At 45.9% G+C, this 68,974-nt stretch overlaps 4 protein-coding genes across 16 annotated transcripts; 2 read left to right on the top strand and 2 right to left on the bottom strand.

Annotated features, from left to right (window-relative positions):
* Nucleotides 1-19,134: 19,134 nt before the first annotated feature.
* LOC120299362 (PH and SEC7 domain-containing protein 4-like) lies at nt 19,135-42,337 on the bottom strand. 12 transcript variants are annotated; one of them, XM_039324125.1, is made up of 17 exons: nt 41,556-42,337; nt 39,099-39,206; nt 35,782-36,881; nt 33,951-34,008; nt 33,369-33,804; nt 32,889-33,086; nt 32,207-32,287; nt 31,481-31,593; nt 28,770-28,828; nt 28,466-28,555; nt 25,728-25,771; nt 24,597-24,757; nt 24,377-24,447; nt 22,200-22,345; nt 20,627-20,771; nt 20,247-20,390; nt 19,458-19,706 (listed from the first exon to the last, which is right to left on the bottom strand). In XM_039324125.1, the coding sequence occupies exons 3-17, from the start codon at nt 36,781-36,783 to the stop codon at nt 19,458-19,460; spliced, it is 2,997 nt and encodes a 998-aa protein (XP_039180059.1). In that variant the 5' UTR covers nt 36,784-36,881; nt 39,099-39,206; nt 41,556-42,337. The 12 variants fall into 12 exon arrangements, with proteins under 12 accessions (XP_039180067.1, XP_039180068.1, XP_039180059.1 ...); XM_039324126.1 differs by lacking the exon at nt 41,556-42,337 and adding an exon at nt 40,688-40,975; XM_039324128.1 differs by lacking the exon at nt 41,556-42,337 and adding an exon at nt 39,333-39,349.
* Nucleotides 42,338-42,535: 198 nt separating this feature from the next.
* On the bottom strand, nt 42,536-52,100 carry LOC120299430 (interleukin-1 receptor antagonist protein-like). Of its 2 annotated transcripts, XM_039324270.1 has the most exons (5): nt 52,036-52,100; nt 51,383-51,425; nt 50,301-50,389; nt 48,509-48,633; nt 42,536-46,880 (listed from the first exon to the last, which is right to left on the bottom strand). In XM_039324270.1, the coding sequence occupies exons 1-5, from the start codon at nt 52,073-52,075 to the stop codon at nt 46,668-46,670; spliced, it is 510 nt and encodes a 169-aa protein (XP_039180204.1). In that variant the 5' UTR covers nt 52,076-52,100; the 3' UTR covers nt 42,536-46,667. The 2 variants fall into 2 exon arrangements, with proteins under 2 accessions (XP_039180204.1, XP_039180203.1); XM_039324269.1 differs by lacking the exon at nt 52,036-52,100 and having other exon boundaries at nt 51,383-51,667.
* Nucleotides 52,101-54,284: 2,184 nt separating this feature from the next.
* On the top strand, nt 54,285-56,729 carry TMED4 (transmembrane p24 trafficking protein 4). Its single transcript, XM_039324224.1, has 5 exons — nt 54,285-54,453; nt 54,540-54,640; nt 54,720-54,845; nt 54,949-55,095; nt 55,674-56,729. The coding sequence occupies exons 1-5, from the start codon at nt 54,297-54,299 to the stop codon at nt 55,821-55,823; spliced, it is 681 nt and encodes a 226-aa protein (XP_039180158.1). The 5' UTR covers nt 54,285-54,296; the 3' UTR covers nt 55,824-56,729.
* Nucleotides 56,730-58,123: 1,394 nt separating this feature from the next.
* Nucleotides 58,124-67,232, top strand: DDX56 (DEAD-box helicase 56). The gene is made up of 14 exons (XM_039324141.1): nt 58,124-58,283; nt 58,379-58,540; nt 58,631-58,791; nt 60,864-61,034; nt 63,089-63,179; nt 63,354-63,598; nt 64,089-64,211; nt 64,361-64,474; nt 65,318-65,412; nt 65,599-65,675; nt 66,141-66,230; nt 66,357-66,462; nt 66,728-66,807; nt 66,956-67,232. Exons 1-14 carry the CDS (start codon nt 58,224-58,226, stop codon nt 67,025-67,027), a joined length of 1,647 nt encoding a protein of 548 aa, XP_039180075.1. The 5' UTR covers nt 58,124-58,223; the 3' UTR covers nt 67,028-67,232.
* Nucleotides 67,233-68,974: the final 1,742 nt, after the last annotated feature.

Here is a 68,974-nt window from a genome sequence, read left to right as displayed (position 1 = left end):
ATAGGAGAGGACTTGACAAAGACGTGAGCAGGATTCGAACTCAGAGCCACGTAAAGCAGGAGGCCCTTTGGGGGACGATATAATAACATGTCTATTAACAAAAGAATAATAAGTTTCCTTTGCTGGACCGTAGCCTTCCGCATGGGTTAGTAGCCAGTTCAATGCAGCGTACAAACCCCGAAACACGTGTGAATCAGTCAACGAGGAAGGGAGGCTCGTGTGAATCCAACCTCTGGCCTTTCGGGTTCATGAAAAAGCTAAGAAAAAGGAAACGAAAAAGAAGTGCCTGCACCACTTTTGTTTGGCCACGAGATGGCAGCATTGCTCCATGGTTGGGAAAGGAAGGCGTAAAACGCGCGTTCCCCTTTCAAAAGAGAATAAAATAAAAGTTTTAACTGATTAAAAGAATATGACACACTTGTGCAAAATGACCTCTCTGTTGCAACACACAAACGCCCTGACGTGATTGCATTGAATTCAGCTGGAGTTAGATTCCATTGAGAATCAAAACAGATATGCGCAGATAGGAGAGGACAAAGGGGAGGGGCCAGACCCCGAAATGGGCGGGTGTAACAGAGAGACCCAAAAAAAGATTTTTTAAAAAAGTCGAGGAGCTCCGCCCACTCGCTGGGACCCGCCCCTTCAGCTTGCATCCAACGGAATTCCTTCACTAGTTAAATGTCTGCCTGCGAGTTCTCTAGCCTGCTCCTGGGTCGAGGTTTTGGGGGAGTTACAGGGGGTACATTAAAAAATCATTTTATTATTCATAACGGTAACATATCCAACGTTCATTTTAGGAGCTGATCCTGCCAAAGACATGAGCAGAATTCGAACTCAGAGCCACGTAAAGCAGGAGCCCGCTTGGGAGACGATATAATCAAATGTCGATTAATAAAAGAATAAAATTCCTTTGCTGGAGCCTAGCCTTCCACACAGGATAGTAGCCAGTTCAGTGCACCGTGCAAGCCCCCCCCCCAAACACGTGTGAATTAGTCCCTAGGCAGGGAGGCTTGTGTGAATCGACCTCCGGACTTTCGGGTTCATGAAAAAGCTAAGAAAAAGAAACGAAAAATAAAGGCAGTGCACCACTTTCCTTTGGCCACGAGATGGCAGCATAGCTCCATGGTTGGGAAAGGAAGGCCGAAAACACGCGTTCCCCTTTAAAAGCGGAATAAAATAAATAAAAGTTTTAACTCATTAGGCCCAAGCTAGGCATTTGAAAGAATATCACACACGTGTGCAAAATGATCTATTTGCTGTAACCCACAAATGCCTTGTTGCTATTACATTGAATTCAGCGGGAGATTCCTTTGCGAATCAAAACAGGCATGCGCAGATAGGAGAGGATAAAGGGGGCGAGCCAGACCACGAAATGGGCGGGTGTAACACACATAAAAATAATGATTTTTTTAAAAAAGTCGAGGAGCTGCATCCGCGGTCGTTGTGGCTCCGCCCACTCGATTAGACCCTCCCCTTTGGCTTGCATTCAACAGGGAATTCCTTCCCTAGTTGAATTTCTGCCTGTACGTTCACTAGCCCACTCCATAGGCACGGTTTTGAGGGGGTGGGTGCTGTCCCAGGGCATACTTGAAAAAGTCGTTTTATTATTGATAAGGTTCACACATAAAACATTCATTAATGAGCTGTTCTTGCCAAGGACATGAGCGGGATTCGAACTCAGAGCCACATAAAACAGGAGGCCCTTTGGGGAACAATATAATAACATGTCTATTAATAAAAGAATAATAAAATTCCTTTGCTGGAGCCTAGACTTCCACACGGGACAGTAGCTAGTTCGGTGCACCGTGCAAGGCCCCCAAAACACGTGTGAATCCGTCATTAGGCAGGGAGGCTCGTGTGAATCCGACCTCTGGCCTTTCGGGTTCATGAAAAAGCTAATAAAAAGGGACGAAAAAGAAGTGCCCTGCACCACTTTTCTTTGGCCACGAGATGGCAGCATTGCTCCATGGTTGGGAAAGGAAGGCCGAAAAGACCCGCTCCCCTTTCTTTAAAAGGAGAATAAAATAAATAATGAGTATTAACTCATTAGGCTCAACTTAGGCATTTAAAAAAATATCACACAGTTGTGCAAAATGATCTATTGGTTGCAACCCACAAATGTCTTGATACGATTGCATTGAATTCAGCGGGAGATTCTATTGAGAATCACAAGCATGCGCAGATAGGAGAGGACAAAGAGGAGCCAGACTCCGAAATGGGCGGGTATAACATAACAAACTCCAGAAGATGGTAGAGGACAGGAAGATCTGGAGGAACGCTGTTCATGGGGTCGCCATGGGTCGGACACGACTTCGCAATTAACAACAACAACATAACAAAAAATGATTTTTCAAAAAACTCGAGGAGCTTCATCCGCGGTCGTTCTGGCTCCGCCCACTCTCTTAGACCCTCCCCTTCGGCTTGCATTCAACCGGGGATTCCTTCCCTAATTGAATTTCTGCCTGCAAGTTCATAAGCTCAACACATAAAGTGGTTATTTTATCAGCTGAACTTGCCACGGACGTGAACAGGATTCGAACTCAGAGCCACGTAAAACAGACGCCCTGGTGAGAAGAAATAACAAAATATCTATTAATAAAAGAATAATAAAATTCATTTGCAGGAGTCTAGCCTTCCACACGGGATAGTAGCCAGTTCAGTGAGCCGTGTAAACTCCCAAACACGTGTGAATCAGTCACAAAGCGAGGAGGCTCGTGTGAATCCGACCTCGCCGTTCGGGTTTATGAAAATGCTAAAAAAAAAGGACGAAAAAGAAGTTCCGTGCACCACTTTTCGTTGGCCACGAGATGGCAGCATTGCTCCATGGTTGGGAAAAGAAGGCGGAAAACACGCGTTCCCCTTTCAAAAGAGAATAAAATAAAAGTTTTAACTGATTAAAAGAATATGACACACTTGTGCAAAATGATCTTTTATTGGTTGCAACCCAGGGAGGTAAACGGCATTAGAATCAAAACAAGCATGCGCAGATAGGAGAGGACCAAGGGGAGGAGCTAGACGCCCGAAATGGGCGGGTGTAATACAGAGATAAAAATGATTTTTAAAAAAAGTCGAGGAGCTGCATCGGCTGTCTTTCTGGCTCCGCCCACTCGCTTAGGCCCTCCCCTTCGGCTTGCATTCAACAGAGAATTCCTTCACTATTTGAATTTCTGCCTGCAAGTTTACTAGCCCACTCCTTACTCATTTTATTATTCATAAGGTCAATACATAAAGCGTTTATTTAAGACGGGCTGAGGAATTCTGGGGCTTGAAGTCCACAAGTCATAGAAGGGCGAAGTTTGAAGACCTCTCATTTAAGAGCTGATCTTACCAAGGACGTGAGTAGGATTCGAACTCAGAGCCACATAAAGCCGGAGTCCTCTTGGGGGACGATATAATAAAATGTAGATTAATAAAAGAATAATAAAACTCCTTTGCTGGAACCTAGCCTTCTGCATGGTTTAGTAGCCAGTTCAATGCACCGGGCAAACCCGCCAAACACGTGTGAATCAGTCACAAAGCGAGGAGGCTCGTGTGAATCCGACGCAGGTTTTAAGTTCATGAAAAAGCAAAGAAACGAAAAATAAAGGCAAGTGCACCACTTTGCTTTGGCCACGAGATGGCGGCATTGCTCCATGGTTGGGAAAGGAAGGCCGAAAAGACCCGCTCCCCTTTAAAGGGAGAATAAAATAAACGATTTAACCGATTAAAAGAATATTACGCACTTGTGCAAAGTGGCCTTCTATTGCAGATCTGGGGTAGGCAACCTTGGCTCTTTTATGACTCGTGGACTTCAACTCCCAGAATTCCTGAGCATAGCTGACTCAGGAATTCTGGGAGTTGAAGTCCACGAGTCATAAAAGAGCCAAGGTTGCTTATCGCTGGTCTTGACAATCATTGGCAGAGATAGTCCTTGATTTTTTTTTGACCTTGTTTAAAATAAAACGTTTCGCTGCCAAGAAAAGAGGCATGATTAAGCCCGCTATCTGAATAAGGCCTGTCTCTTTTTAAGCGAACGCTTCCCCATATGGGGCGAAGCCTCGAGGGCCCGGATTGCGAGGTTGGGGGGGGGGAAACAGACGCGCGCGCCCACTGTGTGCGCGTGCGCACGAGCGCGAGCACGCTCCCTTCCCCCGCCCAGTGCCACCCAAGGACCTCCTGGCGAGTTTCTTCTCGCGCGGCCACTTCGGCCGCGATTGGCTGCTCCGAAAACCCGTCGCTCGGATTGGCTGAGAGGCCTCTCTCCTCTCCGAGAGGCGGGGGCATTTAAAATGACGGCGGGCTCCCTCAGGCTGAGTGCAAAAAAGAAAAGCGAGCGCGCTGCAGAGGCTGCAGACGCCGCTACCGCGTCTCTTTTTCCTCAAAAGAGACGATGCTGCGGGGCGCCGGGGGCAAAAATGTCTCTCTCTCCGGCGCTCCCGCGGCCCAAGTCCTCGAGCTCGAGGCCGGGCAGGGCCTTTTGAGCTTTTGAGGTAATTCTGAGACTTTTCTACGTTGTAAGATACGGGGGGAGCGGGAGTTCTTTAGCTAATGAATAGCCTGTTCTCGCGGAGTTAAGGGGAGCACCTGTGGTAATTTTAACCGCGGCGTGTATTCTTCGGAGTAAAACGGCCAGCGGTGGCTGAGGTAATATCAACGGTGTGTTATTTAAAAGGACGCCGATACCACAGGTCACTAAAGATAGTCTTTCCTTTAGGGAATAACGTAATTCTAGTCCAGGTGAATAAGAATTAAAATTAGTTTTAAAGGTAAAATTGCCTCGAGAGCTGACCTGGCTCTCGGGAATAAAGCAAATTCTTGGCGTCCGGGGTAAGTTTAGCCAAGACTCGAGTTCTTATAGTAAAGTTTTGGTGGAACCAGAGGTAATTTCAACAATGTCTCTTTAAAAAAGAGCAAGCCACCACAGCCGAATAAGAGTTAAAATTAGCTTCAAACTACCAACAGGTGGATAAATAAATTTCGTTTTAAAGGTAAAATTGACTCCGGGGCTGACCTTGCTCTCGGGAATACAGCAAATTCTTGGCACCTGAGGTAATTTTAGCCATGTCCCTTGAAAAAGGAGCAAGCCAGCGCAGCTGAATAAGAGTTAAAATTAGCTTCAAACTACCATAGGTGGATAAGAATTAAAATTCGTTCTAAAGGTAAATTCTTGGCGTCTTTTAGCCAAGACTCGGGTTCTCAGAGTAAAATTTTGGCGCGCCTGAGGTAATTTCAGCCATGTCCCATTAAAAAGGAGCAAACTATCACAGCTGAATAAGAGTTAAAATTAGCTTCAAACCATAGGTGGATAAGAATTAAAATTAGTTTTAAAGGTAAAATGGACTCAGGAGCTGACCTTGCTCTCGGGAATAAAGCGCCTGAGGTTATTTTAGCCAAGACTCGGGTTCGCAGAGTAAAACTTTGGCGGAGCCTGAGGTTGGATTAGATGACCTCCAAGGTCCCTTCCAACTTTAATAATAATAATAATAATAATAATAATAATAATAATAATAATAATAATAATAATAATAATAATTTCAGCCATGCCCCTTTAAAAAGGAGCAAACCAGCAAAGGCGAATAAGTTAAAATTAGCTTCAGAATAAAGTCAGAGGTAATCTCAGCCACGTCTTTGCAGGCTAAAAGCACTTCAAGGAAGAAAAGGTGAAAGTTAATTAAAATTACTTCGGGGCCAGGAGCTGATCTGACTCTCGGGAATAAAGACGAGGCAACTTTAGCCAGGTGCCGTGAAAAGGGCTAAAGGCAAAATTTAGCTTAAAGGCAAAATTGCTCCAGTTATCTGGAGTTGCCCTTTCTTTCTTGAATACACGCAACTCTTGGGACCTGAGGAAATGGTAGTCGAGGCTCAAATCCTTAAAACGGGAGCCGCGACTTTTTTTTTTTTTTTTTTGCATTGCCGGAGCTGGGTGGGCGTGGCCTCCGTATGACGCCACCGGCTTGTGGGCCGGCAGTGTGACACCCGCTTTAAGGATTTGAGCCTTGACTTTCTTGAATACACGCAACTCTCGGGACCTGAGGAAACGGCGGTCGAGGCTCAAATCCTTAAAACGGGGGTGTCAAACTGCCGGCCCACAAGACGGTTGCGTCATACGGAGGCCACGCCCACCCAGCTCCGGCAATGCAAAAAAACCACGTTGCGACGTCACGGGACGTGGCAAGTTTGACACCTCTGCTCTAAAAGAAGCAAAACATGTAGAAGACCACTAATTGCTCGAGAGAACAATGTTACAATTCGTTGTATCTTGCCTTCTTTCACAGTAGGATAAAACACATAAAAGCCCCTTTGACTACTGATAGCTTTTCTAGCCTCTGAACATCCATCCACTGGTCATTTGGTGATGTTGATTTTTTTTTTTATTATTTCAAAGGCATGAATCCATGTAGACGAAGAAGAAGACATCAACAGTAAGACAGATGGTTTAATTCACTCCCCAGTATATCATGAAAGTGTGGAAGCCTGGCAAGTACTGTTTGCAACATGTTAACTACTGCAAAAATCTTTGGGCCTTGCTAAAGTTTACCTTAAGGCTTGCTTTAGCAGTTTAAAAAAAAACATTACAAAGTATCAAGGCTAAAAGGAACAGTCACAAGTTTGACAAACATGCCTAAAAAGTAGCAAAAAAATTGACTCAAGAAAATTTTAGCTATTGGCTGTGGATCTTAGAACCAGACAGCTAACCAGCCTCCTCCAGTGCCTGAGTTGGCTCAGCCAATTTCACTGTATACATGTTATACTTTGATAATAAAGGGTTTCTTATTATTATTTACTGTTAGTACCAGCCAGACTTCTTAGAACCAAAAGTAAACTTGATGATGCAATTTAATATGAGGAATACCAATAAAGGAGAATATTTGTGGCTCAAGATTGAAATGAGGCATCCTTGCTGCTCTCTGAGCTTGGCGGTTTTCTTGTAGACCAGGCATGTCCAAACTCGCGACGTCACATGACGTCATTTGTGCAACGTATCGGGCTGGTTTTGCCCTTGCCGGCAATGGGGTGGGCGTGGCTTCCACATGACACGTCTGGCCCGTGGGCCAGCAGTTTGACACCCCTGTTGTAGACATTTCTTTACCAAACTAGGGAACATCATCAGTGCTTGAAGGGAATGCAGTTTACTCTCAGTTTAGGTTCTAGTGGCTCAGTGTTGGTGAAAATGGTCTTGGAGGTTCTTTGTTGTGCTATGTGTTGTTAGCTTCTTTGGCAGCTCCTTGATTAGGGTATTGTTTACTTCTTGATTGTTGGTCTGGAAATTTAGCCCTGGCAATGGTTCATAGAACCAAAAGGAAAACTTCAATGGCCCTTTTTAATGTTAGGTGCGGCCATTGAGCTGTAAAAGATGTTATAGTTTTCTAGCTTTGCAGACTGAGCAGACAAAGTGCACTCTTCTGCGAATATTCTTCGAAAGAGACAACGTTGCTGGGCACAACTGAGGAAGAAACAAAGAAGAAAAAAGAAGAAAAAGAGAGCAAGAAAATGTCTCCAGCTCAAGCCCTCTTAGTCTTCGGCTGTGATGGCACCCTCGACGCTGAAAGGTACGTTGAGTCTTGTATTCTTTAAAGCTTTAGGACAGGGGTTTTCAAACGTGGCCCTTTTATGATTTGTGGACTTCAACTCCCAGAATTCCTCAGCCAGCGTGCTGGGAGGTGAAGTCCACAAGTCATAAAAGGGTCAGGTTTGGAGACCCCTGCTTTAGGATATGGAGGGAGGTGAATGGTCTTCCACTAATTATGCCTAGGTAAGCAAGGGTAACACCTGTGTCTGGGGTAATAGTAAGCACTGTGTACTGTGCATTCTTAGGAGTAAAACCCCAATTCCAACTGAAGTAATGTTGACTTTTTTTATTTCAAAGGCACGAATCCAAAATGACCTGTAGACGAAGAAGAAGACATCAACAGTAAGACAGATGGTTTAATTCACTCTTCGGTGTATCATGAAAGTGAGGAAGCCTGGCCAGTACTGTTTGGGCCTTGCTGAAATTTACCCTAAGGCAGTGGTGACGAACCTATGGCACGTGAGACAGAGGTGGCACTCTGAGCCCTCTCTATGGGCACGCGCGCCATTGCCCCAGCCCCACCTCCCCCCGCAGCCCCCTCTTCACCAGCAGACCCCCGGAGGAGAATCACCCCTGGGCATGGCCCGTGCGCAGCAGCCCAGACAAGGACATAGCAGCCGGGCAGTGGGGACAAGACTCCGCCCCTTGCACCCTGTCGCGTGCAGATGATGCTGTGGGGCGCAGGCGGAAGGTGTGGCTGCCATGGCACTGCAGGGCCGCCTGGGAGATCTGCGACGGGCCATGGAGGCGGTAGGTGGCCCTGCGGGATGGCAGAGCGGGATGGGGAAGCGGGCGGGCGGGAGCAGGGGCAGGGCGCTTTTTGGACACTCTAAAAGATATAAAAAGTTTGCCATCACTGCCCTAAGGCTTGCTTTAGCAGTTTAAAAAAGTGGTCTTTGTTGTTAGCTTCTTTGGCAGTTCCTTGATTAGGACATTGTTTACTTCTTGACTGTTGGTCTGATGTTAATCATAGTGTTAATCTATGCATATCTCAGTGTGGATTGCTGGTGAAGAGGTGTTTTTTTTGCAAAGTGGGTACATATTGTTTCTGTCTGTCTATTGATGGCTAATTTGTCAGAATGACAGGCTCCTAGAAATTTATTACTGTTTTTGGACATTGCTTGGTCTAGGACGGGTAGGCAACAGTGGCTCTTTTATGACTTGTGGACTTTAACTCCCAGAATTCTGGGAATTGAAGTCCACGAGTCATAAAAGAGACAAGGTTGCCTACCCCTGGTCTAGGATAGTCAGTTTTCCAACTGGAACTATGGTTAGGTCTTTGAATTTGTTGTGAAATTAAAAAGTTTTCATTATATATTCTGGCTGCTCCCTGGTATTATGATTGATGTTTGATTTCATACCTTTCTTCCCTAGCATACTTTTAGCCATGGTGATGGTTCTTAGAACCAGAAAGGAAACCTCAGCGGCCCATTTAAATGATCAGTGTGGCCGGTGATTAATAATAGATTTTATAGATTTATTCCTGGCATAATTCTAGCCATGGTGATGGTTCTTAGAACCAAAAAGAAAACATCAATGGCCCTTCTTAATGCTAGGTGTGGCTGTTGATCTATAATAGATTTTATAGTTTTCTGCCTGGCATTATTTTAGCCATGGCAATGGTTCTTAGTACCAGGAAGGAAACCTCAACGGCCCATTTAAATGACCAGGTGGCCGGTGATTAATTATAGATTTCATACCTTTCTTCCCTAGCATAATTTTAGCCATTGCAATGGTTTTTAGAACCAGAAAGGAAACCTCAATGGCCCATTTAAATGATCAATGTGGCCAGTAATTAATTATAGATTTTATAGTTTCCTCCTGGCATTATTTTAGCCATGGCAATGGTTCTTAGAACCAGAAAGGAAACCTCAACGGCCCATTTAAATGACCAGCATAGCCAGTGATTAATTATAGATTTTATAGTTTTCTGCCTGGCATTATTTTAGCCATGGCAATGGTTCTTAGAACCAGAAAGTAAACCTCAACGGCCCATTTAAATGACCAGCGTGGCCGGTAATTAATTATAGATTTTATAGTTTTCTGCCTGGCATTATTTTAGCCATGGCAATGGTTCTTAGAACCAGAAAGGAAACCTCAACGGCCCATTTAAATGACCAACGTGGCCAGTAATTAATTATAGATTTTATAGCTTTCTGCCTGGCATTATTTTAGCCATGGCAATGGTTCTTAGAACCAGAAAGGAAACCTCAGTGGCCCATTTAAATGACCAACGTGGCCGGTAATTAATTATATATTTTATAGTTTTCTGCCTGGCATTATTTTAGCCATGGCAATGGTTCTTAGAACCAGAAAGGAAACCTCAGTGGCCCATTTAAATGACCAACGTGGCCGGTAATTAATTATAGATTTTATAGTTTTCTGCCTGGCATTATTTTAGCCATGGCAATGGTTCTTAGAACCAGAAAGGAAACTTCAACGGCCCCTTTCTAATGCTAGGTGTGGCCGTTGATCTATAAAAGATTTTATAGTTTCCTAGCTTTGCAGATTGAGCGGAGGAACAAGTGCCAAATGTTCCTCGAAAGAGACGATGCATGCTGGGCACGGCAGAGGAAGAAACCAAAGAGAAAGAAGAAGAAAGAAAGAAGAAAGAAACAAGACAGCAAGAAAATGTCTCCAGCTCAAGCCCTATTAGCCTTTGGCTATGATGGCGCCTCCTACCCTGTGAGGTAAATTTAGTTGAGTGTTGTATTCTTCAAAGTGTTAGGGTATGGAGGGAGGCAGATGATCCGTTATGCCAGGGGTCCCCAACCCCCGGTCGGTGGACCAGCACGGGTTCGCTGCATGCCAGCAAGTGGGCCATACAAAAAAGCAAGATTATGTCCTTAGGATGCAGGCAGTATTCAAAACCACACTCCCTCTGGTCCACGGAAAACCTTTTTCCACGGCACTGGTCCTTGGTGCCCAAAAGGTTGGGAACCTCTGCATTATGCCTAGATAAGGAATGGTAGCACCTGCATCTGAGCTAATAGTAACCATTGTGTATTGTGCATTCTTACGAGTAAAACTCCAGTGGCAGCTGATGTAACATTGGTATTTTTTTTTAATCTCAAAGGCGTCTACTACACCATCTTAGAAGACAGAAGACTCAGTGTTGATGGTAAAAGAACAAGAAGAAGGAATGGAAAGCAAGAATGAATATGGTTCTCCATTAAGAATACTACTTCACCAAGTCAATCACAACTGAGCTGTAGATAATAGATTTAATACCATTTTTGCCTGCTTGTAAATTTAGCCATGGCGATGGTTCTTAGAACCAGAAAAGAACCTTCAAACAGCCCTTTTTAATGCTCGGCATGGCTGTTGATCTATCATAGATTTCTGCCTGGCATAATTTTAGCTATGGCGATGGTTCTTAGAACCAGAAAGGAAATCTCAACAGCCTTTTTTAATACTAGGCATGGCTGTTGATCAATAATAGATTTTATAGTTTTCTGCCTGGCGTAGTTTTAGCCATGGCGATGGTTTTTAGAACCAGAAAGGAAACCTCTCAATGGACCTTTTTAATTCTAAGTGTAGCCATTGATGGATAATAGATATTATACCTTTCTTGCCTGGCGTAATTCTAGCCATGGGGACGGTTCTTAGAACCAGAAAGAAAACCTCAATGGCCCTTTTTAATGCTAGGTGTGGCCGTTGATCTAGAAAAGAATTTATAGCTTTAGAGACCCTGAGGTTGAGGGGAGGAACATTTGCGCACCTGTTGCCAAATGTTCCCCAGAAGAGACACGGCGGAGGAAGAAACAAAGGGGAAGAAAGAAAAAAGAAGAACCAAGACAGCAAGAAAATGTCTGCAAGTCAAGCCCTATTAGCCTTTGGCTGTGATGGCGCCTCCTACGCTGTGAGGTAAGTTTAGTTGAGTCTTGTTTCCTTCAAAGCTTTAGGATATGGTGGCGGGGGGGTTGGTTTTCCACTATTTGATGGTCCATTCTTCCTAGGTAAGTAGGGGTAACACCTGCATCTGAGGTAATAGTAACCACAGTGTATTGTGCATTCATAGGAGTAAAACTCCAGTGGCAGCTGAAGTAATGTTGATTTTTTTTTTTTATCTCAAAGGCGTGTACTACAGCATCTTAGAAGACAGAAGACTCAGTGTTAATGGTAAAAGTACAAGAAGAAGGAATGGAAATCAAGAATGAATATCATCTTGTAGATAATAGATTTTATATCTTTCTTGCCTGGCATAAATTAAGCCCTGGCAACGGTTCTTAGAACCAAAAAGGAAATCTCAACAGCCTTTTTTAATGCTAGGCATGGCTGTTGATCTCTCATAGATTTTATAGTTTTCTGCCTGGCATAATTTTAGCCATGGCGATGGTTCTTAGAACCAGAAAGAAAGTTTCAATGGACCTTTTTAATTCTAAGTGTGGCCATTGATAGATAATAGATTTTATAGTTTTCTGCCTGGCATAATTCTAGCCATGGTGATGGTTCTTAGAACCAGAAAGAAAACCTCTCAGTGGCCCATTTAAATGACCAACGTGGCCAGTGAGTAATCATAGATTTTATAGTTTTCTGCCTGGCATTATTTTAGCCATGGCAATGGTTCTTAGAACCATAATAAAACCTGTCAGTGGACCTTTTTAATTCTAAGTGTGGCCATTGATGGATAATAGATATTATACCTTTCTTTCCTGGCATAATTCTAGCCATGGCGATGGTTCTTAGAACCAGAAAGAAAACCTCAATGGCCCTTTTTAATGCTAGGTGTGGCCGTTGATCTAGAAAAGAATTTATAGCTTTAGAGTCCCTGAGATTGAGGGGAGGAACATTTGCACGCCTATTGCCAAATGTTCCTCAGAAGAGACACAGCGGAGGAAGAAACAAAAGCGAAGAAAGAAAAAAGAAGGAACAAGATAGCAAGAAAATGTCTCCAGCTCAAGCCTTTGGCTGTGATGGCGCCTACTACACTGTGAGGTAAGTTTAGTTGAGTCTGGTTTCCTTCAAAGCTTTAGGATATGGGGGGGGGGGGTTGGTTTTCCACTATTTGATGCTCCATTCTTCCTAGGTAAGTAGGGGTAACACCTGCATCCATGGTAATAGTAACCATTGTGTATTTTGCACTCTTAGGTTGCAGTTGCAGCTGAAGTAATGTTTATTTGTTTTTAAATTTCAAAGGCATGTACTCTACACCATCTTAGAAGACAGAAGACACCGTTGTCAGCCTGCAGTGTTGATGGTGAAAATGGAGGAAGAAGGAATGGAATGCAAGAATGTACATGATCTCCATGAAGAATGCTACTTCACCAAGTATGTCAAAACTGACCTTTAGAACAATCGCTGAAAATGTAAGTCACTTTCATGAACACACCACACTACACATTTTAATCCTATCTGTGGCCGTTGATACATAATAGAGATTCTAGTTTTCTTGCCTGTTGTATTTTTAGCCCATTCTAGGTGTGTTCCATGATGTACATAAGATGCCATACTTTTCTTGCCTCCTTGCTATTAGACCTGGCAATGGTTTTTAAAACCCAAAAGAAAATGTCTGCGGCCCTTTCTATTGCTAGGCTTGGTCACTGATTATTAAAACAGTAATTAGTATTCTGGCCTGGTGTAATGTTAGCCATAGCTGTACTTCTTAGAACTTGAGAAGGGCCACACAAGCATTCCACATGTCAACCCATCCTGTAAATAATGGTGATGACTCATTTTTAGGGGTCGTTCAGTCCCTGAGCTTCTCCTGTGTGACACGCACACTGAATAGATGTGGATAATTATCGGCTCCCAGACTCACTCAGTCCATGAGCAGATACTCTGTGAGATTCACACTAGGTCCCTGAGTGAGCAGCGAGGGCGAATCACACTGGAGGCGTCATCAGCCCTCGGCTGGAAGCCTGTCCCGGTCTCTGAGGCTCCCCAACTGAGTCTCAAACTGGAAGGGAATCCTTTTGGATCGCTTCCCTCACTGGCCAATGATGATCATGATCAGTGCAGTCGGTGAAACCAGAGAGACAAAAGAGATGCACTATTCCTGATTCCATCTGTGCCGATCCGCATCTTTAGGCATGGACCCTTGGTCACGCCTCCTTCGCCCCCTGCCACTCGGCTCAGCCCACGTACAGCCCGCTTTCCTCCTCCGCTGCCCTCCCCCAGCCATTCTCCACGGCCAGTGTGAGGGGCAATCCCAGAGGCTGGGGGGCAGCTGTGAGGCAAGATTTTTTTACAGTGCTGTGCCTGCTCTGCAGGTTTTGGGGCCTTGCAGCTCTGTCACCAGAATCGGAAGGAGGAGGAATGGGAGCAGGAGTAGCAGCCCCGGTGCCACTGGGGGGGGGGGGCAGTCAGGCAAGAGTATGTTGGGGGGACGAGGGAGGGAGTGGCGCCACAAGGGGGCTTCACAAAGACAGCTTGACTTGCAACTCAAACGAAAGAGAAGGAGCAAGGCCGGAACAGCTTCTGCCATTGCCAGGGGTGGGCTGGGGGGGGACGCACAGGCAAACAGCAAGGGAAGCGCTGGGAAATGGCAAGGGCTGGGGATGATGGGACTGCGTGCGCCGTGGTGGGAGGGAAGGGAGGGCAAATGGCAAGGACTGATGGGACTGATGGGACTGCATGCGCCGTCGTGGGAGGGAAGGGAGGGCCAAATGGCAAGGGCTGGGGATGATGGGACTGCGTGCGCCGTGGTGGGAGGGAAGGGAGGGCAAATGGCAAGGGCTGCATGCGCCATCGTGGAAGGGAAGGGAGGGCAAATGGCAAGGGCTGGGGCTGATGGACTGCGTGCGCGTCGTGGAGGGAAGGGAGGGCAAATGGCAAGGGCTGGGGGGGACTGCATGCGCTCAAATGGGCTGGGGCTGATGGGACTGCGTGCGCCGTGGGGAAGGGAGGGCAAATGGCAAGGGCTGGGGCTGATGGGACTGCTTGCGCCTTGGGAGGGAAGGGAGGGCAAATGGCAAGGGCTGGGGGCTGATGGGACTGCGTGCGCCGTCGTGGGAGGGAAGGGAGGGCAAATGGCAAGGGCTGGGGCTGATGGGACTGCGTGCGCCGTCGTGGGAGGGAAGGGAGGGCAAATGGCAAGGGCTGGGGCTGATGGGACTGCGTGCGCCGTCGTGGGAGGGAAGGGAGGGCAAATGGCAAGGGCTGGGGCTGATGGGACTGCGTGCGCCGTGGTGGAGGGAAGGGAGGGCAAGGGCAAGGGCTGGGGATGATGGGAGTGCGTGCGCCGTGGTGGGAGGAACGGAGGGCAAATGGCAAGGGCTGGGGATGATGGGACTGCGTGCGCCGTCGTGGGAGGGAAGGGAGGGCAATGGCGAGGGCTGGGGATGATGGGACTGCGTGCGCCGTCGTGGGAGGGAAGGGAGGGCAATGGGAGGGCTGGGGATGATGGGACTGCGTGCGCCGTCGTGGGAGGGGGATGATGGGAGTGGGCGTGCAATGGGAAGGGCTGGGGCTGGGAGGGAACGGAGGGCTGCGTGGCAAGGGCGTGGGGATGGAGGGATGACTGCGTGCGCCGCAAATGGCAAGGGCTGAGGGAAGGGATGGGCAATGGCAAGGGTGGGGGATGTGTGCGCCGTCGTGGGAGGGAAGGGAGGGCAAATGGCAAGGGCTGGGGCTGATGGGACTGCGTGCGCCGTGTGGGAGGGAAGGAGGGCAAATGGCAAGGGCTGGGGATGATGGGACTGCGTGCGCCGTCGTGGGAGGGAAGGGAGGGCAAATGGCAAGGGCTGGGGCTGATGGGACTGCGTGCGCCGTCGTGGGAGGGAAGGGAGGGCAAATGGGAAGGGCTGGGGATGATGGGACTGCGTGCGCCGTCGTGGGAGGGAAGGGAGGGCAAATGGCAAGGGCTGGGGCTGATGGGACTGCGTGCGCCGTCGTGGGAGGGAAGGGAGGCGGGCAAATGGCAAGGGCTGGGGCTGATGGGACTGCGTGCGCCGTCGTGGGAGGGAAGGAGGGCAAATGGCAAGGGCTGGGGCTGATGGGACTGCGTGCGCCGTCGTGGGAGGGAAGGGGGGCAAATGGCAAGGGCTGGGGCTGATGGGACTGCGTGCGCCGTCGTGGGAGGGAAGGGGGGGCAAATGGCAAGGGCTGGGGCTGATGGGACTGCGTGCGCCATCGTGGGAGGGAAGGGCGGGCAAATGGCAAGGGCTGGGGCTGATGGGACTGCGTGCCATCGTGGGAGGGAAGGGGGGGCAAATGGCAAGGGCTGGGGCTGATGGGACTGCGTGCGCCATCGTGGGAGGGAAGGGCGGGCCTTGCTGTTTGCCTATGTGCCCCTCCCAGCCCCCCTGGCAATGGCAGAAGCTGCTCCGGCCTTCCTCCTCCTCTTCCATTTGAGTTGCGAGTCAAGCTGTCTTTGTGAAGCCCCCTTGAGGCGCCCCCCCCTCCCTCCTCCCCCCAACTTGCCTGACTCCCCCCCCCCAGTGGCACCTGCGGCTGTTACTTCATCTGCCACTCCTCCTCCTTGCGATTCTGGTGATTCTTGCATCCCAGCTGCCCCCCCCCCCAGCCCCTGGGATTGCCCATCACACCCTGCCCCTGCAGCCCCATGGCTCCTGCCTGCCACCCGATTGGCTGGGGGCTCTTTTTCCCCTACAGCCAAAGACCCAGGACAAAAGGGGTCTGGTGGGTGGCCGGACTGAAGGGCGACGGGCAGAGGGCCGAGGGCCCATTGGCCGTGGAGAATGGCTGGGGGGGGGAGCGGAGGAGGAAAGCTGGCTGTAGGGGCTGAGGTGAGTGGCAGGGGGCGAAGGAGGCGTGGCCAGGGGTCCATGCCTAAAGATGGGCGTCGGCACAGATGGAATCTGTGAGACTGACCCTGGAGGGAGACCCTTTCAGTCCCTGAGTGAGCAGCCAGGGCGAATCACACGGGAGGAGTCAACAGCGCTCAAGCCTCCTCCGGTGCCCCAGCTGAGTCTCAAACTGGAAGGGAATCCTTTTGAATCGCTTCCCTCCCAACTTCATACCCTGAGAAATAATGTCAGCTGCAGCCAGATCTCTTGGCGCCAAAAGTAAACCTGGTGACGCACTTTAATACCAGGTATTGCCATCTCTATAAATTAATAACTAGCTTTTTTACTAGGGTGAGACATTATGTCCTCCAACTGGAAAATAAATCTGTGTGACCCTTTTAAATTCTCGATGTGGCCATTGAAACCCTGAGTAGATTTCTTGCCTGGCTTAATTTAGGCACGATGTTGGTTCTTAGAACCAGAAAGCATCTCAATGGCCTTTTTTAATGCTGGGTGTGCCAGTGATTAATTATAGATTTTATAGTTTTCTGCCTGGCGTAAATTTAGCCACGACAATGGTTCTTAGAACCGGAAAGAAAACCTCAACAGCTCTTTTTAATATCTGGTGTGGCCAGTGATTGATAAAAGATTTCTATTTGGAATAATTTTATCCTCTGCTGTTGTTTAAAATGTGTAAGTTATGTTTTGACTGATAAATGTTAATCATGACACACAGTATGTGGCGGTCACCTCAAGAATTTTGATTTCTTTTGTCACACACCTTTGTCTTTTTGTTCCTGAAATATCTCTAAATGGGATTCCCGCTTGGTAACATTCTGTTTGACATGTATTTTTTGTAATACAACTGAGTTTTACTCCTGATTTACTGTTGCTAACTAGTTGTGATGCTTATGGTAGACAAGGTATTTTGTCTTTTGCCTGTTTTTATGTATCCTTTCTTATCACCATCTCTTCAGCAAGAGATACCTGTTGTGATATTCATGTATTTGAACACTGAAGTTGTGTTTTCTTTCCATGTCAACTGTGGTTACTTTTACACCTCACCTTTTTTTTTTATCAAAAATGTCACTTTAAATTAGCAAACCATTTAACCCACCATGGTATTGTATGGTTGCTTTTTGCAATTTTTATGATTATGTGACTTTTTATCATCCTTAAAATATTGGATGATGCTTTTATGTATTGTATCTTTAAAACTGTATTATGATTTGAATTGTACAAACTGCTGCAGCTGTTATGTTTGGAAGATGTGACGCTTATTGTGTTAAAAAAACATTAAGGTATTTGAAACCACTTCCAAGGGTTCCTTGATTATATTTGTGATCCTGAGTCAACAGCTTGGACCTGTTGGGCACTGTGCGCTCCTGCTGTTTGCCGAAGTCACTGAGGATCTTCTTTTCCGAGGATTTGAGGTTTGGTGGTGTATTCAGAAATGTCCTGTTCTATCAAAATAAGCCTCCCATGAAATTCTTTTTTCACTTTTCATTTTCATAAAATGTTTCAATCTCTCTCTCTCTCTCTCCTATCCGTCCATCCATCCATCCATGTATCTATCTCTGTCTATTTGTCTATCTCCTATCTTTCTATCCTTCTACCTCTCATCTATCCTTCTATCGTGTCTATCCGTCTATCTCCTTTTCTATCTCCTATCTACCATCCATACATCCTCCTATCCATCTATCCATCTCCTCTCCTATCTATCAACCTATCATCTACTATCCGTATCTATCTATCTCCTGTCTACTATCTCTTTTCTATCTCCTATCTACCATCTCTCTATCTCTCTATCTCTCTATCTATCTATCATCCTTCTATCCGTGTCTATCCGTCTATCTCCTATCTACTATCTCTCTCTTTTCTATCTCCTATCTACCATCTATCTACTATCTGTCTATCCACCTATCTATCCCTCTATCTCCTATCTGTCTATCCGTCTATGTCCTGTTCTATCAAAATAAACCTCCAATGAAATTCTTTTTGCACTTATATATCGCTTCACAGTGCTCTGCAGCCCTCTCTAAGAGGTTTACAGAGTCAGTCTATGGTCCCCAACAATCTGGGTCCTCATTTTACCAACCTTGGAAGGATGGAAGCCTGAGTCATCCTTGAGCCAGTGAGAAACGAAATGCCAAACTGCAGGCAGCCAGCAGTCAGCAGAAGTAGCTTGCAATGCTGCACTCTAACCACAGCTCATTGAGTAAGTCAATTGCCTCTTATTTGTGAGAGCCAATGAAGAACTGTAAGACAATTATGTCTTCCTAATCCTTCTCTTCAATAGGCTAAACATACCTAGCTCCCTCAATCGCTCATTATACAATTTAACCTCCAGATCCTTTATTGTTGTTGTTGCTCTTCTTTGCACACTTTCTAGGGTCTCAACATCATTTTTATATTGTGGTAGCCAGAACTAGATGCCGTATTCTGAGTTTGGTCTCAACAATGTTGTATATAGTGATCTTGATGCTATCCCTGTTGATGTAGCCCAGGATTGCATTGGCTTTTTTTGGCAGCTGAAGCTCATACCTAAATGGTGGCCCATTAGGACACCTAGATCTCTCTCACAGCAACACAGACCAGTGTCTGCACTACATTGTGAGTAAATGTTTTTTTGGGGGAGGAGATGGCAACAGACCAGGGCAAGATGAGAGATGACAATTTCAGGGATCTTAAGAAAGTAAGGCCCAGACCTGACAGCTTGCTCCAAAGCTGTCAAGTTGCTTTTTTTCCTCTGTAGGTATTGTGTCTAAAGGGTTCCCAAAATCTCTATCCCGATGATGAGATGTGGGTGCAGCAAGAAAAGGAAATGCCCAGATGCCAAACCTCCCAACCGCACAGTCCCTCCTCTAACAGAGCTCCCTCTGCTCAAAACACACATCCAGAAAAGAGAGCTGGGTCCTCACCCTTCTCTTTGTTTTATTGCACACAGACCTCCCTTTTCCCTGAGTAGCCAGAGAGAGGATTTTGAAGGGGAGGGAAGTTGAGTCCCGCAGAGGAGCTGAACAGCATTTCCCAAAAGCATTTCTAGAGCTGGAACCTAGAGAAGGCCAAAAGGGCCTCTAGGCCACAATCTTGGGGCTGAGTTTACCATGATGCAGACCTAACATGGCGCCCAGCTAATCACTTGGCTTGAGCAAACAGCTCTCTGCCAATTCTCCCCCTTCATCCAAGGACAACCCCAGAGAGGCCAGGAGAGCTGCTCATAACAAGTGTTTGTTGCGCTTCGGGATGATTCTGCGAACGGTCCTGCGTTCAGAGATGTTCCGCTTCACTCTGGCCCCGCCAACAGGAGGCCCATCCATGTTCAGGGATGGGCTGGAGTGGGACTTCTGCAAACTGGGGCAGTTCTCAACCACTGCTGTCAGCCGGGCTTCCCACTGGTCCAGATTATCTGTGCTGCAGCCAAGTTTCACCTCCAGGAGCTTCACGTATGTCTCATAGCGGCGTTTCTACACAGGGCAAGAGGGGGTGAGAGCCAAGCAGCAGAATCTGGTTCCATGATGGGAGGAGAGGAAGTCGTGGACGATCCTTCGCTAGAAATGCTGAACTAGAACATTTCCGGCAAAGCTCTCCTTGCCTTGGACCCATTCTCGGATACTATTTTGGGCACAGATTTTCCCTTTCCCCTTCTGCTTTCATATCCCACAAATAGGGATGCAGTGAACATCTCTGTGATCTACAATTTGGTATCTAACAAGAGGTTGTACGGAGGAAGAGTGATAGTCTGAAAGATAACAGCTACGTAAACAGAAAAATGGCCAGGAACAAGTAGTACTGCAGAGATATGGATCTGCCAACTCCTTCCCCCAAAAAATGATGTGAGCAATTCTCAACAGCGGGGGTGTTGGGGGTGTCCTATTCAAACTCAATGAACCGTTACCTCCCACTGTAGGAAAGAAGTGCAAGGTGTCAGCAGAGGATGGCCTTCCCCAACAGAACAGCACAGCCCAGTCACCCCCACTTCTCCTGGAAGAACAAACTTTGCTCACCTCAAAGAGCAAGTACTCCTTTCTGAGCTGGTACTCCTCCAGGTCCCTCCCACGGCCACGCTTCTCTGGCAGATTCCGCTGGAGCTCCAGCAGTTCGTGGGCTGTCCTGTCCATACAGGCTTCGTGGATCAGGTGCTGGTCTTCCTGCAGTGACAGAAAAAGATTGCAGCCTTGCCTCAAGCCAGGTGCCCCAGTTCTCTCCCCCACCTAGATCATCAGAGACATGGCTGCGCTGAGCTGTGCAACTGGAATTCCCGAGGACAGAGACACACTTCCCCAAGGATCTGAGTTCGGGTCTGGCACCCCTTAGTGACTTCATCTAAACCACTCTGTGGAAGGACCTGAGATTCGACCATTCCCTCCCCCAGCACTCAACTTACTATGCAATTCTTGGAGGGAGTAGTTGGCAAAATAGGTCTTATAAATTTCTTTTGGGAGCCCACTGCTGCAGGGAAGGGTTGGGCAGAGAACATGGCTGCCACAAGGTTGATGCGAGAAATCCATGAAATCATTTCTTCAGAAGTTCTAGAAAAGGTAGAATTGAATTTTTGAATTAGCCCAATTTTGGGGATTAACATAATAACCCAGCCACAAATAGGTAAACCATCTCTCCAAGATGTTTAAAACTAGCCCAAATCAATATTTTGTATGAATGCATCTGCTGGATCTTTATTCTGATTAAATATGTTACGTGAACACATCTCAATAATCAGGATCAATATACACTCCTGATTAGTTTGCCCAGGCTGCGCCCTGGCATCTCTCCTATTCCACAATGCCTTTACATTTTTCTGTTATTTTGTTTCAAAATACCTTACACTTTTATAATTACTATTTTAGAACATTTTTGGTTTTATTACAATTTACATAACAGAAAAACTCTCTTCTCTGTAACATTTAACTGGCCAAAATGGTGCATCATAGGACAAAGGTAGCTAACTTACAGAATGATGGGATCTATGACTCCTGAGGAATTAAATTTGGGAGTTTGCTGCTGCTGCGCTCCCATAATCCTTGTTTTCAATGTTCCATGACCATTTCCCAGCCATTCAGCAATCTGACCCTCCCTTCTCCAACTAACAGCAGCCACTTGTCTTCAGGAAGGGAAGGGGGAAGAAAGAGGAGGGAGGGAGGGAGGGAGGGAGGGAAGGAAGGAAGGAAGGAAGGAAGGAAAGGAAGGAAGGAAGGAAGGAAGGAAGGAAGGAAGGAAGGAAGGAAGGAAGGAAGGAAGGGTTTCAATGCTCACTGCCAGCTTCCAATAAGGAAATTCAGTGGGGAAGCTGACAGGAAGCCAGGTTGCTTCCAATCCCACTGTTTTTTTTGTCCATCTGTGATCATTTGGATTCTGTTCAGGTGAAGAAATCTCTCTGAAACGATGATATATGTTTCTGATTTACAATGTTCCTGACATTTGCCCACAAGTCAGTGGGGAAGCTTCCAGGGTGAAAATCAATGGAGAATCTTGTGGGGAAGGTCACAAGTTACTCAGGTAAAATAATCCTAACCTGCACGTTCTCCATCTGTCCCTCTGCACTCGCACTGCGCCAGTCAGCCTTGACTCAATTGGACATGGACTGACTAGTCGCTTTTCTAATTTTTCCCTCCCTCCCTCCCCACTGTGTGTGTGTCTGTGTGTGTACAGATAGATGATAAATATAAATAGATGGTTAGACAGACAGACAGACAGCTATACACTCCTCTTAGAGAAAGACTGCAATAGGTAAGATGGGTGGCCTGTAAATTTTATAAATAAATAAATAATACTTTAAAATTTGGTGGTAGCGAAGAATCCAAGAGACATGCCCAGAGCCATACTAAGGAATCCCCTAAGAAGACAAGAAATCTAGAAAAGGTCTCTCATTTCTTATTTATAAATTATTTCCACTACTTTTCTGCACTGGACATTTGGAATGATGGCAAGGGAGAGCTTCCTTAAGGTTTGTGGGAACTCACGGGGCTTGGAAAAGGAACACGTGCCCGTCTGCAGTCTGGAGCCGGAAGACATGTGGCCGCTTGGTGTATTTGCAGGCTTTTTCTGCCAGGGCATGAGGTATTCCAATGAGTTCTTCTGAGCCTGACACCTCCAAATGCTGCTCATCCTGCATGGCAGCCCAAAACAAAACCCAGCAGCCAGTCAGTCCTGGGGGGGCAGTTATATTAATGCTGCAAGAGGAGTTGTTGGGGGGGAGGGGATGACATGCAGTTGTGAATAAGCACCAACCCCCCTTGACACCACCCACTTCCACGCTTGCCATTTCCCTCCAATTTACATCTACTGAGGCTAGTCCTGCCCTCTGTCTTCTCTATAACAGTCCTTTAGATCAATGTTTCTCAACCTTAGCAACTTTAAGATGTCTGGACTTCAACTCCCAGAAGTCCAGACATCTTAAAGTAGCCAAGCTTGAGAAATACTGTTTTAGATGATTTGGTCCTTCCATCATGCCTCCCCTTAATTATCTGTTCTAAACATATCCACTGTTTTCAACCAGTAATCTTAGAGCTTGGTTTTCTGCTTCTTCATCTTTGTGGAAAGACTCATCTGTCATTGTTCTTCTTGAAAGGTAGGGACCAAATGTGGTCTAATGCAGAATATAAATGGAAAAGGGAAAATCTACTTCAAGTTCAGCTTGACTCCTGGCAACTTCAAATCCATATCGTTTTCCTGGCAACAAACGGAAATAGTCTGTCTTTGCCTTTTTCCAGAATGTCTTTTTTTCAATTGCCCCATCTAGCCTACCACCCTCTATTTTCTGATATTTTCCATCTCTCATGCATGCACTAATCCTCCTTAGCTTTCTGAGATCAGAAAGCTGTGCAACACAAAATAAAGGAGAAAACTACTTCTTATGACTTAGATGCTACTTCTGTTAAAGGATGCAAATCAAAATTCGGCTAGCTTATATTCAATTTATATTCCACTAAAATATCTACATCTATTTACAGGACTTACTGAACATTCAGCCTTCCATCCTTCCGGGGTAGGTAAATGAGGACCCAGATTGTTGGGGGCAATGTAAATATATATACATTGCTTACTGGTGTACACCGCTTAGAGAGTGCTTGCACTTAAAGCGGTATATAAGTCTCATAAATAAATAAATAAATTCACCAGGCTTAGTTCAGGCCAGAACCAACTTTAACCCCTCCAGAAGAGCCTCAAGGACCCTGAGGTCATCCCCAGTCATTTGGTACCCATCTCGCTTTATGAGAACTCTCAAACAAGTAGTCCTCGACTTACGACCACAATTGAGCCCAGCATTCTGTTGCTAAGTGAAACATTTGTTAAGTGAGTTTTGCCCCCATTTTACAACATTTCTTGCCACAGTTGTTAAGTAAATCATTGCAGGTGTTAAGTTAGTAACACAGTTGTAAAAGTGAATCTGGCTTCCCCATTGACTTTGCTTGTCAGAAAGTCACAAAAGGGGATCATGTGACTTTGGGTCATAAGTATGAACCAGCTGCCAAGCATTTGAATTTTGATCCCATGATCATAGGGATGCTGTAAAGGTCATAACTGTGGAAATAGTCATAAGTCACATTTTTCATTGCCATTGTAACGTTGAACGTTTACTAAATGAACGAGGACTACCTGTATACAGAAGCTTTAAGTAATATCCACTATCTATACCCATCTACGTATCTTTAACTACTTGGAACCACAAGTCCCTCTTTTTATTCTTTGTTGACTTGGAAAAGACAATCTTCCCCTTGCTTCAATTTTAACCAGCATGTCACCTTGTCTCTAAGCAGAGCACCTGCTCCTCCTGCTGTTTCCCTCCAGCTCTCCGTTTACTCTTGTACAGCCACAGAAACGCTATTTGTAGCATCTTTCTCCAGCCTTCGCTTCCCCTGGATTTTGAAGCCTCTCTGAGGCTTTCCTTGCAGGCCAGAGAAGCTCTTCTGCTTCTCTGGCCTGTCTACAGTTCTTTTTAGACATTCCCTGAGCCCCTTCACACAGAGCGCAGGCTTGGGAGGCCTCTTCTGAGGCGGCTTGTGGCAGCCACGCCTTGAGGGGATTCCTCCACAGGCTGCTTGTGAACCACTCCCCAGCACATACATTGGTGGCCTGATGCAGGACAGTCCTGGAGCAGAAGGCTCGTCTGCCTGCCTGCCTGCCTGGTCTCTGTTACCTTGAGGAAGTACAGCACTGTCCCCTTCAGCACAGCATGGAAGGTCTTCCAGCCTCGCTTACCCCAGGGAGCTGCAGGGAGGGAGGGAAGGGCGGTCAGTTGCTTTCCTCTCACCAGCTTGCCCTCCCCCTTCCTTCAGCTTGCAGCCAAGAGGGCTTGGCTGTTTGGATCTTGGCCTTAGAGTGACCTCCCCCTGGTGCTAAGGCCACTCGGCACTCACTTTTCTTGCCATCAGCCTCTGCGTGCACCTTTCGAGCAAGGAGACCCTGCTGGTACATTTTTGCCCCGGGGTCCTGCCACACAGTCAGAAAAGGATTGGTTTTCCTTTGGGTGTTTGCAGGTCTCAGGGGTATCTTTGCATCAATTGTCTCTTCCTCATCCCTGTCGGGGGCAGAAAACAGAAAGTTGGCACATTTTTGCATATTAAAAAAAATATGTGAAAGGAAAAAAAGACTCCCTCAAGGAGCCTTTTCTGTCTGGGAACCAGACAGTGTGATTTTGGATGACTTAATTATACTAAGGGTCAAAAAAAGAGGTTGGGAGAAAAATCTGTGTTTATGATGGAATGGAAGGAAATGCCTTTCAAATTTAGAGCCAGTTTGGCCTAGCAGTTAAGGTACCAGGCTAGAAAGCAGGCGACCGTGAGTTTGAGTCCCGCCTTAGACATGAAAGCCAGTTGGGTATCTTTGGGCCAGTCCCTCTCACAAGGTTGTTGTGGGGAAAATAGGAGAAGGAAGAAGATGTGTTGAATATGTTCACCACCTTGAGTTATTTGTAAAAATAGCAAAGGTGGGATAAAAGTTAAATAAATAATAAAAATAAATTTAAGGAAGTATGAAAGACACCATTCGCAATTTGAAAAATCAGTGTTTTTCTATCATGCCACTTGGGCATTCCTCTGCCATCTCACAGCTTTCAATCTTCTGGACCATCCTGAAATCTTAAGCATCCTCTTCCCTGAGCAGGCAATGAACCTGGGAAATATTACTGGGCCTCCTCCTTTCCTGTGGCAACACAGCACAATCTGGACACCAATTTGAGGCACAATTTAGGTTTCCGGTAGGAGCAAACAAGCTCCTCTGCACCAAGTTTAGTTTTTGGAAACATTCCCTTCTCCTTATCCTCCTTGACATCCACCCCTCCAGGCTTAATACTTAAAACTTCTGAATTACAGACTGATGTTGCAGAGTCACAGTTACCCACCCACACAGCTTATATAGAGCAACCCCCCCATCTCCTTTATAAGGGAGAAGGGAGGGGCTCCAGGACTTTCACGCCTTCCCTCTTGGACCTCAGCCCTCCCTTCTCCTTCCTCAAAGCCCCACCCCCATGCTATCTTGCTTTTACTTACGTAGCCCATTCCAGTTTCTCATGACGGATGGAGTTATACAATGCCTGGACAAATACAAAAAAGCTGAGATGTAAGGTTACTTCCCATGCATCTAACCCCCACCCTTCAAGATAAGCTCCCTCCCCAAATTGCCAATTTTGGGGTTCTGTTCTCAAAAGTACCGCGGATCTTTCCTCAGCTATTATCAGCTGTGAAGAAAAGCTGGGAGCCCAGAAGAATCCGGGCACTGCATCTGGTCTATGGCCGGACCCAGCCCTCCTACTGACTTTGCCGATGTCTTCAGGGGCATGAATTTAGGGAGAGCCTCTCCCCTTCCCTACGGCCAGACCCTTGATCTCACTAGTTCTTCATGCAGGACTGGTTGGGGGGTCAGCACTCTCTGCATTGCCCTTCATGTGCCCCTTTTGTCCTCTGTTGGACAGTTGCGGAAGGCAAGTGCGGCTGTGTCCAAAACCACAGCTGTCCTCACAGGCCACCTGCTGAAGGCGCATGAAGTTAATTTTCCTGTACATAACAGCTGATGGAAGAGTCTGCTGCCATTTTTAAGAAATGACCCTTCTGGTATCTTGTATTTTTTTTTACAAGCTGCCTTGTCAACTAAGTTGGGATATAGATTCTAACAAGGACTGAAACTGAGTGCCTGATTTTGGGGTGGGAGGGGGGGAAATGAGGGATAACTATACCTTTTCCATGGCAACCCCTGCCCTAAGGAACACCTTTCCCCCTTAAGGTCAGCAGGCCTTGACCCTCCTAGGCTCCCGTAAAGCACTGAAGACCCAGCTTCCCCCCAAGGGCTGGGATAAGATGAGGGGATTTCCTATTGGAAACTTTGCTTGGCTGCCAAGGTTTTTGTTTGTTCGTTTGTTTTTTAAGTTGATGATTTTAATAGTTTTATATATTTATGCAGTTTTAATTCTTGATTGGGAGCTGCCCAGTGTTTGGTATAAGATGAGCAGCTATATAAATGTTTTATAAACAAACAGACAAAGAAATGGTAGATTGTTAAAATTGATGCACTGGCAGATTAAAGATGTTGAGACTCTAGAAAGAGTACAGGGAAGAGCAACAAAGCTGATCAGGGGCTGGAGGCTAAAACAAAAAATGAATGGTTGCAGGAATTGGGTATGATTAGTATAATGAAAAGTAGGACTATGGCTCCCAGGACAGTGGCGTTCCAATATTTGAGGGACTGTCACAGAGAGGAGGGGGGGTCAACCTGTTCTCCAAAACACCTGAATGCAGGACAAGAATCAATGGATGGAAACTAATCAAGGAGGGAACCAACCTAGAACTAAGGAGAAGTTTCCTGACAATGAGAACAGCGGAATGGTTTGCCTCTGCAAGTTGGGGATGCTCCAATACTGGAGGTTTTCAAGAAGAGATGGACAGTCATTTGTCTGTAATGGTATAGGGTCTCCTGCTTGAGCAGGGGGTTGAACTAGAACACCTCCAAGGTCCCTTCCAACTCTGTTATTTTGTTATTCTGATTCACAGCACTAGAACAGTCAATAAATTGGATCAGAGAACTAAACTACTATCTAGCCAGCCTTCTGCTTCCCCAGGTGCTTCCATGATAAGCCCAGAAAAAGGACGAGGCCACAACCTCTTCTGCTGTAGCCCTTGGCACGGCACTGCTGCCTCATAGGGAGCTGTCCAAACACGCTCCTGTTCTGCTTGGCCGTGGTGTAGGCTTCCTCAGGCTGGTATGACATGTCCCAGCTGATGGCCATATTGTACCACTCCTTTCCTCAGGAAGAACATGGAATGGCTACATCCAAGCTGGACATACAAACCTGAGTGTTGGCATTTGATTCTCTCCTTCCTCGGTGTCTGTAAATACAATCTGTAATATGAACTCTGTAACCTCCAGGCAACAATAAACTGAATTTGCCCCTGCCTTGTTCCACTACGGATATGGAACATTCCCTACAAAAATAATTAGGACTATATGTGTATCTTCTGATACATTCAACCAGTTAGAGCCAGTTTGATCTAGTGGTTAAGACACCAGACTAGAAAGCAGGAGACCATGAATTGTAGTCCTGCTTAGCCATGAAAGTCAGCTGGGTAACTTTGGGCCAGTCACTCTCTCTTGCCCCAACCCACCTTATAGAGTTGTTGTTACGGAGAATGTAAAAGGAGGGAAGTGTGCTGGATATATTCACCACCTTGAATTATTTGTAAAATAATAAAGACAGCATACAAATAAATAAATAGTAAAAAAAAACATGAACACCTTTTCCTACCAAGAACACCACCATTGACATTCCCAGTGATGCAACTGTGGAAACTGGCTGATTGTTCCCAGAGAATGGGAACTGAGTCCTAGTCCTTTCCTCTGCAGAGAGCATTTGATGAATAGCAATAGCAATAGCACTGAGACTTATATGCTGCTTCATAGTGCTTTAGAGCACTCTCTGGGCAGTTATAATCTCGGCATGTTGTCCCCAACAATCTGGGTCCTCATTTTACCGACCTTAGAAAGATGGAAGGCTGAGTCAACCTCAAGCCCCGTCTGGATCGAACTCCAGGCTGTGAGCAGTTTGCCTGCAATCCTGCATTCTAACCACTGAGCCCCCAGGGTCAGTACTGCATCAGGGGCACTACAGCTACATGGGGCGGGTTGCTGAATTAGAGCGCTAAAGCTTTCTCTCCATTGGCCATACTGGCTAGAAGTGAGGTTCAACACGGCTACAGGCATCCCTTTCATTGCCTGCATAGACGGAAGCTACACATACCTTTAGCAGTTCTTTGGGGAAGTCCTTGCCATCATTTAAGGCTGTGAGATTCACAACGAAGTCCTGACAGCTCATGCTTCGGCCAATATTCTGATTCCAAAAGCATGTTGATGAGAGAGAAAAAGAGAATTGAAGATGCTGCACTGTCCATATTGCACATCTAAACAAGAACTATCACATCAACCCTATTCTATGGGTACCATATAACCTTTCCCACAAATAGTTTTTCTTTGTTCAGACACTGTAAAAGTCCGAAGTGAGTGAAAGTGAGCCAAGATTTCTTCCTCTGAGAGAGTCTCCTTACCTGCCCATGCAAATCAGTATTGAGGAGCATCATGGCACAGGTGAGTGTATGCACAGCATCTGCAGAAAAAAAGGCTGTTGAAGAGAGATGTGAGAGATTCCATAGGCTTCTCCCACAACTAAACTGAAATGTCAGCAAAACGGAATTTGACCCTTCATTAAAACAAAAGGCCAGAGAAAACGGACTGAATCTTAAGATTTGCCATCAACGTTCAGTTATTTTTTTCTCTACTAGATGAACTGTAAGTACTGGTTTCCTTCTTTTCTCAGACAGACATTTTGTACTATTCTTAAGTATCACATCTTGAGATGTAAATAGAATAGAATATAGAATAGAGTTGAATATTCTTTATTGGCCAAGTGTGATTTGTCTTGTATCCAGTGCATAAGCTCTCAGTATATATACAAGCAACAAAGTAATAAATCATCAGTGATAAGATTCAATCATAAGTCATAAGATACAACCAACAAGTGGTAATCATAAGATACCAATAAGAGTAGATAATGGAAAAGATGAGAAGAATAATAGTAATACAGTTCTACTATATGATTGGATATCCTTAGGCATAAGACAGTGCTGTGGGAATTATGTGTTTAGCACAGTGATGGCATAGAGGAAAAATTGTATTTTCATTCCTGCAATCTGCTTTTGGAAGACTTTATAACTTCTCCGTGATGGTTTGGGGATGGTGGATACCAAGAATGCCACTGCTTTTATTGTTCTTCCACTTATTTTTAATCCAGGTGGTCTCTACCAACTTTCTTCACTTTTATTTCTGAGTGGGACTGTAGTTTTTTAACATACAATGTAAATTTCTATTTTCTGTTAAGATTAAACATGTTCTGTTTTTTAGCTATTATTCAATCATAGCACGTATCTCACCTGTTACCATTATGCCTATCAAAATCCTATTTTTACCACTAAAAATCACTAAAGCTCCGAGGACAGGAAGTAAACAATTTGATCACGAGCTTTGATTCAGAACGTAATAAAATGTAAAGTCTTTGTAGCAAATATGATTCAATAGGTATAATGGAAACTTGTGGGATAGATCCTATTATTGGAATGTAGCTATAAAAGGAGAGAATGTGTCTGTTTGAAAAAAACAGAAAGTGTTTGAAAAGTGAGTTGGTATGTTTTTCAAAGAGCAAGAGCTGTCAGAGAAACCTTAGCTGTGTTTATGACAAAGGGACTAGTTTGGTAGACCTAAGGATTGCCATGGATGTAGTGTGTGTTGACTTCAGTGAAGCATCTGACCAGGTCTCTTGTATCCTTGTGGATAAAATGAACAACTGTGACCTAGATGACTCTGCAGTCCAGGGAATGAGCCATCAGTTAAACAACCAGCAGCACAAGGTTGTTCAGAAATGGTTCTGCTTTGCCCTGAAGCGGAGCGGCCCAGGGCTCTGTTGCCAGGCTTGTGCTGTTCAACAGCTGCAGAAATGACGTAGGGGATGAAAGGGATTTCACAAATTTAGAGATGACACTAACTTAGAGGAGAGAATCACAATTCAAAATAACCTAGAAAAGTTTGAGTAGTGAGCCAAATCCATCAGTGCATAGGATGTTTAATTGTGAAAAGTGTAAATCTTGAATCTGGACAGGAAAAAGCAAATGCTATAGAGGGATATGTTCAGGGTGACTGGCTTAATGGCCATGCATTTGAGTAGGATCATAGGCAAATGTGTGCTTTGCACCAACATAGCGAATAACTGTTCTATTATACTATTTTATACTGGTGCATCTAGGCACTGTACTTTAAAAAGGAAGCAGAGATGCTAATGAAAAAGCTGCTGAATATATAAGTAAATTGGAAATGGTCACAATGTCCTTTCTCCCTCTTCCTTCTCCTTACCTATTCCAACTTCCATGCCATCAAAAAAGGTATCAAGACACGAATGGATTCTCTTTTTGCCCAGAAAATGATAGTGGAAAAAACAAAATTGAGGATGTTTTTAAATCCAAAAATAATCAATTAAATATTTATTAATGGACATAAAAACATTTTTTCAAAGAAAAAAATATAGAGTAATGCAAAATATGAAGGGGTTGCACGTTCCTTTAAATTGCTATGCAGAAAAATCATCCCTATCCGCTGGATTCCTCTGCCCAATGGACCATCCAGTCTCCCTCAAGAACATTATATATGGGACTAATAATATTCCTGGTTTTAAGGGAAGGAAATAAAACTGGGTGTAAATGGACCACAAAAAAAAAAATGCTTTGAATAAACTCAAAGCAATGAAAAATAGGATTTCCAGGTAGGAGGAAGAAATGGGAAAAAGCGTTCAAGAGGAATTTCAGTTGCCAAAGAGGTAAAACTGTAAGTAAAACAGTGAACAAGCCCCAAGAGAAGACACTAATCTCACTACCCCAAATTCCAGGAGATGGAAATCATTCGCTGGTTGCCTGAAACCATACAACTACAGAGGGTGAAAGAAGCCCAGAAGACCAGTTCTCTTTATATACAGTATGCTCAAAGGGAAATAAAGAGAACTGGTCTACCGGCTGCCCAAGGAAAATGACAATAATATGCTAACAGGTACGCTATTCAATTCCTGTTTTGAGCTTGGGTTCTCCGATTCAGCTGGAAAGCAATGATCTCACCTCCATCCCGACTTTGCGGTCAGAATAAAAGCAGGGTAAGCACAAGAGCGCTTGCTGCCTGAACCAAAGCTTATGCACTGCGAGGTCTGGACTGAGAGTCTCACCTGGACTAAGAGAGGCCTCAGGATTGCAACAGTGGTAGCGCCGAGAGAAATGCATCAGGATCCGCTCCCGCTCCTGAGTCTCCCCAGTGAGCACAAAGGACTTCAGGAAAGACCTGCCAAGAGAAAGGTCTGTGAAGCACAGAAGAGCAGGGAGGGCAGCTGCAATGCTTCTTTTTCCCAGGACGGGCAAACAGCAGCAGCAGCAGGCCTGCGGAAGAAGCATCCTCAGGGCTTCCACCGTTGCCCATTTGGCATGGGGACAATCCAAGGAGGCTGAGGCAGCTGAAATCCTGAGGCTGGGAGGCACCTCTACCTTCACAATGGAGCTTCTCAGCCAGCTCCCTTTAGTATGCCAAGGACTGAGGTGACTTTGGACACAGCCGCCTCTGCTTACAGGTTTCAAGGATTTTCCTTGCATCCAGGTCCCTTCTCACAGCTCAAGGAAGGTCTTCCAATCAAGCAGGCTAGACTAGTAGCAGAGCTGCAGGAAGAGGCCACTTGATCTTTTCTTCCCATATCATCTCATTTTCCTCTTCCCACCTTTCATTCTGTTACTCCCCACATAGTCCAGCCATTCCCCAAGTTAGCTCTTGGCCTCCTGGATTTGGGAGAGGGAAGGGCACCCTCCCTCCCAATCAGGAAGGGCAGGAAATTTGGCCATGAACTATGAAGTTTCACTTCCCTTCTTGAAAATGGAAAGGCAGCCCAAGGCGAGGAGTACACTACCTTAGGGCTTGATCCAGAGTTTGCGCAGAGAAGTGGAAGAAGGAAAGGTAGGCCTCAGCGACCATCTGGCTGAAGGTATTGCTGTGGACAAATGTAGAGGAACAGCTCAGAAAACCCCAAGCACCCCAAGCTCTCTAAGAGAACCTCTCATTCTCCTCCTAGGTGCTCCTCACACTTGCCTGGCTCCTAAAGCCCTCCTCCTGCGCTCCAGGTCCCATGACCGTGGAAGAGCCATCACGGACCATGCAAAAGTTCAAGCAAAAAGAGAAAAAGGTGCTACTGCCACCCATTCAGCCCCTTTGGCCCTTGCTTTTACTGTTTCTTCCTCATATTTCCCTCAGCTGGACTCCTGCTGACCAAAGCGTCTGTCCTTTGTATTTGCTTCAGGACCACAAGATTCTGCTGCTGGGGCTGCCTCAGAGGAGGGCAGTGTTTGCTTTGCCACCTGCTCAAAATGCCCTCCATACTTGGCTTTCAGTCAGCAGAGGGCCGTTTCCTAGAATACTGGCCTGGAAATGCATTAGCTTCTTCTTTGGGTGATGAAAGAACTTGAAACTCAGCATGATATGTGTGTGTGCGTGCACGCGCACGCGCCCATACTGTGCAAGTAATAAAAGTGACAAACATTCAAATCCCCAAACGGAAGGAGGTATGTAACTGAAGACTTTCAAGGCCATCTTACTTCTTGTGGAGAAAAGCAGCCACCTGAGACTTTTTGAACCCGTCCAGATGGTAGAGGCGAGCTGCCAGCCTTTGTGCTGCGGCCAGGTCTCCAGAGGTACTGTTTGCAAGGAGCAGGGTGCCATTCGGTTCTGCTGTGACCTTGGCAGGCAGACTCTCCCCCGTTCTGCTGAACTCCCCTCCAAGTTCTTCACGGCAGCTGCAGAGGGTGGAGAGACAGACAAAAAGACTGGGATCCTTGTCACAGCTCAAGAGAATAAATGCCGACACATAAATGTAGCCACCCTGAGGCAACAAGGCAAGCAAAGTCTCTTGTGGCTGCAGGACAAAAGCCACAATCACTTCAAAGCAGCCTCCAAATACCTGCTGAGTTGCCTCTTGGCCCAAGCCCACCTTCCCACCTCAGCAGAAGGATGCTGTGTGTGGTGAGCAGACCAGAAAGACCAATCGTCCCAAGAGACGTAAAACAAAGCATCCTTACTATAACATTGTCTCTTCCTCTCTGTCTTTTGACCTCCCATCGCTTGGCATAGCTGGCAGCTCCACCATCTTGAGTCTTTCTACTGAGCTCACCAGCTTCCGCTCTATACCACAAAGTGGGACGGAGTGCACATCTGCTCTGGTGACGTCTTTCTGTAGAGAGGAAGTTCTTTCAGGCTCCTCTAACCATGTGCAGGAAGATGAAGGGTGGCCATGGAATGATACTTGTGGCTCAAACCTCTCTTGCTGCAGATTCTGTTCTGCAGCAGGACCTGAGAGGACCTGGAAGCTGGAGGGAACGCAGCAACTCTTCCCTGGAGATGTAGGCTTAGGAGGGGGACAGCTCTCCGTGGACTCTTGCAGCAAAGCAGACATCAAAGTGCTGGAGGCAGAAAACAACAGGCCTTCTGCTGGCAAATAAGCAGGCTGGTCTGCATCTGGACCAGAGGGACAAGTCAGTTACAAGGCAGTTTCCTTTCTACACCTTGCAAGACCACAGCCTCTGTGGTGCTGTGCAGCTTAGAAAGCTGTGATGGGGCAGTGCATTGCCTGATGCTCTTAGAAAGATCACTGCAAGACTTACCTGAAGTAATGCTTTCCATAACATCTCCTTGGAATGGATCCAGAAAACAGCCCTCAGCCTGGAAGATAAATTTTGGTAGTCACAAAGGTTGAGGCAGCTGGCAACATGGAAAGCTGCTGACCCCTCTGCGCCCTGCCTTCAGGAGTGGATTTTCAAGCATTTCCCAAGAACTGTAGAAAGAACAATCGCTGCACATCAACAGTAGGGTGCAGAAACAAAATCAGTCCGGCATGGTGCAAATGGGTTTGTAGATTGTTTGGATGCTGTTTTGTTGAAGGCAAGGGCCTGGTTTTGTGGAAAGCTTATCTATGCTATTTACCAGGTAAATGGTATATTCAAGCTGCTACTTCTAGTTTGCTTTCAGAAACTGCCCTCCTCTGTCTCCAAATCTCAAGATTTCCAAGACAAGAGATGAAATAACTAGTGGTTAATATAAGGGTACCCCAAACATTGGCCTACATCTGCATGCAGCATTAACAGCTAGCCAAAACAAGAGAGGGTTTTGGTTTGGACAAGAAAGTCTCTTGCAGGTCCAGTGCTGAAAGAGGGGCTGGGCAGCTGGTGGAATGCATTTCTTTGTTGGAGAAGACTGGACCTAAATAGGAATTAAAACTCCAACTAAGTTCATGTAAAGCAAACACGGCAGGAGATGTATGCTCATGAGTCTACTACAGAATAGAATAGAATAGAATGGAATGGAATGGAATGGAATGAATGGAATGTGGAAGGGACTTGGAAGTCATCTAGTCCAACCCCCTGATCAGGCAGGAAACTCTATACCATTTCAGACAAATGGCTGTCCAGTCTTTTCTTTAAAACTTCCAGTGTTGGAGCATTTACAACTTCTGGAGGCAGGTTGTTCCACTGATTAATTGTTCTGTCAGGAAGTTTCTCCTTAGTTCTAGGTTGCTTCTCTCTTTGGTTAGTTTCCCTCTGCTGCTTCTTTTCCTGCCTTCAGGCGCTTTGGAGAATAGTTTGACTCCCTCTTCTTTGTGGCAACCCCTGAGATATTGGAACACTGCTATCATGTCCCCCCTCGTCCTTCTCTTCATTAAACTAGGCATACCCAATTCCAGCAACCATTCCTTATGTTTTAGCCTCCAGTCCCCTAATCATCTTTGTTGCTATTCTCTGTACTCTTTCTAGAGTCTCAATATCTTTTTTACATCGTGGCAATCAAAACTGGATGCAGTATTCCAAGTGTGGCCTTACCAAGCCATTGTAAAGTGGTATTTAACACTTCACATGATCTTGATTCCATCCCTCTGTTAATGTAGCCTAGCACTGTGTTGATTTTTGTGGCAGCTGCAGCACAGTGATGGCTCATATTTAAGTGATTGTCCACTAGGACTCCAAAGTCCCTCTCACAGTTGCTACTATTGAGCAAGGACCACCTATATTATACCTGTGCATTTGTTTTTTCTTGCCTTAATGTAGAACCTTACTGTTTTCACCATTGAATTTCATTTTGTTAGATAGCGCCCAATGTTCAAGTCTATCAAGATCCTTCTTAAGCCTATCTTCTGAAGTGTTGGCTATTCCTGCCTGCTTGGTGTCATCTGCAAATTTGATCAGTTCCCCATCTATCCCCTCATCCAAACCATTGATGAAGATGTTGAAGAGTACTGGGCCCAGAACAGAGCCCTGGGGCACCCCACTATACACTTCCCTCCATGTAGATGCAGTTCCAATGGGGACCATGCACTGAGTACAATCGGTCAGCCATACATAGAAGCATGTGCACTGAGAGCTTCTGTACTAAAGACAATTTCCTTGTGTACTGAATCACTCTTGGCCAAATCAAGTTCAGTTCAGTTCAAGCCCCTCTTACCTTTGAATTCTCTTCCAAAAAGCACGTTTCAAGATCTCTTTCTGTGATTATCAGTGGAGACAAGGAACGATAATGGGGCACATAACTTGGAAAAGAACAGGTGGATGTGTCCTCATTAGCATCTGGATCACATACAGAAAAATAATTCCTGGCCACAGGGCTTATTGCTACAGTGGCCTGGGAAAACAAGTCACCATTATGGTTTCCAGAGTCCACATCACTTTTAAGATTTTTCTTGTAATTCTCAATGGAAGTTTCCCTTTCTGATTGTGTCCACGGAATTTGTCCTTCAAAAGTTCTGGTTAAATGAGGACTTTCCTGAAAGAGTGGATTATTGAAAAATAAATATTCAACCTCCTCCTCCTCCTCCTTCTCACTTTCTTCCTCCTCCTGTCTCTCTAAATTCTCTTCTGGCTCCTCTCCACTATCGCTTTCCAGGAGTAAATGTTCATTGATGGTAGCTGTGTCCAGGGACATGACTGTCACCGGTATGTTTTTAGAATTCACACTGTGAGTCTGCGGATATTCTTTCTGCTTATCTAACTCCTCTTGAAGATCTAAGACACACATCTGAGCTTGTAGAATACCAGCCCAAAAAACAGATTGGGTAGCATCACTATTACATTTATCCTGAGTTTTCAAGTTGTTTATCAGTTCAAGAGGCTGTCCAAATCTCTCAGAGAAGTCCAAGCTTTCTGAAACAGGGTGGCCCAGTTCAGGGTGTAATACTTCAAAATTATTCTGCATTAACACTGGAATGGATTTTTCAGAGGGTGTTTCAGTTCTGCAGTGAACACCCTCCAATCTATCCTGTACAAGACACAAAGGAGGGGTAATAGCATTTTCAACCTGGCAAGTTTCAGAAAATGCAAGCAGATCCCAAGTCTGTTTCAAGCACTCTCCAGGGTCAGAGTTCACTTCCTTTGTTCTGTTTTCAGAGGGCATATCCATCAAGTCTGAGCTACTGGAGCATTCAGGGCATTCCATTCTAGCATCTACCATGAAAACTTGCACAGAAGTAACTAGGGTTCCAGTCTGATTTTCAATAGGCTAAGAAATTGGGCCTTTAAAAAGCAATCTCCATGGTTCTCTTGTTTGGCCTGCAAAAGAGAAAGAAATATATGTTCTGGTTAACACTTGCTCCAAATGAATAGTTTCACGATTTGCTTACTTTCTACAATGAGAAGCAATATCAAAATATTTTAAATATATAAATAATTAAACAGATCAATTACAAAAGGAACCAAAAGACGCCAAGTATAGGCTGCTGGAAAAACAGCCCCTCATGGCAGTATAAACTCCTGCAGATGCATCAAAGGAGTTGCTAGTCCATCAGCATTTTGCACATCAAGATTTAGGACAGTGGTTCTCAACCTGTGGGTCGGGACCCCATTTGGGGTCGAATGACCATTTCACGGGGGTCACCAAACAATGCAGTCCGCCATTTTTTCCCCTTTTCCTTAGCTGTGCTACTCCCTTTTATTCTATTGGCTTTTGAAAGCCAATAAAATAGACTCTTTTGAATAGAGTCTAATTCTATTAGCTTTCAAAAGCCAATAGGAATCGTACAGGCTGTCTCTGCCCTGCTGAGCCCGCCAAAAGTCTCATTCTGCAAATGGTGCTGCAAGTTGTCTGCAGCGAAGGTGAGCTGTCTGGAAGTTTCCACCCCTCCCTGCTGAGCAACTACTAAAAATGTAAGTAAAAGAGGGCCAGGGGTGGAAGGTGGGAGGCCGGCGGGCGCAGGGAGGGTTACTGGCGTGCGTGGGGCCCGGCGGGTGCCTTACCTCCCTTGGGCTGGGCCAGCTGGTGGCCCAGCCGGTGGTCGGCTTGCGCCATCTCTGCTGCTTGCCAGCTATGCCTCAGCCGGCGCAGGGGTCGGCACCACGCATGCGCGGCACTCCCGGGCAGGGAAAGTCCTCGACTTACGACCAGTTGGGTAGTCCTCGACTTATGACCGGTTGGGTAGTCCTCAACTTACGACCGGTTGGGGTCACGGCATTAAAAAGGTTGAGAACCACTGATTTAGGATATTATAACAAATATAATACAGATTGATATATATGAATCTATGAACTAAGAAAGGGAAAGGGAAAAAGAAGAAAAACAAGTGGCTATTAAAGAGCCAGGAAGTGTATTTTTTGAACTGTATTTTTCATGGCACTCTGGTCTTAATTCTACCCCCATCTCCCACCCCTCATCCACCTCTTATCAAACAAACTTTTAGTGGTGAAGGCTTTAGTCATCTTTAAATGATAGGGGGTGCAGAACTTAGTTAGGCTGTGTGGTTACTTCCACTACTTACCACCAACAGATACAATGTGGGACATATTGAAATTGTTGAAATCCAAAAGAGTTGCCTAAATAGCTAAACTAGGGAAAGCCAAACAAGAAAAAAACAGATTGTTCACTCTTCTATATATTCAAATTCAGCTGCTGTCTTTTTCAGCTACTGCAAAAATCAGTAGTAAAGCAAAATTGTTATGCACATTTATTTATCAATCCTAAAGATGGTTTTTCAGAAGGCAACTGGACTTTCTTGTTTTTATTTGAAGATGTTTCAATTCTCATCTAAGAAGCTTCTTCAGCTACGTCTTCAAAAAAAAAAAAAATAAGAAAGTCCAGTTGCCTCTTTGGGACAACTATGATGTGGATGACTGAGAATCTCCATAGATATTTATCGAATTTATATAATTGCCCATCTCACAAGAAGTGACCTTGCACCACAACAGACAAAGCAAGAGATGGAAAATAAACATTCTAAATATTCAGAATATGTCTTAAAACAGTGTTTCCCAAACTTGACAATTTTAAGGCATGTGGACTTCAACTCCCAGAATTGCTGGCTGTGGAATTCTGGGAGTTGAAGTCCTCATGCCTTAAAATTGTCAAGTTTGGGAAACACTGTCTTAAAATATAGTTAGCCACGTTATTTATTTATAATGTATTTATTTTATTTATTTACTTCCAACCTCTGCGTATCACTGGCTTCATTTGGACTCTCAGAATATAGCGGTTTTGCAAAAGAAGCCTGTAAAAATTTCCCTAATTGTAGGATAAATTTTAAACAATGGTACAGCAGCATCTTCCTCCTTTAGTTCTCTCAATTGCTGAGGGACAAAGAGGGGACACCTCCCCTCACAGACCAAGTTGAAAGAGTGCAACCCACCTAAGCTTTGGCTGGGGCCTCCTGAGACAAGCAGGCAGGGGACCTTTCCTCTATTCTCAGACAGAAACTCTGCCCAGCAGTGAAAGAGACGCAAAGAAAGGCTGCCCCACGTTCTGGATGACAATGTCACTGCAAACGGAATGACACACACCCTGGTTTGGTTGGAATCCATAGGAGCTGGTTGTTCCTCATCAGGCAGTGCTTACAAGAGAGATCACCAACCTCCAGCTCATCAGTGTGACCCACCAGGCCTGTGGGGCTAAGGAAAAAGCCCTTCATTATCACTATTAAACTGCTCCCTTGGCAGTTTTGCCAGTACACCTCTTCTCCCAGTAAGGATGGTACCGGGAACTCCCCAGCCATTGCCAATTTGACATCCACACACCTTCCCTGTGTTGAATCCCCCGAGGTCACCCAAACCTGCAACACAGAGAGAGACTTAATTTGGTCTCTGGGGAGGAGTGACCTCCAGTCTGGTTGTCATAGGGATTCCCTGCTGACCAAGAGAAACTACAGCTGCCTCAAAGCCAAGTTAAGGCCGTTCTTATAGCACAGTATAATGGAGGAGGGTCCAAAATCTATGCAAAATCTTGTGATGAAGTATCTCTACTACTCCAGCCTTGACAGCATCAGCTTTTCATCTACCGGTAGCTATTCTTACTTTTTGCAAGGAGTGAATGTTGAGGGTAATTACAAATTTTACAAAAGATTGATTTTTAATTAAGTGCTTCAGTGGATGAAATTATTATAGGGTAAACAGGTTCAAAAGAAAATCAGCTGGTTTTGAGCAACCTGGGGCAAAAACTCAATGGAAAGTGTGAGGAGTGATAGAACTAGGAAATTGTTCTTCCTGAGCTTGCATTCTACTCATTCTAACTGGGCAGGCACATCAGCTAATTTATTTTAGCACAGACTGCAGCAAATCTCCCAAATGGTTTTAACCCTTCCCTTAAAACAGGCCCGAGATTTGAATGGTCTCTAGTCTACCTTCTTCGGGAGAGGCAGGGAAGAAAGCTCCAAAGGGGAGACACCGCTTTGCCCCGTCCCCATCATTATGGCTTCAGAGAACAGCAGCCCTTTGGTGGTTGCCGGAGACCCGGGTTCGAGTCCTGCCTGGCGGGCTCTCCCTGGAGAAGCAGCCGGGAGAACGTTCGGAGCGCCGCCGCCTCCGGGAGGGAAGGCATGTCGAGAGCGGAAGGGTCGGCCCGGGGCTTGCGAAGGCCGCCCTTCGGGTCGATTTAGCTTCCCAAAACCCACTTATGCCCGCTCCTTTGGGCGGGCGACTTCCACGGGGAAGCCCGGGGATAGGGTGCCTTTCAAAAGAGCCGGTTCCGTCTCAGGGGCTGCGAAGTGATGGACCTGCTTCCTTCTCTCCTTAGGAGCCACGTCCAGCCTCGTCCTTCACTTTCCCCCAAGAAAGCGCGGATGGGCCCCCTTCCTCCCCACCGCCCGAGGGGCCCGCAGCCTCCCCGGCCGGGGCCGGAGCCCAGCCAGAGCCCAAAAGCGCTGCCCGGTCGGGATCGGAGCGCAGAGGCTGTGCCGGCCAGCCCGGCCCTCGGCGCCCTTGGGCGGCGCTGGCTCCGCAGGCTCCCGGGAAGCCGTTTCCACGAGACCGGCCCGGCGGAGGCGCGGCTCTTCCCTCCGGAGAGGTCGCCGGCCGCTTCCGCTGGGAGGGAGAGGGGCGGGCGGAGCCGCTCCGCCTCGGGAAAGCCCACCCGGGCGGCCCCGGTGCCCACTTACCACCGCGGGCCCCGCTTCGCCGCGACCGGCCAGCCGGCAGCATTTCCGGCCTCCGCGCCGCCCGAGCACAAGGCCCGCCTCGCCCAGGAAGGCGGCCCCGCAGCCGCGCTCCTCTGCCCCAAGCCCGACCGGGTCCCGCGACGCCTCCCGGGCCGGGGCCCCCGCCGGGAAGCCCACTCCCCGACCGGTGACTCCGGGGGACCCCGCGATCCCCGCCGGGGCCGGCGGCTGCCCCAGCAGAGCCGGCTCTCCTCCCCCGGCTCCCCCTGGCGCTGCGAAGGGGCCCCGGCTGAGGCGGCTCCGGGCGGGCCCTGGGGGGCCCGAGCGCGAAGGTCACGACTCTGGGAAGCGGGGCAGCCCCACCGATCGCTGCTGGCTCGGAATTTAGGGCTCAGTTCAGCGTTTCCCTTCCTGGTGCTCGCCCTGCCTCGGAACAGGCCCAACGTGGGGGAGCCTCTAGAGGACTGACCAGACCCTCCCCCCACAGCCCCAGGGGAACCGAGCTGAGTGCCAAACCCTAGAGGGGGGGTTAGGGTTTCCTGCTAAATGGCCTCCATTGGAGGTGCAAGGCGGAGGGGGGGGGGAATGGGGGCTCCCTGACTTGCATATTTGCTTTGCTGGGAGAGAGCGACCATTGCCCCCCCCCCCGTGTTAGGCAGCATTGAGACCCAACTTCATTGCTGGGCTAGGCACCCCTTTCATCTCATGGGGCCTCCTGCTTTCACGGGGCCTCCTGTCCTTGGCTTTCAGTTGTCTCCGCTCCAGAGTTGGTCCTCTGTGAGAAAGGACTGCAGAGGCATCTGGCTGGGCTTCCATAGCCCCAACCCTTCCAGAGGCTTCTTTTGGGGCTCCTCCTTACTGTACTTACCTCCTGTCGGACCTTTCACCCTTTCATCTTGCCGAGACCTGAGCAAGGATCCCTAGGGAATCAGTGCTGCTTCTTCCCAAGAGCCCCTGGTGAGAATGGGACAGATCCTGCTTGATCTTTTGCTGTTTTTACATGATTTTGCAAGACAACCTGACTCAAGGCCACTAACTCTGTGACACCGACCTCTCTTTGAAAAGCATTCAAACGAAAACAAAGGAATAGAGAAGGTTCTCTGTCTTGCAAAATGCTGTGCAAATGAAGAAGTGTTGCTTTGCCTCCTGCACATGCTGCAGTGCTGCTGTCTGAACCGGAACTTACAGCTCTTGGGTGAGCAGTGCAAACCGCACAGGCGGTAGCTACTGCCTCTCAGAGCTACTTTTAAACGAAGGCCACGAAGCAGAGAGAAGCAGGAAGCCCAAGCAGAACTAGTCTCAGACTGCAAGGCAAGGGAAGTAGGATGAGGACCAGGTCCCCTCATTTACAGCAATTTCCATCCACTAATACAAGAAAAACTAGGTGAATGCATATTTGGAAGAGCTGCTTCAAAATACATTAAATCATAGCACCTCCTTAAAGTGTGAAGCTAAAAGAAAAGCAGTTTTAAAGTGAGCTGCTGCACTCATTGCTGCATGTTTTAAAGTATCACTTCCAAATCTTTTCCAAAGTGCATCTAACCTTTACTGAGCAAGCACTGAACAAAGTTTAAAATGATATAGTAAAAATTGACGTAAAAATGATTTTTCCGTTCCTCTCTGAACAGAACAGAACAAAACAGAACAACAGAGTTGGAAGGTTTTCTTGTCCAAACCTTACTCAAGCAGGAGACCTATATCATTTCAAATAAATGGCTGCCCAGTCTCTTAAAAGTCTCCAGTAATGGAGCACCTGTAACTCCTAAAGGCAAGCCATTCCACTGCCAGTTTGATGTCATCTGCAAATGTGATGAGTTCCCCTTCTAATCCCTCATCTAAATTGTTTATGAAGATATTGAAGAGTGCTGGGCCTATGTCAGAACCTTGGGGTACCCCACAATGTATTTCCCTATGTAGATGTAGTTCCATTAATGACTACTTGGATTTTGGTAAGGTAGTGCTGAGTGCTGTTTGCCAGCCAGTTATAAATCCATCTGGTGATGCTGTCTATCCCACATTTTTCTAGCTTACCAAGAACTAGGTTGTGGTCGACTTTGTCAAATACCTTACCAAAATCCATGTATATATACTATGTCCACAAGATTTCGCTGGTCCACTAATTTAGTCACTTTGTCAAAGAATGAAATAAGATTTGTTTGGCATGATCTGTTTCATGTTGGCTTCTGGTTATAACTTTGCTCGCTTCTACGTGTTCGCAGATCTGTTGCTTATTATATTTTCCAGGATCTTCCCAGGTATTGATGTCAGTAGTCTGTAGTTTCCTGAATTTGTTTATTTTCCCTTTTTTGAAGTTGGGAACCATATCAGTGCTTTTTCTTGCTCTCCAGGCTCTTTGAAAGATAGGATTCAGTGGTTCTGAGATCATGTCTGCCAGCTCCTTCAAAACTCTGGGATGTAATCCATCTGGTCCTGGTGATTTGAACTCATTTAGAGTGGACAAATGTTCTCTTACCATTTTTTGCCTATTTTAATTTGTATTCCTAGTCTGTGTTTTACAGTTCTTGTTGGGCTATTTTTTCTTTTTGTGTGTAGACAGATGCAAAAAAAGAATTAAGCTGTTCTGCTTTCTCCCTACTGTCCGTCACTTCCTTGCCTTCTTCTCCCATTAGTGGACCAATTGTTTCCTTGATTTTATTCTTGTTTTTATATAATGAAAGAAACATTTTTAAATTATTTTTGACATTTGTTGCAAGTCTTAGTTCATTCTGAGCCTTAGTTTTCCCGACTTCATCTTTGGGCTATCTGCTGGTATTCTGCCTTAGTTACATGCCCCTCTTTTCATTTTTTTTATACTTATCCTTTTGGTGTATTCTTGTATTTCTTATTTTTCTTTTTCAGTGGTGTTGTGTTGGACTGGGCATATTTTTTAGTTTTCTAAGCTTCTTGAGTAGTTTTCTCCTTTAAGGTTTTCAACCATGGAATCCTTCTCAAGCTCTCTTGACTTCGTTGAAATCAGCTCTTTTAAAGTCTAAGACACTGGCTTGATTATATTCTGTTGCTTGTGTCTACAATATATTGAATTCCAATATGACAGGGTCACTCTTTTCTAAAGTTTCCACAACTTCAAACCCCTCTATCATTTCTTCTCTATTAGTAAGAATTTGTTTGCCTCTCCTCCCCTCCCCTCCCCTCTCCTCTCTTTGTGCCCCATTCAGGCTCCTATATTCTCCAGACACTGGACAGGACATCTATGGCTTCAATCAGCAGGCATGAAATGTAGATACTGCACATATTGATAGAACCTCATTCCAAACTATCAGATCAGCTCACCTAAGGCTTCATGTAGATATAAAATAGGAGAAGAGAGGCAACTAAACTCTGAGGCACCCCACATAATAGGGACCATGGCTGGATCTCTTCCCTTTCACCAACACCAACTGACATTGGTCCAGAGGAAAGAGGAAAACCAGGACAGCACCGTGCTGCCTATCCCCAATTCCTGGAACCAAATCAGAAGGATAGCGTGAGCAGTGGTATCAAACACCACTGAGAGGTCAAGAAGAGTAAGGATTGATACACTGTCCCCATCTGCTTCTGCCAGAAGTCATCTAAAAACGTCATCCATGCCATTTTGGTTCCAAACCCCAGGCTGAACCCTGACTGGGAGGAGTCTAGATTATCCACTTCATGCAAGGTCCTCTGCAACTGCCAGGCTACCAATCACTCTATGTCATTCCCTAAAAAGAGGTGGTTGGAGACTGGGTGAAAATTGTCTGGATCAGCTGGGATGACCAAAGGCCTCTTAAGACTAGGGCTTCTGCTCTAGAAGAAGAAATGGTTGTCTAGATCAGGAGTTCCCAACCCCTGGTCCATGGACCAGTATTGGTCCACAGCCTGTTGGGAACTGGTCCAAGCAAGTGGTGTGTGAGTGTGTGAAGCTTCATTTGCGCATGTGTGGGATTAAGTTGCATGTGAGAAACCATCCCCTCCCCTGCAGTTGCCACCGTTGCCATTCTGTGGAGCCAGAAAAGTTGGGGACCGCTGGGTTAGTTTGTTTTCATTCAGACTATAGATTGGATAATTTTAAATTATGACAAAGGAAAAAAAACAGTGTGGAATATTCTGAGATTACTGTAGTGTTACCTATTGTATTTTAAAGGCAGGAAAGCACAGTTGATATAAAACATATTTATTTCAAATACTGTTTTCTCCTTTTGAAGGAACAACACTTGCAACCAATGTTTACCAATGTCCAAAGAGAGGCATTTGAGGATACAATTAATTTTGTCACTTAGCTCTGAAAGAATGCAGTCAAAAATATCAGAATGTTAGTGTGGAGCTGATTAGAAAGAAAAAGATATCTATATGAGTTGGGAAATTAATCAGAAAAAATCAGGATGTACAGGTTTATTGGAAATATGTTTATTGTCTTGCTAAAAACGTTGCAAATACTCAAACAAGGAAGATGCTAGGCAGTGGCTGAAAATGTCCCTTCAAAGCATTAGAGGAAGTCACAAGCATCACAGGTCAAGAAAACGGAACAGATCCGATGGTCCAGCTGCATCATGCCACAGTTCTCTATTTTTTATGGACAAAGCAGAAATCAAGAGGAATATGCTGGTTGGGCTTTCTGAAAAACTGCATGTATGAGGAAGGAGGACTGCATGGAAAAACTACAAGCCTTGTTTGGAAGCACCTGATAAGATGCCAAAAATAATCCCAAAGCCTGAATTATGTAGAGCAATGGAAATATCAATGCATTTGGGCAATCCAACTGGCTTGATCTTTTGCTCCCCAGGTTTAATTACACCTACATACCACTGGCACATAGCTAGAGGTTTACCTAGAAAATTGTCATTTTCTGAATGTGCTTAGCCACTGTCAAGAGACTGGAGGGAGGGAAGGAGGGAGGAAGAGAGCTGCAATGGCATAATTAGGATTGGTGCCACTGTGAACACCTTCAATTCTTTTCCTCCCCCCCCCCCTTCTATCCACCTATCTACATCTATAACTTACATGGCACTTCAATTCCAGAGAACCATAGTATTAGAAAACTAAATCTTGAAATCAGTTAATATATCAATCTGAGCTGCTACTTTCTGGGGTAGCGTGATCAATAAGCCAAGGAATTCCTGTAAATTGCTGACTAGAGAGAGGCCACTTAGGAATAATCCAGTTCCTTCCCTCCCCAGAAAGCACAATCCACCACAATCAAAAGACTAAGGAACACCAACACCAGCAGGACAGATGGGAGTGAAGCTGTGCAGCAGTTGCAATATCTGTTAAACGCCCTCACAAATAGTACTCTTGGTCACCTGCAGAGTGTCCATCTCTACCTTAGGTCTGTGCTGATGCAGTCTCTGAAGCTCACTCATCACTGTTCACCTATCCAAGTTTTGGTGAGGCATGCCAGGTCTCTCATCCCAGTTCGAATCATGGATGAAGACAGATTTATCATAGGCAGAGCTGGCATTTAAGGGTATCAGCAGAGATGGAGGTACAGTTGGATCTTAAGGTGAGGAGTTAGAAAAGGATTCCTTTGCTGCCTCCCTCTGCTGTCGCAGCCTTAACTCTCTCCTCTTCCTCCCCGCCACCTCCCCTCCCAATTTGACAGGATGAGGATATGTCACAGGCTGCAGCAGACTTCTGAATAACATGTTGGGGATTCACACTCCAAAACTATGTGGAGCTAAGACAAAATGAGTTTTTTATTTAATGCATATTTTGAAATAATTAGAATTAAATGTTGTCAATACAGTTACTTTAAATGTATTTAAATTTCTGGCATATTTTGCACTCGTAGCTTTCGAGTTCTGCAGGTAACTTTGTGGCTGCTAGCTGCAAAACCTGCATTTCTGAATCCAGAAAGTGAGCTGTGAATATCAGCCAACTCTAGAAACGCTGCATCTCTTCTGAAAAGTGACCCCCCCCTGCAAGAAATGCTTAGAGAAAGTAGTAGCTGTTAGACTCTGGACTTCAGGAGTGGGCTTTGTCCCGTGAAGGGAGGTGGGGGGGCCAGCTAAGATTCAGGCTGAAAATAAAAGTCCACCAGATGAGAAGATCCTGGATTCTTTATCAGCCCAAGGGGTTCATTGGCTTTGGAAGACGTGCAGAGGAACCAGCCTGGGTTGGCAGCTGATTCAAAACGCCATATTCCATCTTTATTAGCCACAAAGAAGGTGAAGCGTGTGGAGGCTTCTTTATCTTTGCACAGGTCTGTGATGTTGATGCTCTGAGGAGGAGAAGAAAGAGGTTTTCAGGGAAGGGAACAGCCTCAAGGAGAGGGATGTTCTTGGAGGCCTCTGTGTTGAGAAGGGGCCAAGAAGCTCTCGTTCTGCAGCCTCTTCAGGCTGAAAAGGTGCCCTGATAGCAAAAACAAGGGAAGCTACTGATGGTGAAGGAACCCTAAGCTACCGTATGTGTTTACCCGAGGAGAGCATAACATGGATTCTTCTTAATGAAAATGATTATAGAGTAACCAGGATCATAGTTGTGGAGCAGAGAAAGCATAACCATTTCCACACAATTTCCCATTTGCTTACTTGAAGCTCAGTCCTTGAGAAACTACTGAAGTCCTCAGGAGAAACTTGACTAGAAACTGAAGAAAAAAACAATGATGTGTGCTTTTATGAATGTGTGGAAATACTGCTTTTTATATATAATACTTAATTACTTAGGTTGTACTAATACCATTTAATTTATGGAGGAACTTACATAATAGTGATTGACCTGGTATTTAAATGAGTGGCATGATTAGTTCTGTGCATAAAATTTATGAGAGCAGCTTTCTAATTTTAGTTTTCTGAAAAACAATAACACTACTGTTTTCCCAAAAATGAAATAATTCTATCAGCACTATTTGCAAATTGACAATTATCGTGTCTCTGGAGATTCCAGTTACGAATGAAGGATCTAAAAAGTGGCACAGCGGGACAACTTTGCCCCACCAGCGGGAACTGCTGAGCAGAAGCTGCAGTGAGTCAAAATGAGTGAAGTCAGGCTTAAACTCCTGTAAAGGCAGGGCAGGGAGACTGTGCTTAAGAAATAGAGGCCTTTAAGGTGGGAAATGCTGCCGGGGAGTCTGGGTCCTCTCAAGTCTTAGCCCAAGGCACCCCAACCTTTCTGACTTTGCAGACTGGCGGGAGGGGAAAGAGGAAATGATTCTGTGCACACATGCAGTGTGTGGTGGGCACTCGCACCTGAAGCTCCATTTCTGTGAGTGATGGGCGCACAAATGGAGCTTCTTGCATGTGCAAGTGCCTGTTGCTTGCACAAATGCAGCTGTGCATGCTCGCCTGCCACTTGCGCGGCCTATTTCCAAACAGGCCAAAGCCCAGTGCAGGACACCGTCTGGGGACCCCTGCTTTGGGTCCACAACTTCCTCCCTTCCACCAGATCCCTCCATTGAGTCTCCTCTGTCTGCATGAATGTATGAGAGAAATGAACAAAATAAAAAAAGAGTAAGTGTCTCTATCTCCCCCAGTCCATCTTGAAGAAAATTGGTGCCATCTGTTTCATTCTGAAAGTAGCTGCAAATTAGGAGACAAAAAGGAGGAGAAGCTCTTTCCCCCCACAAAAAATGGGTACAATCTGGCCTGCACTGCTCCTTTACCATGGGTCATGCATGGGTCATGCAATGCTGGGATCTACAACCTGGTTACCTGGGTGTAATCTTTGCTAGGAGACGCTTCTATACAAACACATAACTTGTCTAAACGAAGTTGCAATGTCTCTCCCTCCCCTCCTCCCATGTGTGCACACACACACAGAGCTCTGTTGTCCAATCACTGTATGTAGGAAGTACCAAGTAGTAGTTCAGATAAAGGTGGTCTCAGGCATGGTCAGACCATTACTTCTCACCTCCAACTGCAGCTCAGGCGGGGACCCAGGAGAGCAGGCCAGGCAGCTCTTCCCACCCTGAATGCTCAGAATGACGGGGAAGTTCTCTTGGCCAAAGGCCCGGTTATGGACCCAAAAAATCTTTTCTGGAAGGGAGAAGAAGAAGGCAGGAAAGATTGTGAACAGCCTGAAAAAAATCCAGCTTTGTGTATTTCCTTCATCCACTGAGCATTTTATTTTACGGATTGATTTACTTAAGTGCTTCATTCCTCCAGACAGAAATTTCCTTCCCTAATCAGTTTATTTTTGGAACAATCTTGCAAGATAAATTAGGTTTGGGAGCCATTCAGGAATCCCCGTGGTTGAACCTCTCTGTTCCCATGAAAAATATCACAAATATCTCAGTCCCAATCCCATGAAAAAACTCTGCTCATGTACTCCAGAGCAATAGAAGACGACTGGGGAGGAATTGAGAAACTGATATGAAATATCTGAATTCCATTTTTCATTCAGTGCTATTTATTTGAAAGGAATAGAAGCCATCCTGAAAAGAGGTTGCCCACAGCCACTGCAAAATGAGATGGGGTGAAGGCTGCCCCCCCCAACTGCTCCCGGACTGCAGCACTTTCCCCCCCAGGATTGCGTAAGAGTCTTGCAATGTACTTTGATGTGATTAAAGTACTGAAACAGAGTGTTGCCAAACCGTGCATGTACTGTAGTTCCATGCATACCTAACTAAATCAAGATAGAGTTATTTCTTTCTCACCCTTTCTATTTTCCCAAGATTCCTATACTTTTTTCTACAATGGATGGCATTTCCTTCCCCTTCTCTGAGTCAAACCAACATTTTTTCACAAATGGGGAGGAAATCTGGAGGAACTTTTTTATAAATAAGATTTAGAATAAAGAATTCACATTAGGGGTCTAGCCACAGCGAAGTTAGGGAAATGGGGTGAGAGCTGCATTGTATGTTGGGGGTGAAAAAGAAATGAGGCACGGCAAGGAAGCCAGCTGCCAGAAAACTAGCATCTCAGCCATTGAAAACTATAACTTCTACCATCGGTTCTTCTCTTGATTTTATTTTACATTCTCTTTGAAAAAAATTCTAGCATCTCACGATAAATTAGCTATTTGTGTTTGTATATTTGAATCAAGCAGACGCACTGGGAATGGAATGGAGTGGAATGGAATGGAATAGAATAGAATAGAATAGAATAGAATAGAATAGAATAGAATAGAATAGAATAGAATAGAATCTGGAAGGAGTCTTGGAGGCCTTCTAGTCCAGCCCCCTGCTCAAGCAGGAGAACCTATATCGTCTCAGACTGGTGGACGTCCAGTCTCTTCTTGAAAATCTCCAGTGATGGAGTGCCCACGATTTCTGCAGGCAAGCTGTTCCACTGGTTGATTGTCCTCACTGTCAGGAAACTTCTCCTTAGTTCCAGGTTGCTTCTCTCTTTGATCAGTTTCTAACCATTGTTCCTCGTCTTTCCCTCTGGTGCTTTGGTGAACAACATGACCCCCTCTGCCTTGTGGCAGCCCCTCAGATACTGGAACACTGCTATCATGTCTCCCCTATTTCTTCTTTTCCTTAGACTAGCCAGACCCAAAAGAAAAAGAGCAAACTACGAATGTGTGCATAATTGTGCAAACCACCCCACCCCACCATAAGAAATCTCTAAGTTACTAGGGAACTGCTCCAGCCTCTTAAAGGGTTGAGCCGAGGGTGGTTTTAGGAGAAAAGCCTCCAAAGAATCTAAGGTGCAGAGGTGATTTCTTATCCCTCCTCTATGCAGTTTAAGGAAAAACTCACCTTCCAGTGCAGAGTTGGGGGCTTGCAAGTATCCAGCTATTAATTCATTGTTCTGAAGGTAGAGGGATTTCTGGTTTACATCCCAGAGTCTGAAATGTCAAGATTTGTGTTTTAAAAGAAAAACCCTACTTTTTTCTCTCTTCGGCCATAAATCTGTACATTGGCTCTTGTGGGAAAAATAGGAGGAGGAAAGTGTACCAAGTATATTTGCTATCTTGAATCATTTATAAAAATAACAAAGGTGGGATAAAAATAAATAAAAAACATTATACAACATGTAGGCCCAAATGCTTCTTGTTGATTAAGAGCTGTCTGATTTTTACAGTATGAGCTGCTGTTCATCCACTCTCAGCTCCTGCCTTTGCCTATTGGCTCAAATCTCCTTTGGGCAGGAAAACCAAAGCAAAGTCCTCATATTCATAATGGGGAAAAAGCCATACTGAACTCTATCTTTATATGCCATTTGTGGATTTGGGTAGCTTAAAAAACCTAAAATCAATACAATTCTAAACTCTTAAATAAACACCATAAAAACACTGGTCCAGAAAGCAGACCTATGCCTTAAGTCCCTTCTCTAAAGCTTCCCTTCGAGTGGCAAATCCTTTTATAACACAGGCCTCATCATGGAGAAAACGGTGCTACCAATTGATACTATAGTAAATGTATTCATAGTGGGACCTACAATTTGAGTCTCACAAACAATCTCAAAATGGTGGGGCAGAATATTCTGGAAATGCCATGACAGCGTAGAGGAGGAACATCAGTTCATTTCTCCTTCTAAAGGAAGTGAGATTTTTGGCCAGAAGAAAGTTGTTTCCTCCCATTCAGAGATTCATTTCTTTAGGTCGGAGCCCGCCTTTTTCTCAAGAGGACGGGGGACCCCGGTTTTCAGTGAAATGAAGAAACACTTGCTTAGTGGGACTCAGTCCCCTTCTCTGTGGGGCTTCAGGTCCCTTCCTGGAGGAGGGAGAACGGGGAGAGGCCTCTCTGAGGCTGGTGGGCTCTAAGATGTGGAAGGCTCTCCGGGGCCTCCCTCTTTGCCCCTGGCCCAAGCGGCTCCCCCAGGAGCACAGGACACTTACCGTGACTTGAAGATGGCTCCCTGAGCCCAGGCCTCCTTCCCAGCTGCACACAGAACAGAAAGCAGGAAAAGGACAGTTTTATTTGTTGAAAACCAGCCAGACTCCATTGTGTCCAACAAATTGATCATCTCTGCTGGATCAGCCCAGCTGACTTTTTTTTATACAGTCCATGACAACCATATAACTGGAATGTACGTTATTGCCAGACGTGGCAGTTCTGTGACAAAACCTGCTTAATTTCCAACAGCTTTCGTCCATGTTGCAATTCATGTTGCAACTTTGGGTGCTGAAATTAAACTTCCCCAAAGTAACAGAATGGGTTCCCATTGCTATACACAAAGGGGAACTGAAACCACAGCACATAAGTGAAAGTATAGATTCAACTTGAAGTTGTATTCATAACAAAGAATATAGATATTAAAAAAACTGTATTCAAAATAAATTAAGATGGGAGGTGCAGCCAGGAACTCTTATTACCAAATAATACAGAGTTCTCAAATAGACTCTCCTTTAAAAAGTCATTAACTTTTCTTTGCATCCTATTACAAAGACTTTCCATTTCCAAAAAGTAAATAAGTGTTATCAGAACATCTTGTCTGACTGCATGGCCTATACAAGCCAAGAATGATCACCTTCCAAGGGCACTACCATACCTGGCTGAGCCAACTGCTCCTCTCCTTGTGAGTTGCCCATGGCTTCCCCTTATTTCAGCTTCAACTGGAACCTCTGAAGGGTTTCACCCACCAAGCTATGGAACAGCCGGAAGTATCTGAAAAGGCGTGACCAAATCTCCATGATTTGGGTTTTAAAATGTAGATCTTGACTGCTCTTTTATAAGGATGGCTCTCTTAAAATTTGATGCAAATTTTAAATATATAATTATAATAGATTGTTCTTATTCCATTGGCTATTTTTGTTGAATATCAGCTTTTGATTCAATTCCAGTAACAGGATTACTTTATATGTAGTGATTTAATGTTGTTTTGAAAATTCTTGTTCAATTTTACAATAAATCTTTTCTTCTAGTTCTTTTTTCATTTGTTCTTCATGGTTGTTTTATTAAGTATCTATTAAAATTAAATTAAAAAATTTACGAGTGTAGTCTAGTCTGAGAATATTCTTATGTCATGGTTCCGATAGATGAAACTCATCAAAAGAACTTCAAGGCAAGAATTCTTCCTTAAAGAACATTTTATTCAGGAAACAAAGTATTGGCATTACATAGTTGAACCCATAACTAATTTCCTTTCCCCCCATACAAAGTAACAAATTGCAATTCCCACCCCCAGCAAGCAGTCATAAATCACATTCTCCAATTAGCCTGAAACGCTGGCTTTCTCCCTAGCTCCTCAGCCTACCAAAACGTTATCAATTCGTCTTTGGGTTCCCACAAAGCAGCATTTATTATTATGGCTAGCTGAGCTCAGCATTCATCCCAACCCGCTCTTCTGTACCTAATCTCTAAATAGAAGAAAAAGCATGTTAAAAGCAAAAAGAGAAAATGGCTGCGATTTTCATCAGTTGTCAGAGCAGGAACATTCAATGTTTACAGCGTTGACATCTGGCCTCCCTTTACAAAAAGGATAAACCCTACAATTCAAACAAAATCATAGGTTAGGGGGTTGCCTTTCGGTTTATTTGGGTGTTTATCATAGAATTTATTAATGAGCCTGTCAGCTTTTACATCACTAGATTTTACCCAAGCGGCTTTGGATAATGGATATCCTTTCCACTGCACTAAGTACTGTAACTTTCCCTTGAAAAGTCTAGAACAGTGGTTCTCAACCTGTGGGTCGGGACCCCATTTGGGGTCGAACGACCATTTCACGGGGGTCGCCAAACAACACAGTCCGCCATTTTTCCCCCCTTTTCCTTAGCTGTGCTACTCCCTTTTATTCTATTGGCTTTTGAAAGCCAAGAATAGACTCTCTTTGAGTCTAATTCTATTGGCTTTCAAAAGCCAATAGGAATTGTCCAGGCTGTCTCTGCCCTGCTGAGCCCGCCAAAAGTCCCATTCTGCAAACAGTGCTGCACCAGTTGAGTAGTCCTCGACTTACGACCGGTTGAGTAGTCCTCGACTTATGACCGGTTGGGGGTCGCGGCATTAAAAAGGTTGAGAACCACTGGTCTAGAATCAAGAATATGCTTCACTTCATAATGGGTCTATCCAGCTACCACCAGAAGGCCAAATGCCTTCTTAGGGGGAGGTCGTAAGGTAGAACCCCCAAAGGGTTTCAGTAGGCTACAATGGAACACGGGGTGGACTTTCCCTAAGAGTCTGGGAAGCTTTAACTCCACCATAACTGGGTTTATGATTCTTACGATGGGGAAGGGACCCAGATACTTTGGCCCCAACTAGGCAACTTGAGTTGTAGATATTTTGTGGATAAGTAAACTTTCCCCCCAACCTGGAACGACCTTTTATCCTGTTGTTTTTTATATCTCTTATATGTTTTATATGTCTCAGAAGCCTTTTTCAGAGCGATTTTCATTTTGTTCCAAACAAAGCATCTGAGGGCAGGACAAGAAGGAACAAACATAGCTCCAATCTAAAACTAAGGAGAAATTTCCTGGCAGTGAGAACAATTAATCAGGGTTCAGCTCGCCTTCAGAAGTCGTGGTGCTCCATCCCTGGAGGCTTTTAAGAAGAGACTGGACAGCGCCCTGTGTGAAATGGAACAGGGTCTCCTGCTCGAGTAGGGGGCTGGTTTGGAGACCTCCAAGGTCCCTTCCAACTCTTGTCATTCTGTAGTCTGACTAGATGTTCAACTCCAGAGCAACTCAGTGCCGGGGTTTCCAGGGAGGCGTCGCCATCGCTCGCCCTCCGCCTCCACCGAAAAAGCCGAGCAGGGGCAACGGCTCCCTTCGCCCGAGGCCAGGCAGACTGCGGAGGGAGCCACGTGACGGGCGGCGCATGCGCGGGCGGGTGGCCATGGCGGCCGGGCGGTTCGTGGCGCTGCTGGGCGCGCTGCTCTTGGCCGGCCGCGCCGCGCGGGCGCTCTACTTCCACATCGGGGAGACGGAGAAGCGCTGCTTCATCGAGGAGATCCCGGACGAGACCATGGTCATCGGTGAGGGGGTCTGGAGGGGGGGCGAGGGGGCGGCCGCGCCCTCCCGCCAGCTGACCGCCTCCTCCCCTCCTCTTCCCCCCTCCCAGGCAACTACAGGACGCAGCTGTGGGACAAGCAGGCCGAGGCCTTCCTGCCCTCCACGCCGGGGCTGGGCATGTTCGTGGAGGTCCGGGACCCGGACGCCAAGGTGAGGCGGCCCCTGCCGAGGGGGGGGGCTGGGGGGAGGGAGAGCTGGCCCCGCGGCGCTGACCCGCTCCGCCCCGCAGGTGATCCTCTCGCGGCAGTACGGCTCGGAGGGCCGCTTCACCTTCACCTCGCACACGCCCGGCGAGCATCAGATCTGCCTGCACTCCAATTCCACCCGCCTGGCGCTCTTCGCCGGGGGGAAGCTGGTAAGCTGGACGGCGGGGTAGAGCGTGGGAGCCACACAAACTCCCCGCGGGAGGCCCGCGCCCCTCTCCAGCCCTGTCCCAACGCGCTGTGTCTCTGGTGCAGCGGGTGCACTTGGACATCCAGGTGGGAGAGCACGCCAATAACTACCCGGAGATCGCGGCCAAGGACAAGCTGACCGAGCTGCAGTTGCGAGCCAGGCAGCTGCTGGACCAGGTGGAGCAGATCCAGAAGGAGCAGAACTACCAAAGGGTGAGCCTGCCAGCCCCCCCCCCCACACGCTTGCTCTCTGCCAGGGGGTGAGCCAAGGGGGGGGGGGATTTCCTGCTTTGGTGGACAGGTGCGTTGCCAGTCACGCAGCCCCTAATTTCCCTCCAAGATAAAGAGTGGCCAAACTGACATTAGACATCCTGTGGATGGCATTAGAAAAATGTTTTGACGCCAGAACAGCTAAGGCTGCCAAGCTTGTGTCACTTTTGGACGCAACAAGAAAGATGTCATGACGTGATTACCCCACGGAAGTTGGAAAGGTCCTTAGAAGTTGTGTTGGTCTTGAGCCAGAAGAAACTGGTTGCTGTGTAGTGTTTTAAATTATTATTGATGGAGAGGCATGAAAAAGCCCACAGTATTTTACTATGGGTAAACTGGCTGGCTTTCTCTCTGCATGGAACAAGGTAGGCATAGTGGTGCAAGATGCTTTGAATGCAAAACTGGAAAAGTTCTGCATCTCAATTAGTCCTTGGTCAGGTGGAGGGCAACAGTGAATGAAGTGTGACAGGAGGAGTTGGGTCAGGCGTGTTCTGATGCTGACCACTGTGTTCCCTTTGCAGTTCCGAGAGGAGAGGTTCCGCATGACCAGCGAGAGCACCAACCAGCGGGTGCTGTGGTGGTCCATTGCACAGACAGTCATCCTTATCCTTACAGGGATTTGGCAAATGAGGCACCTCAAGAGTTTTTTTGAAGCCAAAAAACTGGTTTAATGTCTTCAGCATCACATAGGTCATTATTCACCCATGCCCTGTTGTTTTCCATTGAAGAAATCTTGATTTTAATTTAAGTACTAAACTGAGAAACACAGCAGACAATGCCCCTGCCCAATTATATAAATCCACAAAAACATCTCAAGCGTAACCATATTTTTGTGCTTTGAAGCATGTGAAGCTAGCGGTGAGTAACGATAGCTTGCCTCGATTGTCAAGCTTTCCTGGAACATTCCAAGAAGCTGCTTTACAGAAGACTGAAAGGATTCCCTCCATTACATTTGTAATAGTTTGCCTAAAAGCTTCTCTTCTAAAGGCCCCTGTAACTCTAGAACTATTCAATAGAATGCAATCAGAGGAAAAATAGATTTACATCAGAACTGTGTAGCACACCTTCCTTGTTCAAATATTGTTCAAAATATTGTTTAACATGTCAGTGGTTGTCAGGCATCCAGGGGATCGAAGGATTTCTTGCAGTGTTTTCAATTCTTTGTAGTTCTGTGTTTTCTAAGCACAGAATTGTCTTGGCTGGAGAGTCAATGCAAATGAGGGAGTAGTAGAAGTTGCCTCCAGGTTTGTTGTAAATGTTAAGTAAAGAAGCCCCTGAAATTTGTAAATAGTTTGACTTAGAGTTACTATCAGATGGAGATATTTCTTGAAGAGCATAGAAAGGGATTTCTCCATCAGGTGGTGTTATCTCTTTTTACCAGCCTTTCTGTAATTTGGAAATAGAACCTGTAAATAATTCAGCTACAAACAACACTGTTGCAGTTTGGCAGCAGAATTGGACTCTGAAGTAGTGGGACTGAAAATGGGCATTTTTCCCTTCTCTGTTTGCATGGGCAAATTTGTCTTGAGGCCCGTTTGTTACAGTTTTGGATTGAAATAAAGCTTTTTTGAAAGAGGCTTTCTTTATACGTTGGTGGGAAAAGTAGATAAAAGCAAGTGTGAAAACTTGCTGAATTGTAAAAGTCCACAAATTCTTAACAGCAAAAAGGCCAAAAAATCCATTTAGCCACTTCCACAAGAAATGCTAGGATCCATATCCCAGGGTTTCTTGCTCCACAGGTTATCCTTGACTTAACAACCGTTTGTTTAGTGACCAAAGTTGCACCAGCCCTAAAAAAAGTGACCTATCATTTTTCACATGGCCGTTACAACATCTCTATGGTCACATGATCAGAATTTGGACGCTTGGCAACTGATTCATATTTATGGTCACAGAAAAAATGTTTTTAAACTGATCAAAGAGAGAAGCAACCTAAAATTAAGGAGAAACTTCCTAACAGGACAATTAACCTGTGGAACAGCTGGCCACCAGAAATTATGGGCACTCCGTCGCTGGAGATTTTTAAGAAGAGACTGGACAGCCGCTTGTCTGAAATGGTATAGGTTCTCCTGCTTGAGTGGGGGGGGGGGCTGGACTAGAAGACCTCCAAGATCTCTTCCTATTCTTTTGAAGTGTCTCAGGGTCATGTGATCACCTTTTGCAACCTGACATGCAAAATCAATGGGGAAGCAAGATTCTTTTAACAACCATGTTACTGAACTACTGGCAAGAAGTTGTAAAATGGGGCAAAACTCACTTAACAGCTCTCTTCCTTAGGAACACATTTTTGGGGTAAATTGTAAATTGACTACCTGTATATAAAAATACATAGCCCTCTTCTCCCATCACAGTATGTGTTGTGCCCTATACAGCCAGATTCTTGGAATTGTGTTGTGCTCTGAACTACCTCAGGGCTCTCAGCTTCAGCCTATAATTCCTAATGTAACGCGTGCAAGAAAACGACCAAGCTTCGAGCGTACCAAGGAAGCCTTGTTTTAACCCTTAGCTACAAATACCCTTAACTGGGCTCTGAAATCCACCACAAGCTATCAACTGGTCTCCTGCGTGGGTTTGTGTCGGCCGAAGGCCGGAAAGCCCCGCTTGATCCACGGAAATGAGCGCGCGGGGGGGGGTTCCAGCGCCCGCAGCCTTCTCTGTATCCGCGGGATCCTCCGGGGAGCCCGGGCTGAGGGAAAGCTGCTCCCGGCAGCTTCGGCCCTGCCATGGGTCGGACTTGTCCGTCACCGCAGAGGGCTCCGGGCTTCGCAAGGCTGAGCCGGCCGGCCCTGGAAAAGGGGGGGGACAAAGCCGCCCGCAACGCGGCCAGCACCAGCCGAAGGCTCCGAGAGCAGCTTCCCTTCTGCCGAGAGGGGCCGCCCGATCCTCGCCCTCTCCCAAGCCCCGGGAGAGGGAGGGGCGGAGGCGCTTTCGGGGCCTCCGGGGAGGCTGCCGTGTCCCTGCCCGCCGTCAGAGGGTGCTGTGGCAGTACCGGGCCGCTCTGCTTGGGCGGCTCTCTGGTCGCGCCCGACGACCCCGCTGCCGCTTCCGGCGCGCACGGGGGCAGCGAAAGCATGGCGGCGGCGGGGGAGCGGAGCTTTGCTCAGATGGGGCTGGACGCGCGGATCCTGCAGGTAGGCCGGGCGGGCGGGTGGGAGAGTGGGTGGGCGGGACAGTGGCCCCGCCAGGCGCTGGTGCTGACGGGCGCGCTTGCTGCGTGTTCCCGCAGGCGGTGGCCGAGCTGGGCTGGGCCGCACCGACCCCAATCCAGGAGAAGGCGGTGCCGCTGGCGCTGGAGGGCAAGGACCTGCTGGCGCGGGCCAGGACGGGCTCCGGGAAGACGGGCGCTTACGCCTTGCCGCTGCTACAGCGCCTGCTGGCCGCCAAGGCGGTGAGTGTGCCGCCGCCTTTAGCGCTGCGGGAGAAACGCGAGGGGCGGGGGGTCCCGCCGGCCTCGCCTGACGGGCTGCTTCCCTCCTAGTCGGCGCTGGTGGCGGAGCAGGCGGTTCGGGGCCTGGTGCTTGTGCCCACCAGGGAGCTGGCGCGGCAGGCGCTGCGGATGCTTCGGCGGCTGGCCGCCTACTGCGCTCGGGACGTGCGCGCAGTGGACCTCGCCGGCCCGGAGGACCCGGCCGTCCAGAGGTGAGCAGAGCGCATGAAAAGACGGAGGAGCCCCGCCGCTCTCCTCCCGCGAGCTCCGGCTTTGCGGACCGGCGCGGGGAGGAAAGAGTTCGGCGTCCACCTCCATCTGCGAATGGAGCTGCTGGCCTGCTGCGGCCCGGGTTGGGGACCCCGGTATTTGCTGACAGTTAAAACTTCTCATGGTAGCTTTCCCGAAGAAACAGCGTTCTTTCATTACTTAAATCAGTATTTCTCAACCTTGACCATTTTAAGACATGTGGGCTGCTGCTGGCTGTGGAATTCTGGGATTTGAAGTCCACATGCCTTAAAATGGTCAAGGTTGAGAAACATTGATTTAAATGGACCAAAACATGTGTCTCATTTGAGCCCCAAATCAGCAGTTTAGCGCATATAACGTTTTCTAATGTGAGAATGAATTAGAGATGCACGATCCACTTGCCTTTTCTCAGCCCAGTTTCCTGGGAAGTACTACTGGCCACAGAGAGAAGGACCCTTGGTATCTGCAGCTCTGAAATGGCAAAGGATTGCAGAGCAATGCTTGGACTTCTAGGGCCCTGGATTGTTCTATATATTTTCTGTTTTGTGGCCATAATAGAAGACTTCCTTCCATGGATGTTTTTTTTTTCTTTTCTCTTATTTAGAATGCATTAAAGAAATTTTAAGATAGAGATTGCTTTATTTGAAATCTACTTAACAGAAATACTTAAAAAAAGTTTGCATGCTGTACCTATGATTGGACAATTAATTATGGCAAACAAACTCAAGCAGATGTACAAGTTTTAAGTATGATCTGTCATTTAATCATTCAAAGTTATAACAGACTTGGACTTCTTAAGTGACTTACAACCTGACTCTGAAGTTACAACTGCCAGTGCCTCCTGGTAGTCACTCGATCACATTTTGGATGCTTGGCAAGCAGCTTGTATTTATGACCAGTTGCAGCATTCTGTGGTCATGTGACTGTGATTTCCAATGTTTTTTACCATTTTCCAGTAGAAAAAAAGCAAAAGCCACCCACTGGATATGCTGGCTTCATTTAATGATCAGGTGATTCGCTTAACCTCCACACTGATTCACTTTAGTCAAAAAATCAAGTCCAGATGAATTGCCTCAACTTATGACTGTAACAATTTATGATCAAAATTCCAGGATCCATTGTGGTTATAAGCTGAGGTCTGCCTCATAAAAATAATAGCAATAGCGCTTAGACTTATATACCGCTTCACAGACCTTTGCAGCCCCCTCTACGCAGTTTATGGAGTCAGCATTTTGCCCCAACAATCTGGGTCCTCATTTTACCAACCTCGGAAAGATGGAAGGCTGAGTGAACCTTGAGCCAGTGAGGATCGAACCCCTGGCAGTCAGCAGAATTAGCCTGCAGTACTGCATTCAACCACTGCGCCACCAGGGCTCCTAATAATAATAATAATAATAATAATAATAATAGAAGTGAGATATAAATTGAAAACAATCCACCAAACCAAAAATCAGATTCAGAAGTAGAAAGTTAGATTTGAAAATACATCAGTTTTGAAAAACAAACAACAAACCTTAATAAAGTTTGGATTGATCACATAATTGTGATTAATGTTTAAATATTTGGGGAATTAACAGAAAATTATCAAATAAAATGTCATCAGGTAATGACTTACCCAAAAAAGAGACAATAATTTCATTTTTGCTCTCTACATGGGTAATTTGAATCTAAAGGCAAAATCATCTAGAAAAATATAGTTAATTTTTAATATTTCAAATATACATTCTTCATTTTTCTCTATATTTTTATTCTTTGTATTTATTACGTGGAATGTATATATAGGTTTACCTCTTGTCATATTCTCACCATACAGTAAATAAATAATTTAAGTTTAATTTGCATTTTACTATTATAATCACAATTCTTAATAAAAAATTATATATAAAAATGTTAGAGGAAAGAGTTCCCATCTGCATGATGCCGCTGAGCTGGCCTTGGCTTATCTGGCTTTGAGTGTTCCCAGCATTCTTTCAAAGGGAGATGCCTGCGATTTCTCCAGCACTTGGTTTTTACCCTCCAGTCTTTTGTCTTGCAGACCCCTCTTGATGGAGAAACCAGATGTGGTGATAGGAACACCATCACGGGTTTTGGCACATCTACAAATGCAAAACCTGAGACTGCAGAATTCGTTAGAAATTTTGGTGATAGATGAAGCTGACTTGCTTTTTTCATTTGGCTTTGAGGAAGACTTGAAGAATCTCCTGTGGTGAGTTCTGATTCTGAAGTGCTGTGAATGTGTGGTTCAGCATAATTTCTATTCGGAATTTTAATTACAATGGTAAAAACGAATACAAACAGAGAGAAAGAAAATAGGAAAAAAATAATAAAAAGTATAAGAGAAAATGAAGGAAGAGAAAGAAAATGGAACGGTCTTCATCCCATTACATTGGCCCATCTCACTTGGTTAGGTAATTGACCCTGTCTTCTCTGCTGTTGCCCCCACTCTGTGGAACAGTCTGGCCTCCATCATTTTTTTTTTTTTTAAAAAGATAGTCCACACTTTCTTATTTTAGCCTGCCTTAGCAGCCTTCCTTTTTGTTTAACAACAAGAAATCCCCCAAATGGCACAGATCTTCAAAGAGGAATAACAGGCTGTGGCTAAAGAGGGCCTCTTTTAGCTTAATAAAGATTAATAATCCTTTAAAATGATTAAGAAATGAAAGGCACAACTTACTGTCCATTTGAAAAATAAATGGCTGCTTCTTCAACAACAAACTGATTGCAGCCCCCCCTCCCCTCCGCTGGCATGCAGGCTACTTCAAAACGCATCTCCTGAAGCTATTTGCAGACCCATTGCTATATTGGAGGATCTTGTGGGATGATTCTAGGACTTTCCCTAACCCAGGAGAGCCATATAAACTAAATGAATGGTGGTTCCTTCGGTTGGTAAGTTGAAGAAGTTACATTCCAGAGAAAATCCCCTGAGCGTGTCATCAGTTGGCCATCTTTTCATTGGAAGCCAGAAAAATTGATGGAGAAATAGAAAGGCAGAAAGTTGTGGTTCTAGTTTATTATTTTTAGTAATTTCTAGGTTGGTCTGCTTTGCTGTGGGTGACTAAAACTTTTCCGATTTTTATGATTCCTCATTGGTCAGCAATTTTTAAGTGACTTACAAAAAACTATTCTTTTTTTAAAGAGGGAGTTAGGAAGATGGAGGAACAAATTATTAGAGATGTAATTGAAAATATTTAAATCAAATTCATCACTTCATAGATCAGCTATGTTCTAAGGATGTTTTAAAAAACTAAAATTACTTCAGAGTTGCAAATATGTGTAGAAAGTTATCAAACCACTGAGGAAATTTCACAGGTAGCTGACAATGCAGAAGAGTCAATTGTAATTTTGGAATATAAACCTGAAACCAATTTTTATTATGATGGTTTAAATGTAAACCTCCCAACACAATTGAGAGAGAAGTTCCAAGAACATTTGAAACTTTTAAAAGGACAAGTTTGGGACTTCTTCCTCCTGGACATTAACAAGGTTGAGAAATCCTTGAGAAAAAGAGAAGCTTGTAACTACTTGACAAACATTCCAGAGAGGAAAAGGGTTTTACTCCATGATGACAAGCTGGAAGGAGTGACTTAGACTTAAGGAATCAATTGGAATTAGGATGGATTTCTATCAGTCTGATATTTGTAATTGGAAGAAATCTTAATCTAAAGTTTGAAAATATATATTTTTTCCTTTATATATAATGCTTAAGTAACCCCCCCCCCCCAAAAAAAAAAAATATATTCTATGAGGGTAACTTGGAGGGAGTGATCTACATTTAATGAGTTAATTGGAGTTAGTTGGAATTTTATTGATCTGAAAGTGAACTTTAAAGTATATATGTTAAGAGGAAATTTTTAAAAAAGGTGTATTAGAATGTTTTGATTTTAGAAATATTTTTAAAGAAAGCTTAAGTGTTTTAAAATGGATGAAAAAAAGTATTTTTCCCTTAAAGGTTAAAGAATCTGAAAGCATACAGTGAATTTTGTTAATATAAATGGTGGTAGTTTATAAAAATCATTAAGTGCAAATAGAAATACATATTATTTCAACAGCAAGGAAAATAAAGCAGAAATGGTTAAACTGATCTATTCAAAGAGGATAATATGTTTATGTGTTTTATTTGGATATCACTTCTGGATTTTGTGCTTGTGATGAAAAAAAATGAAACTTTGACTTTGGTTATGCTGATCAGATAGATTTCTTGCTATAGAAGTGGCTAGTTATAGTCATTCGTAGGGCTGATGCAGTCTTGTTTCCCTGCAGCCATTTGCCCAAAATCTACCAGACCTTCATCATGTCAGCTACCTTCAATGAGGACGTGCAGACACTGAAGGAGCTGGTGCTGCACAACGCTGTAAGGAATGGGTTGGCTTGGTACTTGCCTGACTTAACAGGTGTTGTACTGCAGTTTGCCAGCCTTGAGTTGGGTCTGGCTTTTGCCCAGCTGTGGTGGCATGGAGCCTGGAAGAAGCCACCTGCTGCGTTCTTTTGGTTGTCTAATGCAGGCGTTCATGCTCCTCTTATGCAGGTGACTCTCAGGCTGCAAGAATCACCATTGCCAGATAGCTCCCAGCTGAGCCAATTCCAGATCCAGTGTGAGACTGAAGAGGACAAATTCTTGCTGCTCTATGCCCTCCTAAAGCTTTCCCTGGTGCGGGGAAAAGTTCTCCTCTTTGTCCGCAGGATTGACCGCTGCTACCGCCTCAAACTTTTCCTGGAGCAGTTTGGAATTGCTGCCTGTGTCCTCAATTCAGAGCTGCCCGCTCAGTCCCGGTGAGCCTCCACAGACTGGGGCTTGGGGTTGGGTGAGGAAGGGCTGTTGGCAGAAATGGCCGATATTTGCTGGACAGGATGCAGCTATCTTCCCAGGAAATACCATGCTTGCTCACTCTGCTTCGGATGCTTCTGGATTGAAAGGATTGCCCAGCCATAAGCTGTTGCCCGGAGGACGCTTGAATGTGTTAACAGCACACATTCTTTGGGTTAGGGTTAGAGGTCTTCATGGCAGTACGACAGAACGCGATGAATGTTGCTAGTTTCTGGGCAAGATCTGTTTAACTTGTACATATTTTAATCTTGCATTTTATATTCTACATTTTGTGTCATATAGTATGCCTTATTTTAATTGTGATGCTTCTGACATGAATAAACAAACATAGCATGCTTCCAGCTGCTGGGAAGTGGGGAGGCTTGATGATCTCAGGGATTTGGAAAGAACCCACTAATCCTAACCCACAAAAGTCCTGGACTGATAATCTTACAGATGCCACATCATCAGCCAGTTCAATCGGGGCATCTACAGTTACATCATTGCGACAGATGAGCAGGACCTGGCAGAACCAGAGGGGACCAGCAGGAAAAGGAAGAAGGGCACCAAAGGAGAAAAGTGAGTTTTGCCCCCCTCGGAATTCTTCACATTCTTCATAGGCGAGTGTGGATTCAAGAGGCCTCAGGTTTTCCTCTTTGGCTTGATAGCCAGGCAACAGTAGCCTCCTTGGACTTTGCCTCCATCTATCTTTCTGCTTTTCCTTTCAGGGGCAAAGATCAGGAATACGGGGTCTCCCGAGGCATCGACTTCCACAACGTGTCCGCGGTCTTCAACTTTGATTTCCCTCCCTCCTTTGAATCCTACATCCATCGAGCAGGCAGGTCAGTGGCAGCAGCGGCCATCTTTTGCAGAAATGTGGCAATGCAGGAATGCCCAGCTTCTCTCAAGGCTCTAGCCTGGCACGCCAGACATGTGCAGTTTTGGTAATGAATCTGGCACAAAATTTGGCTTCTGGGTCACTTTGAAAAGGCACATTCTATTGCTTTTGGAACCTGTTGAGTTTTTTTTTTTTTTTTTAACGTGGAGCGGAGAATGCTTCCATGTTCCACACAAGTCTGTTTCCTTAGAAGCATTTCTCTGCCTAATTCCCACTAGGATCTTGCTGTATACTTTCCCCAGGATGATAAATAATCTAGCAAGAACTCATATTCCTTGTTCTGGATGCAGGTTTCTGGTTTTATTTGAAAAATCCAAAAAAAATCTGCTTCTACTTAACACAGGTTTACCATAGGTCTGTTTTGCACTTCCTATGACTAAAATGTGGGTGTAATGCAGCTTTTCAAATTCTCCCAAGTCTTTATTTGAGCCTCAGAGAGAGAGGAGGATTAGATGCACCCAGATCTTAATTGTCTTTGAAGAGGATTGAACAACAACAACAAAAAAAAATGCAAATAACAAGGTGAAAACTTCTGAAATCCCCAAAGATTTACTTGGGCACAAAGCAAGTGCAAGTGCTGAGCTTGAAGTTGCACAGGCAGACCAGGTGCCGGTGCCCTCAAGGAAGTTCAGCTGCTCTCCTGCCCTTTTTTGACCAGAGGCAGCTGCCATCTTAGCCTCCCTCTGCAGCTTGCCCGTCATTTCCTGAGGCACAGGGGTTCCTCTTGCCCTGGTTTGCCTTGAGGTTTCAAGGTGTTGGTGTGTCAGCTGTTGACTCTCTTTTGCAGGACAGCCCGTGTTCATAACCCAGGCACCGTCCTAACCTTTGTCTTGCCCTCTGAGAGGCTTCTGCTTGCCAAGATTGAAGAGGTGCTTACGGCCGGTGGGTGAGGGAAGAGTTCGGGGGACAGGGAAGAGGGTGGGTGACCCCAAGGCTCTGGAGAAATCAGCCAGAGCACTGAGGGCCGGGTCTCTTGGTGTCTTCCTCCCTGGCCAGCTTTGGGGTCATAGTGTGTTGTGAACGATGCATGCCTTTCCTCCAGACCCATTTCTTTGATTGGTCCCCTAGACAGCACAAGCAAGTACACCTTGACGCCCTACCAGTTCCAGATGGGGGAGATTGAGGGACTCCGCTACCGCTGTCAGGTAAAAAGCAGTTTTTCAGGGAGGAGACCAACATGGGGTCCTCGGGAAAGACATGGCTGCATTGAAAAGCAGATGCTGTTCTCGCCTACATAATTGTAAGCAAGAGCTGCATTGCCATTGCTATCTCCTGGAGAAAAACAGAAGCTGGGGCATTCGCTGAGAATCGTGAGCATTGAGTCTTTGCCATCAGCGTTCCAAGAGAAACTTTCTGGAAAAGAAAGTTATTTTCTGTAGCAAGTGGCTATGATCAAGCATTAGAGAGAATCCAGGCCAAATAGAGTAGAAGAGAGAGACATGATAGAACATCCTGGAGGTCTTTATGCAGCAGTCTGAGCAAAATGTGTCTTCTGACACCTCACTGCCTCCCCTCCCTCCTTCTACAGTGGTTGGTTTACGGCATGAAGCAAGCACTGCATTATTAAACCTCTGGTACTTACTCTCCCTCCTCTTCCTCCCCCCCCTCAGGATGCCATGCGGTCGGTCACCAAGCAGGCTATCAAAGAAGCTCAACTCCGTGAAATCAAAGAAGAATTGCTCAACTCAGAGAAGCTCAAGGTATCCTGTTTGGGGTAGAGAAGCTGGCCCCAATCCCCCCTGCTCCCTTCTCCTTCCCAGTAGTAGCATCTATCCAGTTCTGTGCTTGATGGACGCTGATCAGCCCATTGGCTCTTTTTCTCTCAGACATACTTTGAAGACAATCCCCGGGATCTGAATTTGCTGCGCCATGACAAGCCCCTTCACCCGGCAATCGTTAAGCCTCACCTGCGCAATGTCCCAGAATACTTGGGTAGGGATCACGTTTTGGAGTGGCATCTCCCTCCCCTGTTGGGAGGAAAAGGGAAGACCTCCCCGCATTTAGGATAGACTTGACTTCCCCTCTCTCTAGTATATATGTGCGTTTCTCTTTTTAAGTGGGTTTTTGACCTTTTTGATAGACGTATTCACTGGATTCCCAAGGACGTTGAAGGCCATTGGTGTGATGTGCAGGGTGAGGACAAAAGGGGATGGGGAGGTCTGCCTTTCTGGAAGCTGACAGGCTGTTCCTCTTGTAGTGCCTCGTGGTCTCCGGCCAGCAGTTCCACCTCTCGCTGGGAAACGCAAGCGTCGGAAATGCCCGGCCTCCACTAGCCAGGTGGGTGTTCTCCTCTGCTAACCCCCCCCCCATTCCCAGGAGATCAACTCCACGGGCTGAGCCTGGCAGCTCAGGGCTTGGCCGGAGCTCTCTGAGCCATGAGCCTCAGGTTGTCCTGAGGGGGCTAATGCCACGACCCCCTTCGCAGAGCCAGCGGAACCCCTTGCACAGCTTCAAGAACACCAAGAAGAAATTGCGGACCTCGGCAAAGCTCAAATAAGGTCCTGGAGACCTTGATTCCTACCAACTGCAGAACGAGTGGAAGTTATCAGAATCTGGTTTTCATTTCCCAGATGTCAGAAGTGCAATAAAACCACCCTCTCCTGTTTTCAGCTTTTTTAAGTCACTTGGCTTCTCTTGCCAAACTGTCCCTTGCTAAATAAATTCCAATTGGCTTGGTTTACATTTGCCAAGAGAAAAGACCATATGATGAGTAGTTCATGCTAATTTCTGATTTCTACTGTGTTAAATGCTCTTGTGCCGTGTGGAAATTAAAGGAGCAGATAAGTGGGGAAGGGCATCCCAGCCTCATGACGAGCAGCACCTTGAATGCTCAGGGAAGCACATTGGGAGCCAGTACAGTTCATGGAGCAAAGGCGTATACTATCTTCATATAAATCTACATGCGTGGGATTGCGTGTCTGACCCGAGGCAAGGTAACTGAAACCATTGGTAGGGCCTGTTGCCAGAAAAAGTCCCATTCCTCTCAGCAGGCTGAAGCAGCCGACCCCAGGGCACCTTGCCAACCAGTGGGCTGGGATGCAGCTGGTGGACTCTTGCCTGGGCTGATGGCCTTATCAGGCGTCAAGGCCAGGACAGGATTGTAAACCTTGAAGAGGCAGGATAAGAGGCTTAGGGTGTCGCCTTGTGTGGCCTGGTCTGATGTGACGTTGCACAGCAGGGATCAGGAGGGCAAGCAGGGCTGCAGAAATGGCCCTCCCTTGGAGTGACTTGCTTTTGGCAGATGCTCTGTCGGGAAGGCAGATGGCCAAAGGCTTCGTGTCCTTGGAGGGAAGGGGAAAGGGCCCTCTTCACCGGAAGATCACTTCTGGATTTTGTGCTTGGGATGAAAAAAAGTGAAACTCTGGTTGTGCTGATTAGAGAGATTTGTTATTATAGAAATGGCTAGTACATACCAATGTGTAAATGTAAAAGGTTGAGACTGTAATGTTGCTATCTTCTACTGTGCTAAAAATAGTCGGAAGTCAACACTTACATTTTCTCTTTTTTTTTCCTTCTAGTTTCCCATTATTTTTATTTTCCTTTATGTTTTATATTTTGATAAACAAAAATTTGAAGCGTGAAAAAGGAAGGCAGTTGGCAAGGCTTGGCATGTGAGGCTTGGTGTCCTTGGATGGAAGGAAAAAGGGCCATTGAGGACCCCGAGTCCGGCCTTTGCTCAGCCCAGGAATCCAAAGTAAATTAGGATCCCGGACAAGTGGCTGCCGGCCTCCCTTTGAAATGACAGCCTTGCAGCTGATCAAATATCCAAGGAGTGTCAAATCTTCTTTTGCTGAAAAGCGACAGGTGGAAGCCATTTTCTGTGCCCTGTTTAAATAGGTGTAGCAGCTATGCTTTCTCCGAACAGGTCCTGTCAAAAATTACCTGTGAAAACCAATTCTGCAGAAGTGAGCAATGTCAGTTGGAACAAGTCTGGTCTTTTTCTTTATTCAGTGACAGAATTCCATTCATTTTGGGAGCTTTTAGATGCTTACCTTCTTAACATTCTTGCCTGTCCAAACACACTTTTCCCCTTGGCCCGAAGTCCCAGCAAATAACAATTGTCTTTCAGTTCCTCCATTTTAAATTCTTAGAGCTGTTGTTATTTCACTGGTTTTCTTGATACTGATTCAAAACTGTCCCATTTTCTTTGGCAATAGAATAATGTGGCTTTGTCAAGATAGTTGGTTTCTCCCATCCTTTTCAATAGGAGAACAGTATGCATCGCAAGATCAAACAAAGCTGGGCTTCTTTGTTTTTACCTTTCAGTCTCACAATGGCCTTGAACCTGCATCCCTGTCCTTATCTCACTGTTCTTTTTGTGTTGTGTCTTTGACCATGACCGTTGCTCCATTGCCCCAACCCTCCCTCCCTTCTGCACCGCCTAATAGAATACGCCCTACTGAGGCTTTCCCCTCACCTCTCGCTTCCTTCAGCTGTTGGGCTG

This window comes from Crotalus tigris, unplaced genomic scaffold (assembly GCF_016545835.1).
Source record: "Crotalus tigris isolate CLP2741 ecotype Arizona unplaced genomic scaffold, ASM1654583v1 scf7180000024293.1627790, whole genome shotgun sequence".
Taxonomy (NCBI): Eukaryota; Metazoa; Chordata; class Lepidosauria; order Squamata; family Viperidae; genus Crotalus; species Crotalus tigris.
The sequence above is the reverse complement of the archived record's forward strand: the minus strand, read 5'-3'. Positions and strand labels throughout refer to the sequence as shown.

Bases quoted from the DNA above. Each gene is read 5' to 3' on its own strand.
- LOC120299362 (XM_039324125.1), bottom strand. From the start codon at position 36,783: ATGGTAGATGCTAGAATGGAATGCCCTGAATGCTCCAGTAGCTCAGAC. The intron at 33,087-33,368 runs GTAAGGATGCTT...CACCCTCTGCAG, and splicing joins GAGGAAGAGACAATGTTATA to CTGCCGTGAAGAACTTGGAG. The intron at 25,772-28,465 runs GTATGTGTAGCT...GTATTTGTCCAG, and splicing joins TCCCCAAAGAACTGCTAAAG to GCATTGTATAACTCCATCCG.
- TMED4 (XM_039324224.1), top strand. From the start codon at position 54,297: ATGCGCGGGCGGGTGGCCATGGCGGCCGGGCGGTTCGTGGCGCTGCTG. The intron at 54,454-54,539 runs GTGAGGGGGTCT...CCCCCCTCCCAG, and splicing joins GGACGAGACCATGGTCATCG to GCAACTACAGGACGCAGCTG. The intron at 55,096-55,673 runs GTGAGCCTGCCA...TTCCCTTTGCAG, and splicing joins AGGAGCAGAACTACCAAAGG to TTCCGAGAGGAGAGGTTCCG.
- DDX56 (XM_039324141.1), top strand. From the start codon at position 58,224: ATGGCGGCGGCGGGGGAGCGGAGCTTTGCTCAGATGGGGCTGGACGCG. The intron at 63,599-64,088 runs GTGAGCCTCCAC...ATAATCTTACAG, and splicing joins GAGCTGCCCGCTCAGTCCCG to ATGCCACATCATCAGCCAGT. The intron at 66,808-66,955 runs GTGGGTGTTCTC...CCCCCTTCGCAG, and splicing joins GCCCGGCCTCCACTAGCCAG to AGCCAGCGGAACCCCTTGCA.
- LOC120299430 (XM_039324269.1), bottom strand. From the start codon at position 51,510: ATGATCAATTTGTTGGACACAATGGAGTCTGGCTGGTTTTCAACAAAT. The intron at 50,390-51,382 runs GTAAGTGTCCTG...TTGACATTTCAG, and splicing joins GGAGCCATCTTCAAGTCACG to ACTCTGGGATGTAAACCAGA. The intron at 46,881-48,508 runs GTGAGAAGTAAT...TCTCCTCCTCAG, and splicing joins CGCCTGAGCTGCAGTTGGAG to AGCATCAACATCACAGACCT.